At 33.4% G+C, this 60,948-nt stretch overlaps 5 protein-coding genes across 7 annotated transcripts in view; 4 read left to right on the top strand and 1 right to left on the bottom strand.

Moving 5' to 3' along the window:
* Nucleotides 1–466: 466 nt before the first annotated feature.
* Nucleotides 467–33,648, top strand: LOC107953424 (UDP-glucose:glycoprotein glucosyltransferase). Of its 3 annotated transcripts, none has more exons than XM_016888733.2 (31): nucleotides 467–859; nucleotides 1,071–1,517; nucleotides 1,624–1,774; nucleotides 2,301–2,472; nucleotides 3,072–3,145; nucleotides 3,374–3,470; nucleotides 3,550–3,662; nucleotides 3,784–3,899; nucleotides 4,479–4,536; nucleotides 5,277–5,429; nucleotides 5,524–5,622; nucleotides 5,730–5,894; nucleotides 6,081–6,149; nucleotides 6,918–7,006; nucleotides 7,125–7,287; nucleotides 7,711–7,845; nucleotides 7,939–8,044; nucleotides 8,131–8,225; nucleotides 8,340–8,452; nucleotides 8,564–8,774; nucleotides 8,966–9,034; nucleotides 9,212–9,354; nucleotides 11,854–11,955; nucleotides 12,710–12,857; nucleotides 13,625–13,681; nucleotides 13,751–13,881; nucleotides 14,029–14,117; nucleotides 14,230–14,579; nucleotides 14,696–14,787; nucleotides 33,349–33,413; nucleotides 33,578–33,648. In XM_016888733.2, exons 1-29 carry the CDS (start codon nucleotides 699–701, stop codon nucleotides 14,783–14,785), a joined length of 3,966 nt encoding a protein of 1,321 aa, XP_016744222.2. In that variant the 5' UTR covers nucleotides 467–698; the 3' UTR covers nucleotides 14,786–14,787; nucleotides 33,349–33,413; nucleotides 33,578–33,648. The 3 variants fall into 3 exon arrangements, with proteins under 3 accessions (XP_016744222.2, XP_040964177.1, XP_040964178.1); XM_041108243.1 differs by having other exon boundaries at nucleotides 14,693–14,787; XM_041108244.1 differs by lacking the exon at nucleotides 8,966–9,034 and having other exon boundaries at nucleotides 14,693–14,787.
* A 182-nt stretch (nucleotides 33,649–33,830) lies between these two features.
* On the top strand, nucleotides 33,831–35,675 carry LOC121224633 (UDP-glucose:glycoprotein glucosyltransferase). Its single transcript, XM_041108245.1, has 6 exons — nucleotides 33,831–33,999; nucleotides 34,096–34,199; nucleotides 34,286–34,329; nucleotides 34,407–34,521; nucleotides 34,758–34,910; nucleotides 34,988–35,675. The coding sequence occupies exons 2-6, from the start codon at nucleotides 34,098–34,100 to the stop codon at nucleotides 35,153–35,155; spliced, it is 582 nt and encodes a 193-aa protein (XP_040964179.1). The 5' UTR covers nucleotides 33,831–33,999; nucleotides 34,096–34,097; the 3' UTR covers nucleotides 35,156–35,675.
* A 4,425-nt stretch (nucleotides 35,676–40,100) lies between these two features.
* LOC107953423 (serine/threonine-protein kinase SRK2B) lies at nucleotides 40,101–43,575 on the bottom strand. The gene is made up of 9 exons (XM_016888731.2): nucleotides 43,079–43,575; nucleotides 42,792–42,866; nucleotides 42,612–42,713; nucleotides 42,289–42,342; nucleotides 42,106–42,198; nucleotides 41,920–42,012; nucleotides 41,390–41,494; nucleotides 41,195–41,293; nucleotides 40,101–40,833 (listed from the first exon to the last, which is right to left on the bottom strand). Exons 1-9 carry the CDS (start codon nucleotides 43,196–43,198, stop codon nucleotides 40,504–40,506), a joined length of 1,071 nt encoding a protein of 356 aa, XP_016744220.2. The 5' UTR covers nucleotides 43,199–43,575; the 3' UTR covers nucleotides 40,101–40,503.
* Nucleotides 43,576–53,337: 9,762 nt separating this feature from the next.
* Nucleotides 53,338–58,722, top strand: LOC107953422 (transmembrane 9 superfamily member 1). Its single transcript, XM_016888730.2, has 12 exons — nucleotides 53,338–53,685; nucleotides 54,539–54,731; nucleotides 54,848–54,952; nucleotides 55,612–55,629; nucleotides 55,723–55,820; nucleotides 55,905–56,057; nucleotides 56,225–56,359; nucleotides 56,457–56,623; nucleotides 56,944–57,038; nucleotides 57,139–57,512; nucleotides 57,775–58,048; nucleotides 58,286–58,722. The coding sequence occupies exons 1-12, from the start codon at nucleotides 53,593–53,595 to the stop codon at nucleotides 58,351–58,353; spliced, it is 1,773 nt and encodes a 590-aa protein (XP_016744219.1). The 5' UTR covers nucleotides 53,338–53,592; the 3' UTR covers nucleotides 58,354–58,722.
* Nucleotides 58,723–60,231: 1,509 nt separating this feature from the next.
* LOC107953421 (ferredoxin-2) overlaps nucleotides 60,232–60,948 on the top strand; it is an 818-nt gene continuing 101 nt past the window's right edge. The window contains exon 1 of the mRNA XM_016888729.2: nucleotides 60,232–60,948. This exon is cut by the window's right edge and continues 101 nt beyond it. Coding sequence (XP_016744218.1) covers nucleotides 60,346–60,762 — 417 coding nt within the window. The 5' untranslated portion in view covers nucleotides 60,232–60,345 and the 3' untranslated portion in view covers nucleotides 60,763–60,948.

Genomic DNA, 60,948 nt, shown 5'->3' with positions numbered 1-60,948 from the left:
CATTCGTTTCCTTCTCCAATTTTCAGTTTTCATTTACCTCTTTCCCCCACTTTCCACCGTCTACTGCCAAATAACGCCACCCACACCAACCGTGGGTAAATGATGGTTGGGGCTTTAGTTCTATGTTCTAACATGGAGATGCTTACGGTTGCATCATCTACAAACACGACATTCATATCCACAATACAATCAAAATATGAACATTGAATTCGTATTTGCGAGGCCAACGCCCTTTGTTTAAACGTCACCATCGGACACGTTAATGCATGCAGCCATTATAACCTTCAAAGAGTGGTTTCAGAGTGAATGATTTGATGTCCAAGTTCAGAACTTGAGATATACATTACATGCATCTTTGCTCCCCGTTTATGTAATTCCCTGAAAAATGAAACAAGTGACACACGTCATGTGATGACATATTCGTCACAGTCCATAATACCCCTACACCGACATTTCCCAAATTATGCTTTTTTTGGTGATTCAATGACTCACAAAACCGTTAAACACTCTGCCTTTTTTTTCTACCTTCTTATAACAAGTTTTCTCTTCTCTTCTGCCATGGATGGTTGTCTCTATCTCTCTGTATCTTCACTTAACTACTAATTTGGAAATTTATCACTTCCCGATATCTCTTCACTAATCGTTCCTTGGATTCATTTGAACCCCAATTTCTATAGAAATCAATTCGAAAATCTCAAATGGAGAACCGTTTTAGAGCTCGCTTTTGTGTTTTGATCCTTCTTGCTTGTTCAATATATTCCGGGTTCACATTGGTTGGAGCTCAAAATCGAAGACCAAAGAACGTTCAAGTTGCAGTTCGGACTAAGTGGTCGGGTACTCCATTGCTTTTGGAAGCCGGGTCTGTTCCTACTTCTCATTCCATTTTCACTTGGCCTTCTTGGGTTTTTCATTTGTTCGATTATCTTTTGTAATTTGTTGATGTTTGTCTGTTTTCAACTTATTCATGTGGTGCTATCATCGGCATTATTAATTTCTTTCGACCTGTATATTGATTGTTTTCAGAACCTATCTAAATTCTTCCAACACTTTTCTTTTATTATTTGTTACAGTGAATTACTTTCAAAACAGTCGAAAAATCTTTTCTGGGAGTTCATTGATGACTGGTTACTACATGTTGCAAAAACTGATGGCGATTCTCATTCAGCTAAAGACTGTGTTAAGAAAATTCTGAAACATGGTCGCTTTCTTTTAAGTGAACCATTGGCACCATTATTCGAATACTCCTTAAGTTTAAGATCAGCGTCCCCGAGATTGGTGCTTTACCGGCAATTAGCAGAGGAGTCTCTTTCTTCTTTCCCACTGCCTGATGACAGTTACTCAAACAATGAGAGAGGGTTAGATGCTAATGAAACCGCAGATATTAAGAAGTTTGATCCCTTGCTTGTTGGAGTAAATCCAAAAAGCCCAGGTGGGAAATGTTGTTGGGTGGATACTGGTGTAGCACTGTTCTTTGATGTTGCAGATTTGCTGTTGTGGCTTCAAAGACCTAATGAACTGTAATGTTGCTCTTTATTGTTTCTTTAATCATATTTTTAGGTTTGAAACTGATAATTGTTGTTTATGGTTGAATTATTGTTTCTTACATTTGTTGGTTGCCAGCAGTGGAGATGCCTCTCAGCAGCCTGAAACTTATGATTTTGATCATATCCATTTTGATTCAAATATTATGAGCCCAGTTGCTATTCTATATGGTGCTCTTGGAACAGATTGTTTTAGGGGGTTCCATGTTACCCTAACTCAAGCTGCCAAAGAGGTCTGTTATTGTGCTCTTGAAGTTTGTTGCCTTTTCATTCTTTACATGGATTTTCTTTTACTTAAAAATTTTGATTTTTCGTTTTTCTTACATCGATCTTTTCTTTTCTTTTCTATTTTAGTACTTCATGAATAGTCTAAATCACATATTACCTGACAAACATCATTTGAAATAAAGCACCTATTGCAATCACAATATACTATAACTCTTGTTTGAAGTAGTAGCTTATTAGAAAAAGGAACTTATATAGATCATGATCATTGTTTTTACCTATGCAAGATTCATCTGTTGCTAGTGGGAACATTCCTCACTGGTTTAAAGCTCTGACTCAATATTATTATTTGATCTGCTAATGATCTCCAGAATTTATTCACTTATATGCTTAATCGAATTATTGAATGTTATAGGTCAGACAGGATGCTACCTGAGTACGGTTTCCCCTTTATTTGGTTTCCCTTCATCTCTTGTATAAGAATTCTTATATCACACTTTTTGGTGCAATTGCTATGGCTACCTTTATTTCCAGGGAAAAGTTAATTATGTTGTCAGACCAGTATTACCTTCTGGTTGTGAAGCAGAAGTTGGCCTATGTGGAGCTGTTGGTGCAAGGGATTCCTTAAACTTGGGTGGCTATGGTGTAGAGCTTGCTTTGAAGAATATGGAATATAAAGCCATGGACGACAGTGCCATAAAGAAAGGTTAGAACTTTTGATGTAGCAGTTGCAAATTCAGAAGCCTGAACTATTGCATGACCTAAGTATGCTAATAGGTTTATTTTTCCGATGTATTATTTTTGTATGTTTCTGATACTTTATGGGTAGTTTGTGTTTATCTTCTATTGCTTTTGGTTGGTTGCCCTAACTGATCTTTTCACTTGAATTCCATTGTGATATTTCCTTGGTAGATATAGCAGTTTCTAGCGCTTGATGTTTTTGGCTTATTTGTGGCTCCTCTTGATTAATATTGTGATCCCTGATATGGACGTTTGTGCCATGCACCTGCTCTAACTTGGTTATTCTCTGGCTTTTGGATACTTTTTCAATCTTTAATAGTCTTATATATATATTCTGAGGTATTGTGTTGTACGAATTCATCTCCTTCTTTGTAGTCCTCAGTTGTAATATGATAGCATAATAAGGCCTGTGTACTGTTCTATTACAGATTCAAATATCTTGAAAATATTTGCTACATTTCTGGGTTTTTTGTTTATGTTAGTATGCTTCTTGTTTGTTTAATAATCACTTGCTTTATTGCTTTGATTTCTGAGGTATCTAAGGGCTTGATGTATGAGTTTCAGGTGTAACTCTAGAAGATCCTCGGACAGAAGATCTTAATCAAGAAGTTAGAGGGTTTATATTTTCAAAAATTCTGGTATGTTATCCATATGATTCACCTATACTTCTGCTCTTATTTTCTTCGAATACAAGTTACAGCTGTTTCAAGGAACATAAATTACATGGACATTTATCTAAATGAATAAACTAAAATCGAAAATCTCTCTCTTTGGAAAGGAGTCAACTATGTTCATAATGATTTGCAACCATAAAAGCTTCACCATGTTGTCCTTAATGTTAACATTTTCTGTTATTCGTTTTGCAGGAACGCAAACCTGACCTTACTTCTGAGATAATGGCTTTCAGGGATTACCTGTTGTCATCAACAATATCAGACACACTTGATGTTTGGGAACTGAAAGGTCCTTTGCTAAAGGGTCGTTTTCTTCTTGTTACAACATTTTTAATCTTCAGATTATAAAAACTTTCTCCTTTGAACAGATTTAGGGCATCAAACTGCACAGAGAATAGTACAAGCCTCTGATCCTTTGCAGTCAATGCAGGAAATCAACCAAAATTTTCCTAGTGTAGTTTCTTCTTTATCTCGGATGAAGGTAATTTCTTGGTGTCACTTTCAATGTTGGGCAGCTGTAAATATTTTTAATATTGGCTCCAAATATCGGGAATCCAATTGGGATTTTCTAATCAATTTCTAAAAAGTTGTACATTCTGCAGCTCAACGATTCAATCAAAGATGAAATAATTGCAAACCAGAAAATGATCCCACCTGGCAAGTCCTTAATGGCTCTGAATGGTGCTTTAATCAATATCGAAGATATTGACCTCTATTTGTAATGCTCTTTCCTCCTATTTCTTTTTGTGTTTACTGAAGATATTGTTTTGAGATCATGACAGGTTGGATATTTATCTTTGGTCCATCTATAGCTGAAGTTTTTGGCTGTGGTCACCGAACAATTTTGATTGAATTATTTCTTAAAATTTTAAAATGAAAAATCATTTGAAAACAATCTGTAGCTTCTGTGGTTTTTAGTGCTTAATTTTAAATTCTAACAAATGCTATCATGAAATTTCAGACTAAATTAAACTTTTGTAGCAGTAAAAATAATTTGTTTGTTGGACTAGGCCTTTTTCCATGGAAAGTTTGATGTTTGGTATGATATGTATTTATCTCGAGAGCTTTAGTGTTGAATGTTTTGTCTTAATCTAGCGATATCACTTTTGAACCAGGGTCATTATAGTTGAATTTCTGGAAGCAAATGGTGCTGTATTTCTTGTTTCTGTCTTGCTGCTTTCTCTCTTTCCCAAGCTTGTCATTATATCCTTATTTGGTTTCACTTTAACGTCTTTGATGTAACTTGATTGTTGTATAAATACTTCTTATTCATGTTTTACCATTATTTTCTTCATAGGTTGATTGACTTGGTCCATCAAGAGCTATCATTGGCTGATCAGTTTTCAAAATTAAAGGTGAATAATTCTAAGTTCAATTTTGTTTTGGCTGATCATCGAAAGCTATTATTTTGCTTCATACAAACAACCTTATTAGTGGAATATAAATAGAACAATGTGTTCCCTTTTATTGCTCCCCTTCCAGCTGTAGTTGAAGAAAGATTTACACTTTCTACCCTTTTCGAATAAGTTTGAAAATGCACCTTCTAAAACCAGAATGTAGTCGTATAATTATTGAAGTAGAATGCCTAAATGTGTGTGTGTGCATGCATGTACAAGTGCATGAGCAATACAAAAAACAAAAAACAAGATTGGTGTTCATAATTGGTAGCTAAAATATAATATAGTTTATCATATTAGCATAAATGCAACTGCTGGTGTGATCCTTGGTTACCTAGAAAAGGCATAACACACCTAGTACCTGGTCCAAAAATCTCAATGCCTGTAACTGACTTCAATGAACTGATTATTGGGTGGATTCAATAAAATAAACTATATATCGGGTATTGCTTGTGAGAAATGCACATTATATATCAGAGCCATCTGTTGTACTAATCTACCTGTTATGCCTCTTGTCTGCACGACTGTTTAATTTCTTATCAACTGTGAAAAACAAATTGATTCTCTCTCAAAAGTAATGGTTCCTGTAACTGTTACTCTTTTCTGTTCTTTTCTTTCAATGAACTGATTGTTGTGTGGCTTCAAAACAGTAATCTATTTATGCCTCTTGTATATTTATTGATTCTATTACTTTTCAGATCCCTCATAGCACTGTAAGGAAGGTTCTATTAACTGTGACTCCTCCTGAGTTGAATATGTTCCGAGTTGATTTTCGTTCTGCCCATGTCCATTATCTCAATAACTTGGAGGAGGATGCTATGTATAGGCGATGGAGGAATAATATAAATGAAGTATGTTAATTTATCATAATATTTCTGATGATTCTGCATAGGTTAGCTTCTTCTACGATTGCTTAAAAGTGTCTTTTGATGACATTTTTTGCAGATTTTAGTGCCTGTCTTTCCAGGCCAGCCACATTACATCCGTAAGAATCTGTATCATGCAGTTTATGTCCTTGATCCGGCAACAGTTTGCGGTCTTCAGGCATGTTTTCTACTGTATTCTGGGTGATTTGATCTCTCTCTCTCTCCCTCTCATTTTCTTGCTCGCTTAAATTTTTCTCACTGTAATTTCCGACTGGAACTTTGCAGTCCATTGATATAATTACATCTTTCTACGAGAATACTTTTCCAATGAGATTCGGGGTGATACTATATTCTGCAGAGTTCATCAAGAAGATTGAAATGAGTGGTGGTGAACTTCATTCATCTGCTTTGGAGCATGACAGTGAAATTGAGAATGATAAATCTAGTTTGGTAGTTGATTGATTTTAGTTTTACTTTATTCTTTTTAAACCTTTTGTTAAATTTTGTACCATCTGTGCTGAACCATGGTTTCTCTTCAGTTATTTCATGACTTCTTTCTGCTTTCAAGTACCGTTGAAGTCTCTCTTTTGCATTTTATGGTGCTAATAAACATTTTCATTGTAATTTATTTTGCAGATTATACAACTTTTTATCTATATTAAGGAAAATCATGGACCTCAAACAGCTTTTCAATTTTTAAGCAATGTATGTTTTGATATCTACATTACCTATTCCAACTGTAAAATTTATGATTTCTCTGTAGCTTTGCTATTGACTTTATTCTAATGTTTTTCTGTTGTTATTTTCAATATTTTCTTTAATATTAATTGCTTGGGGAGAAAGAGAAGTTTGAGTTTCAATATATGTCCTTGACTAATTTAAACTTGTTAACCTACTTTTTTTTTATCCTTTTCTTCTCTATAATTATCATCTTTATGTTTTTCAGTTTTTGCTAAGCCCTTCCTGAAATTTGTGTATAGAACTTCCAGCACGTAATTTGCCAATGAGATAAGAGGCTATATATGATAAAAATTTAACATATCAATGATCTATAGACATGAAAATTTCACTGTAATGGCTTGTTTTTATTTCTTTCATTTATACTGCTGTTCTCGTTATCACTTTTTACTGCAAAAGGTCATGTCTTGGCATTGGAAATTACTTGTTCCCGTAATTTGGAGGCATAAACCCATCCTGTAAGTGTGGAAGTCTTTCACTGAAGGAGGAGGTTGGGAGAGCCTTAATAAGGCTGATAATCTTTTAGTTATTAGGCTAGTGCCTAGAATTGCTATTTTCTACTAAGAGGGGAATTTTCAAAATTACGGATGATTTTCTGAACTACAACAGGTCTATAAAGCTCCTTGCATGATTTTTTTTTTATTTTTAAATTCCCATGGTTGAATCTGTCATATCACTTTTGTTGATTTGATGCATTTTGGCAGTGTTAACCATAGAGCTACATGCTTGTGATAGGTAAATCGACTACGAACAGAATCTGCTGAGTCCACAGACGAGGCTGTTGAAATGCACCATATTGAAGGGGCATTTGTGGAAACAGAATTGTAAGTTTTGATAAGATTCAGATGACTTATGCTTTTATATTTCTTTATGTGATGCTCCACTAGTTTTAGAAGATCTAGATTTGCTTCATTAAAACCAATCTGACTGTTCTTTATGTAGATCAAAAGCAAAATCTTCACCCCAGGAAATACTGTTAAAGTTGAAAAAGGAACAGACTTTTAAGGAAATGTCTCAAGAGAGTTCTTTGTCTGTTTTTAAGCTGGGTGTGGGCACACTGCAGTGCTGCCTCCTGATGAATGGTCTTGTCTTTGATTCTAGTGAGGTATCTAATTCATTCATGTATGTAATGACAACACAGCATATCTTTTCTAACTTGATGGTCTTGTGTTTTTTTTTTTTACTATTTGGTATCCTTGTATGAGTTTTGGCTGATTGTTTTATTAAAATATTAATAGGCTCATGAATCCATTATAACGGGTAGTACACTTTTTTTATCCTGTTACAAAATGTCGTTTTACCTGTAGAGAATCATTATGGCATGCTGGTTTCTTTTATATTTATATTTATAAGACTAGTTCAACATGAGTTCTTGCTTTGATTTCTCATATATAGTACGTTACAAGTCCTTTTTTTTTTCCTTTTCAGATACCGACTTCTGTCATGATGATTTACTAGCTCTTTACTGAAATGTTCAGAATTTTCAATTCAAACTTAGATGACCTTTTTCTGTTTTTTCTCTGGGCAGGAAGCTCTTCTAAATGCCATGAGTGACGAGCTTCCCAGAATACAAGAACAAGTTTACTATGGGCACATAAATTCTCGCACTGATGTGCTGGACAAATTCCTATCAGAAAATGGTATCAGCCGCTATAATCCCCAGGTAAAGGCTGCTTAGAATCCTTTTGGGAATATCACTTTTATAAAGATATCATTATTGTGATGTCTGTTGTAATTTTATGTTGGTTGGGTGCAGATTCTTGCTGATGGCAAGGTCAAACAAAGGTTTGTATCTCTGGCTTCATCTATTCTTGGAGGGGACTCTGTGCTGAATGAAATTAATTACTTACATTCTCCTGAAAGTAAGTACTTTTTGCTAGTTTTAATTTCATACTATTTTCTTTAGTTGCTTGCGTTCTGACTTATTTAATGGGTTCTAAAATTCCAGCTGTGGATGATGTCAAGGCTGTAACTCATCTTCTTGCTGTTGATGTGACATCAAAAAAAGGGATAAAGTTACTTCGTGAAGGAATTCATTATCTGGTTATTCCTTTGTGCTATGACTTTTGGTTCATGTTTAAATATGTTTATCCCATGGTGTTATTTCTATTGCAACCATAATTGTTGATGTTCTAGCATGCTTGTGCTGTTTACCAGATTGGAGGCACCAAAGGTGCTCGTGTTGGTGTGCTATTTAGTGCTAGTCAGATTGCTGACTTGCCAAGTCTTCTACTTACGAGGACCTTTGAGATTACTGCAGCCTCATATAGGTTTCTTAAGTCTAATACTTTTTCAGGCTTTTATTTCATTAATTGAATTTTGTAAATATGCTTTGCACAACTCTAATCTTAGTATTTACTTGCATTTCTGCTGTGTTGCAGTCATAAGAAGAAAGTATTAGATTTTTTAGACCAACTATGCTCATTTTATGAGCATAAGTACATTCTTAGATCTACCACTGCAGCTGAAAGTAATCAAGAATTCGTTGATAAGGTCTATGAACTTGCTGAGGCAAATGAACTGTTTTCTAAGCCATATAAATCCTCTCTACCAGAAGCTTCAGATCTGAAGTTGAGAGAACGTTTGAATAAGGTAGCATTAGCTGATTTTTGGCTTTTATAAGCTGTGGTAGCTCTCACACAATTCTAATTATTTTTCTAGTTTGACAATCTTTTTCTATTCCAATTTGAGTTTCTCTTGTAATGGTTGATAGTAGTAAGTCCCTGGATTGTTTTTCTAATTCTCATAAGGATGCTAATATGTCAAATTGCAATTCTATTCAGGTGTCACAATTTCTATATAGACAATTAGGGATACCATCTGGTGTAAATGCAATCATTACCAATGGAAGGGTTCGTTTTATTCTCTCTTAAATAATCATAAATCTTGATATTCAGGAAAAAAAAAGGGGAAAAGAAACATAAATCATAAACCTTTAGCATTAGTGTTGAATTGACTCCTTGTTTTCTGTTTGCGCTGACAATGGCTTGCTCTTTTATTTTCTGTTGAAGTAATCTATGTTTTGATAGGTTACTCCTCTTGGAGCTAGCGTATTTCTGAGTGATGATCTGCATCTTTTGGAGTCCATCGAGTTCAAGCATAGAATAAAGCATATTGTAGAGATCATTGAGGAAGTTAATTGGCAGGATGTAGATCCTGACAGGCTAACAAGGTTGGTTTCTGTTGAAATTAGATATTTGAAAGACAAATTTTATAGGGATTTGAATAATTTTTCACTCATACTAAAAAATGATTGCATAAGTATTTATACAAAGAGCAAAAAGCTATCTAAGGCTGTCAGCACTCTCCCTCAAGTTGGTGCATAGATACCACACATGCCCAGCTTGCAAATCAGACTTATGAAAGGTTCTATTACTTAATCCTTTAGTGAACACATCAGCTAACTGCTTGTCTGACGTCACATGAACTAAGTCTAAGAGACCGGAGTTCAATTTTTCTTTGATGAAGTGTCGATCTATCTCAATATGTTTTGTTCGATCATGTTGGACTGGGTTTTGAGCTATGCTTATTGAAGCCTTATTATCATAGTACAAGAATAATTTTCCTTTCCTTGACAGTTTCAACTCCTCCAATACCTTCTGTAGCCAAATAAGCTCACCAACACCTTGAGCCATAGCCTAGTATTCTGACTCGACATTTTATCAAGCAACTACGCTTTACTTCTTTCTTCTCCAAGTGACTAAATTTCCTCCCATGAGTGTGCAATAACCAATTGTAGACCTTTGATCATCTAAAGATCCAGCCCAATTTGTATTTGTAAAAGCCTCTATCTAGAGGTGACCATTTTAGAAAAGAGAAGTCCCTTTCCTAGAGTAGACTTTAGGTAGTGTAGTATGCAAAAGACAACTTGCATATGAGGTTCTCGAGGATCATGTATAAACTGACTCACCACACTAATCGAGTATGTTGTGTCTAGTCTAGTGTGTCAGAGATAAATTAGTTTCCCCACAAATCTTTGATACCTCTCAATATCCACTGATTCTCCCATCCTAGCTTACAACTTATAATTGTTCTCCATAGGTGATTCTACAAGTTTGCAACCCAGCATACATGTTTCTATCAAGAGGTCAAAGATATACTTTCTTTGGGAGATGAAGATTCCTATATTTGATCAGGCAACTTCAATTCCCAAAAAGAACTATGATTTTCCCAGATCTTTGATTTCAAATTCCTGAGCCAATCATTGCTTTAGTTGAACCATTTATTCCTCATCATCTCTTGTCACCACTATGTTATCAACATAAATAATAAGTATGGTGATCTTGCACTTGTGATGTCTTATAAAAAAGGTATGGTCCGCATCACTCTACCGATAGCCAAAAGAGACCATGGCTTTACTGAATTTGTCAAACCATGCTCTAGGAGACTGTTATAGCCCATATAGGGCTTTTTTTAGCTTACACACCTTCCCTTGTGTTTTCTCTTCATCAAATCCAAGAGGTGTCTTCATATACACCTCATCTTCCAAGTATTGAAATGCTATAGGTTCCAATCGAGGTTGGCTGCACAAGATAACAGTATTCTGATGGTGTTCATTTTGGCCTGCAAATGTCTTTTAATAGTCTACTACGTAAGTTTGAGTGAAACCTTGAGCAACTAATCTGGCTTTGAATCTTTCAATCAAGCCATCAGACTTATGTTTTACAATAAACACCCATTTGCAACCAACTAGTTTCTTGCTCACTGGGTAATATACTAGCTCCCAAGTTTCATTCTTGGTCAGTACCTTCATTTCTTCAATCATGGTAGCTTTCCACTTGGAATCTCCAAATGCTTCTCTCCAATCCTTTGGAATAAACACAAAGGACAAAGACAAGGTAAAGGTAAAGGTTCCATGGGAAGGAGACTAAGACTTATAGGAAATAAAGTTAGAAAAAGGATATCTTAGGTATCTAGTACAAGATCTAACTCATTTTCTTAGGGCAATGGGTTAATATAAATAATCAGGTAAATTGGGAGTTAAGGGTAACTCACCAGAAGAAGATTCTTGGTGCATAGTAGGTTGCATGATGACCTTTTTCATTCTAGAGTTTATGCTATTTTTGAGATCCTAGAGTTTATGCTATTTTTGGAAAAAAGAAAAAACAAAAAATTGGCCCCTAAATCAGGATTATAGCTCTGATACCATGTTGAAATTAGATATTTGAGAGATGAATTTTATAGCGATTTGAATAATTTCACTTATACTAAAAAATGATAACATATGTATTTATACAAAGAGCAAAAAACTAAGGCCAGAAATAATATATAATCCCAAATATCAAGTATATCTAATCCCTAATTTACAGTAATAGAAAGAATCTCTTGGCTGTCAACAGTTTCTGCTCCAACTGGCTGGTTTTCTTCTTTATTTATCCATCATTGCAGCATATGCAGTGTAGGCTTATATAGGCATTTGGGGAATAATTTTCTTGAGCTTACTATATATTTATCTCTTGGATCTACAGTTCTATTTGATCAATAATTTGCACATGCTACTAGTTATGCTGGTTTATGATTTTCGTTCACAATTGCCGAATGCCAATGGACTTTTAAACTTTGGTCGGGAGCCTGATTTTTATATCAACTCCAGATAGACATCTGTATTTTTCATCATTTATCTTTCAGGTTGGACATATTGTATTTGTACTGATTTTATTCCTGCTTTCAGTAAATATATTAGTGATGTTATTATGTTCGTGTCATCTTCAATGGCTACAAGGGATCGAAGTACTGAAAGTGCACGCTTTGAGATTTTGAATGCAGAATATAGGTAAGGTTTCTAAAGCACTTCGATGCTTATGAGGTTTTATTAATTTCTTTTCATTTGAAAAACCATGCTGCATTTCATGTCTTTTTATTTCCTCTTTGGATTCCTTTTGATAAATCTCTATATATTCATCCTATATGACTGAGGGAAATTTATAGAATAACATGGTGGGAGCAGCCTTTCTTTAAACTTTTCAAATATAGATCCATATTCAATTCCTTGATTATTTCTATTATTTCTACTATTTCTCTAGCCCAACAAACTCCTAGAGTTACTAGACATGTCTATTTCTATGCTTAATCATTATTTGTCAACTGAGTGGGATTGTAACCGACCCAAGTGATTTTGAGGAAAGACAAAAGCAGGACCAAAACTTTGCGAAAGGAAAATGAAATGCATTACCTTCTCACCTTCAACTGCAATACTTTTTCAACAATAATATTCTTTCTTTTAATCAATTTTCATAAAGCTGCCTTCCTATCCAATTTGAACCAATTTTGGGCTTCTCCAGGACAAAATGTTCATATTTTCATTATGCTTCAACAAAATAGTCATCTTACTTAACAATACAATAAGATTTAATTTTGAACCTCTTCTTGAAATCGTCAACTTGTATATTAATTGTTATATGTTCCAAATTTCATTGATTGCCTGTCTTTTCTGTTGGTTTTGTAGTGTATGTTTCATTTGTTTGTGCTTATAATCCTCTCTTTGACTAACTCTTGCCTTCTTCTTTTTTCCTGGAAATGTTCTGTAGTGCTGTTGTTGTAAATAATGAGAATTCTAGTATTCATATTGATGCGGTTGTTGATCCTTTAAGTCCACCTGGTCAGAAACTATCATCACTTCTTCGTGTTCTGGCTAAGTATGCCCACCCAAGCATGCGCATTGTACTAAATCCCTTGGTGAGTTAAATTTTATAATTTTGGTTATCTTTGCTATGTTGTGATTATGAATTAGAAAAAATTATTATGGAAAGAGATGCATGAGAACATACTAAAGCGTGCTTATTGTAATAGAATTGTATTAAATCTCTTGGTTGGTGGTTAATATTTCCAGTATTGGTTATCTCTAGCATGTCGTGATTGTCAATAGAAAGTGTAATTGAGAGATAAGGAGAGACATGTCCTCATGCCAAGGGGAAAAATAGCCTAGGAGTACAGGATTTTGGATTTGATCCATGTACTGGATGGGGGAGGGTCATTACATGAAGCAAACAAACATTGGAAAATAGAAAACAGAAGCAAAGAATGCTTACTTGCATGTCCGTTGTGGTGAGGATCTAAGGTTCCCACAATGTTGAAATTGTAGTAAGCATCACACGGTTTGGAAATTTTGGCCTTGAAATATTCAGTCTTTCTTATGATGTCACTGCATTTTTCTGTGATGGTTTTTTAGTGGAAACATTCTGTATGGTCACATTCATGCTTTTGTTTTGTTCCATTGTGGTGAGGATTTAGGGCTCCCACAATGTTGAAAATATAGTAAGCATCACATTGTTTGGGGTTATTGGCCTTGAAATATTCAGTCTTTCTGATGATGTTACTGCGGTTTGCTGTGATGGTCGTTTTAAATGGAAACATTCTGTATGGTCACTTTATGCTTTTATTTTGTTCCTTGCTTGAAGTCTTACTTTTTAATTATGAAATTCTATGCTTTTACTTTGTGGCAGAGTTCCCTTGGTGATCTTCCACTGAAGAACTATTACAGATATGTTGTCCCAACCATGGTATGCTTCTCACTTTAGAAACCATTTTTAGCCCTCAAGAATGGTGTCTCAGCTGTTAGGATCTTGCAGGATGATTTTAGCAGTACTGATTACACTGTAAATGGACCCAAAGCATTCTTTGCTAATATGCCCTTATCAAAAACACTCACCATGAACCTAGATGTTCCTGAGCCATGGCTTGTTGAGCCTGTCATTGCTATGTATGTTCTTTATCCATCAATATTTTGATTTCTTTCTCAGTATATTGTCCTTTCCCTTTATGCTTTAAAGTATGTTGATGAGTTGCAACATCATGTACCTTACTGATTGAACTAATCTCAAACTCTCTTTGGATCTAAATACTTCAGTCATGACCTGGACAATATTTTTCTTGAGAACTTGGGAGACACAAGGACATTGCAAGCAGTTTTTGAACTTGAAGCCCTTGTTCTGACTGGTTTGTTTTTGTTTAGAAATCATGTGAAATTTCCAATCCTAACTGGAGGGAATGAGTACTGTATACATTTTCTGTTAAGAATTTTTTTTTTTTTAATTCGGTTGTGATTTAGGTCATTGTGCTGAGAAGGATCATGGCCCTCCCAGAGGTCTTCAGCTAATTCTTGGAACAGAGAATACACCTCATTTGGTTGATACTATTGTTATGGCCAACTTGGGCTATTGGCAGATGAAAGTTCATCCTGGAGTTTGGCACCTGCAACTTGCTCCAGGCAGAAGTTCCGAGTTGTATTTTTTCAGAGATGGCGTTGATGATGGAAGTCAAGAGAAATCTTTGTCAAAGCGGATCGCTGTAAATGATTTGCGGGGTAATGTAGTTCATCTAGAAGTAGTGAAGAAGGGAAAAGAACATGAAAAATTGCTTATTTCATCTGATGTTGACAACCAATCAAAAGATAAGAGAGTGAGTTCTTGAGAGGTGTTTGAAATACTTTGTGCAATCTTCATTTTAGCACTCATAGATGACCAAGGAATCTCTATGGATTTATAGCTTACCAAATTCCTTTTGCCTCCTAGCAGGGACATAGTAGTTGGAATTCAAAAATTTTCGAATGGGCTTCCAGTTTTATTGGTGGTAGAGACCATTCAAAAAGAGTGATGACTGTTTGAAGGTGAGCTTTTTACTTATCATTCATAAATCTCTTTTGCTTGTGTATTTGGTTTGTTTATGCTGTAATATATTTCACTTAGTTTAGGGTTAACTGTTCCAAGAAATCGATATAAATATGAACCTAGGAGAAGAGATCAGGATAAGAAGATAGATGTGCAAGTAAAGGGAAAGACAATGGTTAACCCTTGAATGAGGGTCAAATAAGTACACAAAAAATAGTTGAGATAGGGAGCCTACAAAGTTGCTTAATTTTGTTTCCTGTTGAAATTATTTTCCACAGCTTTAGAACGGACTTAATGATTCTTGTCCTTGGCTCTAGCAACACCAAAAATACACACTAATACCACATTTGGCTGTTTATTGCAATAACATGACAAGTTTATTTAATACACCAGTACTAAAATAGTCTAATGTTTGGTAGACAAACAAGTAAAAACTAAAGGTATTACTCTATGAAATGTCACTTTTGTCCTTAATGAAAGAATAAATCTAATAAGCATATTTCTTTTTATGACTAAATATAGTCAAATTTTGTTTTAAATGGTATATTTACCTTATTTTTATAAAATTACATGCTAAAATTTCATAATTTTCTTATGTTAATGATATAAAATTAATTCAAAAATTATTTTTTAAATGAAAATATTTTATAAAATAAAACCATAGGAATGGTCTATTTGAAAAAAATATTAAAAGTTAGTATTTTTTTTCAGAAAAAAATTATTTTATAAAAGTTTCTAGATTATATGATTCTTAAAAAATGCAAAAGAAATAAAATATGTTAGTTGGAAATAATGCCAGATGAAGTGAAGAGGACAAAAACCATAGTTGTAATTTGATTTTTTTGAGCAATGATACTTTTGGAAACTTAAAAATTAGAGGAAGGAAAAACTCTTGTATTAGAGTCTTCCATCTCAACAAGAGTAAAAATTTCCCCCAAGGAAAACAAGTTTTCATGACCAGTTAAGTGGTGTAACTAGCATTGGGTTGGTTTTTGCAACCAAACAAGTGGGTAGTGTTAATGAAAAAACTCAGAGGAAAAAATTCAGTTCAATTTCTACTGCTTTAGTTTACAGATTTATAAAGAGAGAAATAATCATTTTAAAGGAAATAAATCCTAATTCCTAAAAATCAGTAATTGATATCCTAATTTCCTAAGAATCAGTAACTGAGATTAGTTTCTATTTACAAGATAACTAATAGTAATAAGGTAAGATTTCTATCCTTAATTATAGGGATTCCAACACTCCCCCTCAAGCTGGAGTGTAAATGTTAATCAAACCCAGCTTGCCAATAAGTTCTTCAAACATGTTTCTGTTCAAACTCTTAGTTAACATGTCTGCAACTTGTTGTCTAGTAGGTAGGTAGGTGATGCATACTTCTCCTGAGTGTATTTTTTCTTTTATAAAGTGACGATTTATTTCCACATGTTTGGTCCGATCATGATGCACAGGATTATGTGCTATGCTGACAGCAGCTTGGTTGTCACAGTACATCTTCATAGGTCTGGTATAAGGCACTTTTAGTTCTCTCATAAGTCTTTGTATCCAAACTCCTTCGCATATACCATGAGATAGTGTTCGATACTCTGCCTCTGAACTGTTGCGTGCTACCACAGACTATTTTTTGCTCCTCCACGTCACGAGATTACCCCAAACATAACTACAATAGCCGCTTGTAGACCGTCTATCATTAACAGAACCTGCCCAGTCTGCATCAGTGTAGACTTCCACGCTTCGGTTGACAGTCTTCTTGAAGTACAGGCCTTTACCAGGAGTTCCTTTTAGATATCTTAGTATTCTATATGCAGCTTCCAGGTGCTTCTCTCTCGGGGCATGCATATACTGACTAATAACACTCACACTGAAGGCTATGTCAGGACGGGTGTGAGATAGGTAGATGAGCCTTCCTACTAGACGTTGATATCTCCCCCTGTCGATTTCTTCTCCATCCTCATTAGTTCCCAATTTAAGGTTAAACTCCATAGGAGTTTCAGCTGGTTTGCTGCCCATCAAACCAACTTCCGACAGTAGATCAAGAACATATTTCCTTTGGGAAATGAAGATATCTTTTTTCGACCTTGCTACCTCCATACCAAGAAAATATTTAAGACTCCCCAAGTCTTTAAGTTCAAACTCTGTACCAAGAAATTCTTTCAATCTCAAAATTCGCTCGATTCATTTCCTGTTAATATTATATCGTCGACATAAACGATAAGGATGCAGCATTTACCCTCTTTCAAGTGCTTGTAGAACATGGTGTGGTCTGCCTGTCCTTGAATGTAATTTCTGCTAGTCATAACTTTTGCAAATCGGCTGAACCACACTCGTGGAGATTGTTTCAGTCCATACAAGGACTTTTTCAACTTACACACTTGGCCCTTGTTTTCTTTAAACCCGGGTGGGAAATCCATGTATACCTCCTCATTTAATTCCCCGTTGAGAAAAGCATTTTTTACATCCAATTGAGTCAAGTGCCAATCAAGGTTGGCAGCAAGAGATAGCAGGACTCGAACGGTGTTTAGCTTGGCAACCGGTGCAAACGTCTCGTTATAGTCGAGACCATAAGTTTGGGTGAATCCCTTAGCCACAAGTCGAGCTTTGTATCGATCTATACGGCCATCGGGTTTAAATTTCGTAGTGAAAATCCATTTGCACCTTATGGTTTTTTTACCTTTAGGTAGATCGAGACTTCCCATGTTTCATTTTTTTAGGGCCTTCATTTCTTCCATCACGGCTTGTCTCCACTCAGCTGATTCAAGAGCCTCTTCTATATTTTTTAGAGTTTTTACAGAATTTACATTAGTCACAAAAGCTTTGTAAGACTTAGATAAATTTCCATAGGATACAAACCGAGAAATAAGATGTTGAGTGCAGCTCCTTGTACCATTTCGAACTGCAATTGGAAGATAGATGGATGGTGACGGAGGTGGGACTTCTGTTTCAGAACAGTCCTTGGTTAGAGATGTAATTGGCACTGCTGTATCAGTTTCAGGAGAACGATTCTGTCGGGAGTAAACCTGTATTTGCTGTTTTCCTTAATCAGGTGGCTGTTGTACTTCGGTGAGGTAGAGGTGTTCATGGGCTGGACGGCCCGGCCCGACGGCCCGCCCGAAATATGGGAGGGTTTGGGTAAAAATATAGGTCCGAAATATGGGCTTGGGCAAAAAAATGAGGCCTGATTAAAAAATGGGTCGGGCCTCGGGCACCACTTTTTTGGCCCGGCCCCGGCCCGGCCCGGCCCGAATATAATAAATTTTTTTATTTTTAAAATTTTTTAATTTTAAAATACTTTTAAAATACTTTTTTTAAATTTTTTTAATTTTAAAATATTTTAAAAATACTTTTAAATTTTTTAATTTTAAAATATTTTTAAAATATTTTTTTAAAATTTTTGTTTTAATTTTTAAAAAAAATTTTGGTATTTATTTAAAAAACGGGTCGGGCCGAGCCCGGGCTTATGAATTTTTTCCCGGGTCGGGCCTGGGCAAAATTCTAGGCCCATATTTCGGGCCGGGCTGAATTTTTTTCTGGGCCCGGTGGAGGTATTGTTATTGGGAAGGACGGTGTTAAATTCTTGCTGCACAGGGGAAACAACAACTAAATCTGGGATAGGTTTGTTTGTGATAGTAGTAGTAGGACCAGGAGGTATGATGAGGAGAGTATTAAGGGTCTCATCTTCATTAAAAATCTCCCCCTGAAGATGAGATACTGCAAAGTATGGTTCATTTTCAAAAAAGGTAACATCCTGAGAGACAAACATTCGGCGCAATGTTGGTGAGTAACACTTATAGCCTTTTTGTGTAGGGGAATATCCAATGAAGATGCAGGTGTGGGCTCGAGGATCAAGTTTGGATTGATTTGGTTGAAGGTTATGGACAAAAGCTTTACAGCCGAATATTTTGGCTGGAAGATTAGGAACATGAAATAGAGGGAAGGCCTTTAAAAAAGTATTTAGAGGTGTTTGGAAATTAAGGATCTTTGATGGCATTCAGTTTATGAGATAACAGGCAATGAGGACAGCTTCTCCCCACAAGTATTTTGGAACATTCATAGTGAACATTATGGCTCGAGCCACAGCAAGGAGATGACGATTTTTTCTCTCAGAGATTCCGTTTTGTTGAGAAGTGTCAGGACAAGAGCTTTGGTGTATAATGCCTTGGTCAAAAAGGTATGGACTTAAGACAGAGTTAAAGTATTCTCTCCCATTGTCAGTACGGAGGGTATGTATGGTAGAGTTGAATTGGGTTTGAACCATTGAGTGAAAATTTTAGAATACTTTGGGTGTTTCAGATTTTTCTTTGAGTAGATAGATCCAACAGACCCTCGTATGATCATCAATGAATGTTATAAACCATCTAGCCCCTGTAATATTTTTCACTCGGCTAGCTCCCTATAGGTCACTATGGATTAACGAAAAAGGTTGGGACTGAATGTGGTTTTAATGGGTATGGCACACGGGTATGTTTAGATAATTGGCAAATTTCACACTTCAAGGAACTAATACTTTTATTTTAAAATAACAGCGGAAGATGTTTTTTCAAATTCACAAAGTTTGGATGTTCTAACCTAATGTGCCATAACATAATAGTGTCATCTTTTGAAGTGGATAGAGCCAATCCCCCTTGTGTACTGTTTTTATTCCAAATATATAGTCCATCATCAACTTTAGCAGTGCCAATCATCCTCCCCGATTTCTATTCCTGTATTACACAACCAATTGCAGAAAATTCAACAAGAACATTTTCATCCTTAGTAAGTTTTACTAATTGAAAGTAAATTACAGGACAAGTTTGGGATATGTAGGACTTTATCGAGAGAAAAACTCTCTGTCATTTGTACTTCTCCTATTCCAGCCACAGGTGAGTAAGAATCGTCAGCTATGCGGATTCGGGATTTGTTATGATAAGAAGTGTAGGTGTGAAACAACGTGGAGTCACCTGTCATGTGATCGGATGCGCCTGAATCGAGTATCCAATGAGATTGATTATTAGATTCAAAAGCAATGTTGAGGGCAGTACCTTGAGTGGCTAGAGATCCATGAGTAATGGGAGTACCAAGTATCTTATGGAGAGTCTCAAGCTGTGTTTTGGTTAAGCGAACATCAAGAACATCATCAGCAGTAGTGGAGGAATTAATTTCACCTTGAGTGATTCCCTGATTGATATTCTGAATTATTTGTGATTCTCAGTTTCAGAGAAATTTTCATTGATATCACTCATTGGAGGACTAAACCGAAGGAATTTTTAGGAAGGGAAATTAGAGAAAAAAATTAGGATCGAATGAATCCTAAAGCCCTGATGCCATGAAAAAACTCAGAGGAAAAAATTCAGTTCAATTTCTACTGCTTTAGTTTACAGATTTATAAAGAGAGAAATAATCATTTTAAAGGAAATAAATCCTAATTCCTAAGAATCAGTAATTGATATCCTAATTTCCTAAGAATCAGTAACTGAGATTAGTTTCTATTTACAAGATAACTAATAGTAATAAGGTAAGATTTCTATCCTTAATTATAGGGATTCCAACAGTTAACTAACATACTAAGAGGCATATTACAATGTTAATACTCCTATCAAATGAGGTGTAAGAATTTATGATTTGTAACAAAACTACACACCTAGAATGACTTTGATTATAATACCTAAAAAAAATCGGATGGAATCTCATTTTGCTCTTGCTGTTGTTATTCATATTTATGTTTATGGGTGTGGCATCATGGTTTATCGGTTGAATTATTTTCTCTACATATATATTTATTTACTTTTTCCTTTTTCTTGAGTCTTATGCTAAAGAGAAGTTAACTTTGTGTCATTAAGTTTACTCTTCCTCTTTAGATTAGTCACGCAACATTCTTTTCTTTTGGAATACATGTCTATCTTCTGATTGTTTGTTAATGCTATGCTTTCTCTTCATTCATTTCATTTGCATAATCTTTGTTTCGCTTCTTCTGGTTAGTGTTTCTTTTTAAGTATTGGATACAAGAAATTCTAATTGTTATTAACTTTAAATTGGTTGTTTACTTGCACTTTTTGAAGAGATCCATATGCTGGCATGACAGTGCTATCTTTTTCTTGTATCTATTTATGGTTTTAGAACAGAAAATTGAGGATAAAACTATGGTTTAGGAGAGAAAACTAACAGAGTTTAAAACAGAAGCTGTATTTTTTCTACTAGCTTCATTCTGAAAAAATTCAACATAATTTACAGGGAAAGCATACTATTGAATATGGTATGAAATTCCCTTAATTGATAGAGATCCTTGATTCTAGGGATTTCTTATTAAATCTTCACATAACAAAAAAAAAATCTAATAATATTTTATTCCATATTTCTACATCCCCCAAGTTGGTGAATACATATCCACCATGCCCAACTTGCTAATGATAAACTCAACGTTTGATTTGAAATAATCACTATGTAAGAACATTTGCCACTTGCTAGATGTTGGGACAAAACAAATTGTTCCAACCTCAATTTTTTTTTCTTTTATGAAATGTCTTATCAATTTCAACATGTTTTGTTCTATCATGTTGGACTAGATTGTAGGTAATATTTGAAAGTTTTCAAAAAAGTATTTAATAAAATTGTTCTAATTTTATTAAGTAAAGAACTGAATATAAATAGAAAAAAGTCTCACAACATAATTGGGAAAATAATTCACTTATTCTAGTAAATTACTAAAAAATAAAAAAAATATTCCTAAAACATCTCAACAGATTATTCTAGGATTTATCTACATAAATAACTTTAAAAAATATCCCAAAATATATTAGGCTTCAACACATATTTCAACACCCTCCCTCAGGTTGGTGCATATATATCAATCATGCCCAACTTGCTTGCAAGAAAATCAAAGCTTGTCTTAGAGAGTCCTTTGGTGAGTACGTCAACAATCTATTGTTTTGAAAGAACAAACAGCATGCACACTTGGCCTTCTTCAATCTTCTCATTGATAAAGTGTCTATCAAACTCAAATGTTAATGGCAGTTTTGTCTATCAAACTCAAATGTTAATAGCAGTTTTGCTATCACAGTACAACTTTATTAGTGAAGTTATTGGTTTCCTTAGCTCTTCCATAATTCTTTTTAACCACATCATTTCACAAATTCTTTGAGTCATTAGTCTAAACTCAGCCTCTGCACTACTGAGCTTGCCCAGTTTGCATCCATATAAGCTTCAATTCCTCTTTGTTCGGATTTCTTGAAAAATAAGCCCTTATTAGGTGAACTTTTCAAGTATTTTAGAATCCGAAACATTGTTTCTTCATGTTCCTCCATTGGAGAGTGCATAAATTGACTCAATAAACTTACTACAAAAGCCATGTCTAGCCTTGTATGTAATAAGTAGATTAACTTACCAATTGGTGCTGTCTTTTATCAACTGATCTTCCTTCTTTATTTATGAATTTTACATTTAGATCAATTGGTGTGTCAGTTGGGCGGCAACCACTCATCCTAGTCTCGTTTAAAATATCACATTTTTTTCTAAGAGACCACAAGACCCATTTTTGATTGAGTAATTTCAATTTCAAGGAAGTATTTTAAAGGACCCAAGTCTTTGATCTCAAACTTCAATGCTAGATGCTCCTTGAGACACTTTATTTCATCCATATCATCTCTTGTAAAAATGATATCATTGACATAAACTATAATAATTGTTATTCTACCCTTTTGTGAGTGTCAGTAAAATATTGTGTGATCAGCTTGCCCTTGTGAGTAAATTTGTTTTTTAACAACCTGAGTGAATCACTTGAACCAATCTCGAGGAGACTGCTTTAGAACATATAAAGATTTCCTGAGCTTATATACTTAAGTTCCAAATTTTTCTTCAAAATCTTGAAGGGGATCCATGTGAACTTCTTCTTCAAGTTTTTCATTTAAGACAGTATTCTTCACATCTAGCTACTGTAAAGACTAATTGAGATTAACAGTAATGAATAAAAGAACTCTAACAGTATTTAACTTAGCTACTAGAGCGAATGTCTCAAGATAGTCTATCCTGGATGCTTGAGTGTACCCTTTAACCACCAATCAAGTTTTGTATCTGTCTAAAGATCCATGCAGTCTGATTTTGGTTGTGAACATCCATTTACAACTCACTTTTTTCCTACAATTAATTCCACTATTCCCCATGTACCTGTTTTTCCAAGAGCACGCATCTCCTCTGAAACAACCTCTTTCCATTCAAAAACCTGTAAAGAATCTTTCACATTTTTGGATATTTCCACAGCATTGAGAAACGAAATAAAGACTAAGAATGTCGAAGACAAGGCTTTATAGGACACAAATTTAGACATAGGATATTTAACAACATTTCTTACACCTTTTCTTTTAGCAATTGGAATATTTAGATCAGAAAATTCATTAGTCAGATAATGAGTTTTTCCTGGACATTTAACAAGATCTTGCGGGTCAGATTCTTGGTGATGAATCTGATGGATTCCAGTTTCTTAATTTTGATTTCTTCTTGAGTAACCCAACAAATCCTTTGTTTATTCTCTATTCTCATAATTAGACTCTACAAGTTCATACTCTTTTTTATTAACAACATTACATCATTTAATTCCTTTTTATTAACAACATTAACATCATTAATTTTTGTGTTGATCATAATTCGCCTTCCCCATTATTAGAATTTTTATGTTGTATATTCTTAATATTTTCTTGATTAATTATTGAATCTTCCTTACTGTAATTCCCTCTCTTAAGATTAGAATCAAAGTAAGATTGTGTTTCAACAAATGTAACATCCATGGTAAAAATAATCTTCCTATCAATCGGATCATAACATTTGTAGCCCTTTTTATTAGAAGCATACCCAACAAAGACATTTTTTTTTGCTTTAGGATTTAGTTTATCTTAGTTGTTAAGATGAATAAAAACACTACACTAAAAAACTCAAAAGGGTAAATCTATGACCAATTTAGAGTTAGAAAACTATCTTTAAAAAGACTGAAAGGAGTTCTATAGTTTAGAGTTTTACTGTGCATTCTATTAATAAAATATGTAGTCGTTAACAAGACCTCTCCCCAAAGATAACGTGGTACCTGACTAGTGAACATCAAGGCTCTAGTTACTTCCAAAAGATGACGGTTTTTTCTTTCCGCAATCCCATTCTATTGTGGTGTACTTGTACAAGAGCTTTGGTGAACTATTCCATGTTTTGTTAAAAAAATGTCTAATTGGTCACTAAAAAATTCCGCACCATTGTCACTCCGAAATATTTTATTTTCACACCAAATTGTTTTCACCATATCATAAAAAGACTGCAACACATTTTTAACTTTAAACTTATCTTTTAATAAAAACACCCAACAAATGCAAGTATGATCATCAATAAATGTGACAAACTAACGTTTTCCTAACAAATTTGAGACTCTCAAATATCCCCAAACATCTATAAATTAACGAAAAAGGTTTGGAAGTTTTATCTTTTTTAGGTGGAAAAAATGACCGATTATGTTTAACAAATTCACCAAATTCACAATGATATGAAGGACTTTTATTCTTAAACAGATTAAGTAACAAATGTCTTAAATAGTAAAAATTAGGATGTCCAAGTCTATAATGCAAAATCATAATCTTATTTGAACTAAAAAAAGAGTTCAAACAGAGAGTAGTTGCTAGTCGACTTAGATGGTCGTCATCAAGAAAGTAAATTCCCTATTCTTTAGCACTGTCAATCATCCTCCCCAAGACCATGTCCTAAAATTTACACATAAAGGAATCAAATATAACACGACAATTCGAGAACTGGGATAATTTACTGATAGATATGAGACTACAAGCTAGATTTGGCACATGTAAAACATCATGTAAAACCAAATAAGGTAAAATTTTAATAATGTATTTCCCAGCTATTGCTGAGAACAACCCATTTGCTACTCTGATCTTTTTTTTCTTGCACAAAGTGTGTAAGTTGAGAAAAGGAAATGACTACTAGTCATATGATCACTAGCTTCAGAATCAACGATCCATATGTTTGTTTTACAAGGCTTGACACTGAAAAGAAACAGAAGAATCGGTACTTGATTGGGCAGAGGAGCAAGGACTATCAGATCAGTTAGGAATAAAAGAATTCATTCAAAATTGTTGTGATTGAAAAAGCTTGTGTAGATGCTCTAGTTGTTCTTTAGTGCATGAAGACTCTTCCAGAGAACTTTGCTACTCATGATTTTTATTAGTTGTTTGGAAAGCTTTGCTATCCCTAGATTCTGAACAACGACCATTACCACTCTTTTTTCTCCCATTCGTTGGTTTTTCATGGATTTCTCAAGTGTGCTAATAATTTTCACTGTTTTCATACCAAGGTTTCTTCTTTTTTTCACTATCATCATCATTTTTAACAGTAACAAGAGCAGAATTATCATCATTAGCTTCAAATCTGGACATTAACATTACTTTTCTTCTAGCCTTCTCTCTTCTAACCTCAGAAAAAATCTCACAGATTGTTGGAAGCGATTTTTTACCCAGGATCTGAGATCCCACTTCATCAAATTCTTTATTTAAACTAGCCAGAAATAAATAAGCTCGCTCATTCTCTTCTTTATCATAGCTTTTACACTATCTCCAGGACACTCTCATTCATCATTATAACATTGATCTAGTTCTTGTCAAAGAGACATCATCTCGTTATAATAAAAAGTAACCTTCTTTTCCCCTTGCTTAGCCTTCCAAAGTTTTATTTTTAAATCAAAGATCTGTGAAGCGTTTTCTAAATCTAAATATGTGTCTTTTATAGCGTCTCAAACATTTTTAACAGTCGAGAGAAAAAAAAAGGTTTACCTATGGATGCTTCCATGGAATTAATAAGTCACACAATTATCATAGAATTTTTTGACCTCTATGTGTTCATCATTGGATCGCTCGCCTGTGGTTACTTGACTTCTCCAATTAAATGACCTAACTTGTTGCGCCCATCAATTGTTAACTTCACGGATTGCGATCATTCAAGGTAATTCTTGTCATTCAACTTTTGAGATGTCAGCTGAAAAAAGAGGTGAGACGCCTTTTTCCCTTGAGCTATTGCACTCTCAGTAGTTGTTCCGATTGCAGAACTTTCTATCTCCGTTTGGTTCTTGTATCTCTTATCTCTAGTGAAGGTTATTTTAACCATGGTGTTACTGGAAATTTAACCTAGCTCAAATGCCTTCAAAGTTTTCAAGAGAGTATTCAATAAAACTGTTTTTATTTTATTAAGCAAAGAACTGAATATAAATAGAAAAAAGACTTGCAACATAATTGGGAAAGTAATTCTTATTCTAGTATTTATCTACCTAAATAACTTTAAAAAATATCCCAAAATATATGAGGCTTCAACACATATTTCAACAATATTGATGGCTGCTTTATTGTCACAGTACAACTTCATATTCGTAATCATAGGTATTCTTAGTTCTTCCATAATATGTTTAAGCCACGTCATCTTGCAAATCATATGAACCATTGATCTATATTCTGCTTCAACACTTCTACAATCCTTACTAGGTTCCCTCACACAAACATACAATAACCTAATGATGATTTTCTATCTGTAATAGATCTTGCCTGATCCTCATATGTGTAGGCTTCAAAGCTTCATTTATGTTCTTTCAAAAAAAAAATCATTTCTCTAAGGAGTTCTTTAAGTATCTCAAGATGCAGCTGATTGCTTCAAGATGTTCTTCACTAGAGGAATGCATGAATTGGCTTACCAAGCTCACGAAAAATACAGCGTATGGTCATGTATGTGATAAATAAATCAGCTTCCCAACTAATTTCTGATATCGAGATGTATTCACTAGGGCTCCCTTGTTGTCTCCAAGTTTCTGATTTGTGTCAAATGAGGTCTCAACAGTACAACCACTCCTACCAATTTCTTTAAGAAGTAGATCCATCAAATATTTTCTACCTTCATACCAAGAAGATATTTTAGTGATCCGAAGTCTTTGATTTCGAACTCAAGAGTTAGGCACTTTTCATCTCTCCATTTCAGCTGTGTCATCCCCGTGGAATGATATCATCAACATACACTATCAAAGTGTTGAGGATAAGAATCAGTTAGCTCAAAGCAGTTAGTCAGTTAGTATTAGTTAGCAGTTATGGTTAGAGGTTAATAAGTCTGTGTATTAAATATCCAGTTGTAAGTGTGCTTTAAGCAAGGGAGTTCAATAAAACTTCAGTACGTGTTCTCCAAATCTTGACATGGTATCAAGAGCTATGGTTTAACGTTTTTTTTTCTCGTTCTTTCTCTTCTTGCTGTTGTTCATGGCTACAGATGGTTTTGACACCCCTCGACATTCCAGCAATTCTGGTGCTGCAGTACATCCATTAGATTCTAGAGCTCTTCCGTCATCTGGAGTTCATTACTTCTCCAAACATGATACAATTAAACTTACTGAAAAGAATTTTATTTTGTGGAAACATCAGTTGATGTTAATCTTGGAAGGCTATGGTCTTGAGGGTTTTGTCCTAGGCACCACGCTTCCTCCTCCGGCGTTCATAACCGGTTCTGATGGTCAACTGGTAGCGAATTCGGCATTTCTGGTTCATAACAAACAGGATAAGTTTCTTGCCTCCTGGCTTTTATCTACTATTTCTGATGAAATATTAGTTCATTTAACAACATCTAAGACCGGTTCTGAAATTTGGATGGCTATTGACAAACGTCTTGGTGCTAAATTAAATGCCAAACTTTCCAGTATCAGACATGCGTTGTATTCAATTAAGAAAGCAGATCTTTCTGTCAAAGATTATCTTTCCAAAGTCAAGAGTCTAAGTGACAGTTTGAGAGCGGCTGGGAGTTTTGTTTCTGAACAAGAACAGGTTAGTGTGATCGTGGCTGGTCTTCTTATTGAGTTCGAGTCCATTCGTGTGTTTGCGTCTGCTACACCGGGAGCCTGGAGGTGGTTACTGAAATGCTTCTTGATTTTGAAGCACGGCAGTTGGCTTTGTTAACTGATACACCGTTGCAAGCTAATGTAGTTTCTAGCTCGCAGCATGATAATTCTCATAATCCTCGAAGTGGTACTAGTCGTGGGCAAAGGGGTCATACCCGTGAGTGGTCTCGTAGACGCACTCGTGGCTCAGGTCGAGGGTGGTTTCGCTCAAAACCCCAGTGTCGATTGTGTGGAAAGATAGGACAGTTGGTGCAAACGTGTTATCATCGATTTGATTAACATTATTCTGGTCCTAATTCGGTTTCTTTTGTCTCAGTCAACTATCATAGTTGCGGTGATGCGTCCTTGTCTTCTTGCTCGTCACAAAATTACTGTAACTCGCATTCGCCATCCTCAGTAACTACCCAAACGTGGTACCCCGATTCTGGGGCCACTAATCATATTACACCAACCATGGCGGGGCTTCAGAACACTTCCACTTACACAAGTACTAGTAAAGTCTCCATGGGTAATGGTGAGTCTGTCCCTATTTCTAATATAGGCCATTCCACCTTAGTGACTGGCTCTTGTTTGTTACACCTCTGAAATGTTCTACATGTTCCAGCTGTGTGTAAAAATTTGATCTCAGTAGCACAATTTGCTCGTGATAATGCGGTTTATTTTGAATTTCATCCTCTTTTGTGTTTTGTGAAAGACACTCGGACAAGGAGGATTCTTCTAGAGGGCCGCATGCATGATGGTCTGTATCGGTTTGACTTTTCTAGACCCACTTCCAAGACTTTTGAAATGGACTCTTCTCCTCGAAGTTCTTGTTCTCCTCTTCTTTACAATGTGCAGCCTTCTGATTCTGTTTCACTTTGGCACGATCGGCTTGGCCATCCGTGTTCTGCTACTCTTGCTTGTGTCCTGAAGTCGTGTGGTGTTTCGTTCAAGCGTGACAATTTGTAAGCTATATGCGCTCCTTGTAAGCTTGGCAAGTCTCACAAGCTGCCCTTCAAGAGTTCACAGACTGTGTATTCATCTCCATTTGAGTTAGTAACATCTGATGTGTGGGGACCTTCTCAAGTGTCTTCCAATGGTTTTTCCTACTATGTTTCATTTGTAGATATGTATAGCAGATATACATGGCTATATTTTCTTAAATCAAAATCGGATGTGTTTCATTGCTTCCTTAATTTTCACAAAATGGTGCAAGTTCAATTTGGAGTGTCATTAAAATGGTGCAAACCGATTGGGGTGGTGAATATCGGTCACTATCAAAAACGTTCTCTCAACTGAGAATTCAGCATCGAATTACATGTCTCTATGCTTCGGAACAGAACGGGGTGGTTGAACGGAAACATCGTCATGTGGTTGAAATGGGACTCACACTACTTGCTCGAGCCTCCATGCCTTTAGAATATTGATCATCGGCCTTTTCTCATGCTGTGCATCTTATCAACAGGTTACCCACACCTGTGTTACAACGACAAACTCCGTTTGAAAGGCTGTACGAGACTCAACCTGATTACTCTCAGCTAAAAGTGTTTGGGAGTACCTGCTATCCATACCTGAGACTGTTTAAGCAACGTAAACTTCAGTATCGTTCTCAACAGTGTGTGTTTCTTGGGGTATGTTCTAATCATAAGGGCTACAAATGTCTGGATGTTGATGGAAGAATTTTTGTGTCCAGACATGTCTCGTTTGATGAGACACGATTTCCATTTCAACATGGGTTTCCTCGGTCTACAGTGGTGGTGCCTCAGAACCGATTTTGTCATCAACAGTCTTCTTTGCCTATAGTTGACTCTCGTGCTCATGTTGACCCTCCTACTTACGTTGGGTCTAATCGGATTGGGTCCCCTGCAGATCATCCTGAAGCTGCACCTACACTGTCCTCTCATAGTTCTCGTTCTACTCAAAGTTTCCCTTCAGAAGATTTAATTCCCGAGGCTTCCCTACCAGCTTCAAATGTACCAGCAGCTAGTGTACAGGTATCTCCTGTTAACCGTCATCCTATGTGTACTCGCTCAAAAAATGGAATTTTTAAGCCAAAGCTTTTTACCACGGAGTTGGCTGACAAAGAACCATCCAGTATCATGGAAGCTTTTCAGAGTCCGGCTTGGACTGCAGTTGCACAGGCTGAATATGATGCGTTGATAGCTAACAACACATGGGACCTTGTTGAGTTACCTGAAGGTCGTCGGGCAGTTGGGTGTAAATGGATTTTTAAAGTAAAGCGACATGCAAATGGAGACATAGCTCACTACAAGGGACGGCTAGTCGTTAAAGGGTATTTACAAGAGGCTGGTGTTGATTATTGGCAGACTTTCAGTCCTGTAGTTAAGCCGACAACGATCCAAACTGTCTTAGCTCTTGCGGTGTCACGTGGCTGGTTTCTTCATCAGGTGGACATCAATAATGCGTTCTTAAATGGGGACTTACAAGAGGAGATTTACATGACGCAACCACCAGGCTTTAAGCAACAGTCCAAGAATAGTCGTCCTCTTGTCTGTAGATTGCGAAAGGCTCTTTATGGCTTAAACAAGCCCCTCGTGCTAGGTTTCATAAGCTAAGGGAATTCTTGCTAGCTGCAACCTTTGTTCCTTTTAAAGCTGACTGCTCTCTTTTCATTCGACGATCAGGAGTGAACCTTCTCTATGTATTGGTCTATGTTGATGATATCATCATCACGGGTACTGACTCTGTTGCCATTGATCGTTTTGTCAAGGATCTGGATATTCATTTCTCTTTGAAAGATTTGGGACAGCTGAATTATTTTCTAGGTATCGAAGTCACATCAACCTTGCATGGTGTCTTCTTGAGTCAAAAGAAATACATATTGGAATTACTTCAGAAAGCTTCCATGGACAAATCCAAGGCTTCTCCTACTCCAATGATGACAACTGTCATCTGTCTGCTCATGAAGGGACTCCGATGGAAGATGAACATCTGTTCAGGAGCATTGTCGATGCCTTACAATATGTGGTCATAACTAGACCAGACATTGCTTTCTCGGTCAACAAGGTTTGCCAATATATGCACAAACCTTTAGATGTTCATTTCAAGGCTGTCAAACGCATTCTAAGGTACCTACAAGGAACACTTGATTACGGGTTACAGTTTACGCGTCACTCAAGACTTATTCTTGAGGCATATTCAGATGCAAGTTGGGGTTCCGATGTTGACGATCGTCGGTCTACCTCTGGCTTTTGTGTTTTTCTTGGCGGAAACCTAGTCTCTTGGAGCTCCAAGAAGCAACAAGTGGTCTCAAGATCAACTGCGGAAGCTGAGTATCGAAGCTTGGCTCATGTCACTACTGAAATAACCTGTATTCGATCGCTATTGACAGAACTAGGGGTGACACTTCCAAGTAAAGATTTAGTCTGGTGTGACAGCTCAGCTGCCATTGCTGTAGCAAACAATCCAGTCATGCATTCCAAGTTTAAACACGTGGAACTAGACTTGTTCTTTGTAAGGGAAAAAGTGGCAGACGGTTCACTGCAAGTTGGTCATGTTTCTGGGCAAGATCAGGTTGCTGACATGTTGACCAAGCCCCTAGCTGTAGGGTTATTTGATAAGTTTAGGAAGAAATTTGGAGTGAGGAACGTCGAGAAGCAGGAGCCATGTTGAGGATAAGAATCAGTTAGCTCAAAGCAGTTAGTCAGTTAGTATTAGTTAGCAGTTATGGTTAGAGGTCAATAAGTCTGTGTATTAAATACCCAGTTGTAAGTGTGCTTTAAGCAAGGGAGTTCAATAAAACTTCAGTACGTATTCTCCAAATCTTGACACAAAGCAACTATCTTCCCATTGATTGAATGCTTTGTGAACATGGTGTGTAAGTATACCAAACTAAGCCTTGTATGATTATCAATAAAAGTAACAAACAATTTTTTACCAGACATTGTTAAAACCTTAGAAAATCCTCAAACATCACTATTGAAGGTTTGAGCAGAAGAGATTTTTAAAAAAAAATTATATTCAGCTGTTTACATTACCGTATTATAGGAGAAGGTTGTACATAAAAACAGAAATTAATTCCTAAACTTGCAGTCAGTCTCCTAAATTAACTAGATCCTAATATCAATTACCTAAGGTCAAAGATTACAACATATTTCTTCTAATCTCGACACTACTCCCAAGTTGCTGCACAGGTATCTATCATGCCCAACTTACTAATTAGAGATTAAAAAATTGGCTTTATGAATTTTCTGACATCCATAAATGTAGTTTAGGATCTACTGCTTCAGTTCCTTTAACATCTCCAGTTAAGTGCCCGATCTTGCCTCAGCCATCAATTGCTGAGGTAGTTTTTCTCATCATGTTTGTAAGAGGTAAGATTGAAGGAATGATGAGAGAGATCACCTCTATGAGACATGGTGGTTCTGAATGTTCCACCAAGATTGTTCTTTCTGACTCAAAAGTTCTTTTCTCAACAGTCGGTGTTTCAGTCATAAAGAAAAGATTAAGCTAGCTCTGGTTCCATGTGATTTAAAACAGAAAATTGAGGATAAAATTATGGTTTCTCTGCTTGCTTCCGTCTGAAAAAAGAATCAATATAATTTATAGGGAAAGCATACCATCTAATATGGTATGAAATTCCCTTAATTGATAGAGATCCTTGAAACTAGGGATCTCTTTATTCAAACCTTGCATAACAAAGAGTTCCCTAAACTATCTAAATCCCTTATCTACATGTATTATGGCTGTCCGAAAGGGTTATGAAATGACTTCATACTGAGCTTTTCTGATTGGACTAAATATCTCTAAATACGAAACGCTATTCTATATTTTTCCCTACCTTCTACCAGTGACAACTAATTTCAATTAGTTTCTTCCTTTGTTTTAAAATGAAAAAAGAAAATACCGATAGAGGGACTGTAAGCTCTTTACTAGAGCATTAGAGCTTGCTTCCTTGCCATTCTGATTTAACTTCGGTTTAACATGTTAACGAGTATACTTAATGTGACACGGGAGAACGAAAGAAGAGAAAGAATCATGAAAAGGAAGAAGGCATAAGTAATGGGGGGAAACAAAATCAAACCATCAATCAGGTCTAAGAAAACGTAATAAAATAAATGCAAAAATAGCAGTAGCATGTAACATGTTTAGCCCCTCCTTTATAGCTTGAGCATGAGCAGCTTTTAGGCTTTGCTTGGCAGAGTGGAAAGAAAATCGGAAGATGGAAAATTGAAGGGGTAGAAAACTAGAAGGATGGAAAACATAAATTTTCTTTCCATAGGTGTGCTTGGTAGGAGAGATGGAAAAATGGAAAGAAAATCACTTTCTTTCCATCTATTGCTTGGTAGAGTTGAAAATTGGAAGGAAAGAAAATAAAACATTTGAAAAATACATAATTTTAAACTAGCATACGCATCTCTCGTTTTCTTTCCTCTCATCATTCCAATTTGGAAGGATTCATTTTTATGCATTAGGATGGAAAATGATATTTCTTCTATTTTCTTCTCTCACTTTTCTTCCCAACCAAGCTTTATTTTCTTTCCACTTTTCCACTGCCTCCTCCCATCCCTCCACTTTTCCACCCAAACAAGCACACCCTTAATTTTAATTTCTCAGGTGTACTATCCTTCATTCTTCTTATGGTATCATTCACTTTATGGCATGGCTTTGTCTTATTGTTTGATATTTATATTTGATTTAATTCTCAAAGTAGTTGTATCATTGATGCCTTTTTCTCCCTCAGGAGCATAGGAAGGGTGGACGACATGGTAAAACTATTAACATATTTTCAATTGCATCAGGACATTTGTAAGTGTTAAAAATCCTTTTTATTTAATCAGAATTAACATTTTTATATTTAGATAGATATGTCCATATGCTGGCATACATGCATTCCTGGATGCTGGTCTCAACTCTCCATTGTCCTTGATAACCTTCATATCCTTGTGTAAAAATCCTTTTCTTTTTGGCAGATATGAACGCTTCCTTAAAATTATGATTTTAAGTGTGTTAAAGAATACCCATCGTCCAGTAAAATTCTGGTTTATAAAGAATTACTTGTCTCCTCCATTCAAGGTTTGTAATATCTTTTTGGCTGACTTTCCATTTTCTTCTAGGACCATTTTTTTTTCTCTTGACCCTTGTTAATCTATAATTTAAATAGTATATGCTAATGCACTTAACATTCTGATTATTTACACAAAATTCAGGATGTGATTCCACATATGGCACGGGAATATGGCTTTGACTATGAACTAATTACCTACAGATGGCCTACGTGGTTGCACAAGCAGACAGAAAAGCAGCGAATTATCTGGGCATATAAGATTTTGTTCCTTGATGTTATATTTCCCCTTTCATTGGAAAAGGTATCATGTTTCTTGATACTTGCTAGGTAAGTGTACTCTTCTGTTGCTTTTCTTTCCAACTTCAACAGAAAAAATGCATGCGCAGGTTATATTTGTTGATGCTGATCAAGTTGTTAGGGCAGACATGGGAGAACTTTATGACATGGATATAAAAGGAAGACCTCTTGCATATACTCCTTTCTGTGACAACAATAAGGAGATGGACGGATATCGATTTTGGAGACAAGTAATGTGATACCACACGTCCTTCTGTAAACGGGTAAAAATGTAATAGAAGTATGAGTTTAATGCTGCCCTCTTTGTTCTGTACAGGGATTCTGGAGAGATCATTTACAGGGTAAACCATACCATATAAGGTTTGTGATTACTTTTCAAATTGTAAGGTATTTTTCCTTGAAGCAAAACAGGCTTAATGCATCATATAATTCTACAGTGCATTGTATGTGGTCGATTTGGTGAAGTTTCGTGAGACTGCCGCAGGAGATCATTTAAGAGTCTTTTATGAAACTCTTAGCAAGGATCCAAACAGTCTAGCCAATCTGGATCAGGCAAGTTAAATTCATTACATTACATTGTCTTTTTGTGCTTTTAGTTTTTCACTTATCCCCTCACCCCCCCCCCCACAAGTTTTAGTAAATAATTGAAGTAATTGTTGTCAGGGACGTTGAAAGATAGAAAAGAATGACGAATGGGCCAAAAAAACTGTTTAACTGTTTTTCTCCAATTATGGGTTAACATAGAGTGATGGTATATAACATGGAAGGAAGCATGATTTCTATTTCAGGATCTTCCAAACTATGCACAGCACAGAGTACCCATCTTCTCATTACCGCAAGAATGGCTATGGTGTGAATCATGGTGTGGTAATGCCACAAAATCAAAGGCTAAAACCATCGATCTTTGCAACAATCCCATGACAAAAGAACCCAAACTTCAGGTAATTGTATATATGTTTTCTATTATAAGGATATATTATATTTATCTTCATACTATTTTTCATCCTTGGATTCTCAGGGTGCTAGAAGAATAGTTCATGAGTGGACCGATCTGGACTTTGAAGCAAGAAAATTCACGGTAAAAATATTGGGTGATGAAATGGACAACCCCGAGGCACTAGCATCATCCGAGAAGTCGGTGAATGACGGTTCATCGGAAGATCTAGAATCCAAGGCTGAGTTATGAAAATCTGGATTTCAAGTCCCTTGCAATTCAAAACCATGTTCTTGGCATCCAGTTCGTACCGAGTCTTTTACAGGTAACCATAACCAATGCTGCATGAAAATTTTTTTTTTTAACCGACATTTTTTGCCTTGAAATTGTGGTAAAATGCCATCATGAGGATGCAATGTTTTGGTAAAATAGTTCCTAAAAGTAGAAGCTTCCAGTTTTGGGAAGGTTTTTATATAAATCCCCGTTTAACTACGAATTTTCTCAACCATATTTTATTAGAAAGGTTACACGCATGGCATGAGATCTAATTTTTGTAGTATTCTTTGTCTGTAAGTGTAATTCTGTCTGCCACATGCCATGATTGTGGAAGGAAGGTTCTTTTGATAGTACCTTAAATAAAGGTGTGACCTACTATTTGAATAGTAAATTATTTTAATAAATTTTATAATTAATCTCTAGTGTCATATGTGATACATATAATTTTATGTATTTGTTTTATTAAGTTATTAAATAATATACTCAGGTTTTTTTACATTAATATTGTGGAAAGTTTTTATATTATTATTACTATGCGTGAACCATAAATTTTATTTCTTAAAATACATTTAGGGATACCACGACACCTTCAACTCTCGAGTTTTATATAAAATTTTACGCTGCTAATTCTCCATCGGTTCAATGAATTTTGAGTAATAACTGTAATAATTAAGATTTCTCGACACTCGAGTTCAGGGTTGATTTAGGGGCGTTTTTTCATGAAACTATAAGCACCAGCCTTAATTCAGGGAATTACACTAAAATCGACATCTTTTGGTGTCGAGATTGCAAGTTAAACGGTTATAAATAAATTGACGGTTATATGAATCAATTTATTGAAAACTGGTATGAAGAAAGTGGTGGTCGTGGAAACTAGATATTTGTTAAAATAAGTATAAAATATATCAAAAAAATAAACTGATAATGTTCATTTGACCAAATTAACTGAATTAGTGATAGCTTAATACATATAATATTATTTATTAAGTTTGGTTAATTATTTGATTTCGAACCGAATTAACCATTAACCGAAATTTCAAAAAAAATTTAATCGACCTTCGGCCGAACTAGATCGGTTAATCGGCTGATTAACCGAATTAGATCGGTTCGGTCGGTTAATTCGGTTTTAACCAAAGCTTGAACATTCCTAGTTACAAAGGTCTTCGAAATTATCGAATAATGGAATAAATGCGACAGAAGAAAGTTGTTATTGTGATTAAGATTTTGTGTTGGAATGCATAATCCTTTTTTTCATGTATTAAATTGAATAAACATCAAATCTAATTAACTCTCTCATTCATTTGTACAAGCTTGATACCAAATGATATATACATGATATGTATATATATAAATATACATGTTAATTTTGTGTTAGTATTTTGTTTATTGTTAGTGAAATTTTTTAACCCCACAAACAGGGTTTAGTACATGACATGTAATTATTAATTTTTTTAAAATATTTCCTCAGAGCACATATAGCATTTCATCCTACTTGTAGAATCTTTTAGCTCTACTAGTAGTGCATCAAATAATTTTTCATATATATAATGTCCAACATTGTAATTACGTGCAACAAATAAAACCATGCATTACGGAATGTTTTGAATGGTTCACTTTTGTTTGTTACCAAAAATTTTTCTAACTTACAATGTTTGATAGTTGGAAGACAATTGATTCCAAGCAAACAACAATCCCCACTGAATTCAATGACCTTGTGACTTTTTGATCCCATATAGATGTGGCAACATCTACGTAAAAGCACAAATACCTGTGGCACGTGACCCATTTGGCTAAGCCATTGGGTGTCATAATTCACTGAGTGGAATTTTTGTTGAACTACTCCTACATTAGATTCATAAAACCCACGGAAATGGTTTTAGTAGATGAAAAGCATTTTCCCTTTTTCTTATCTCTTAAATGAGAATTAATTGTGTCATTTCAAACTAATGAAAACTATAAATCTTTGCATATCAATCTTATATGATAACTTATTTTATGATTTCTGACCTATTGACCCCTGGTATATATTTATAGTAATGAAATTGTATAAGTCAATAGCCATAAAAGGCAAAAGCAAATGTCGAGATCAAATATGAGAGGGTGAGTGTTAAGAGTTATTTGAGAATATAAGAGAGAGGTCAAGTTATCAAGAATCTAAAGAAAAAATACTCAACTCAATAGTTGTTGTCGAGTTCAGTGGTAATTTTAGATTTAAGGTTTATGGAGGTCAAGTTGACAAAAATCTCTAAAAAAAGTAATGAACTCAACTCGAATTTATATTCCGTTCACACACTTTGACACTTCTACACTAATTTCGTTTGTTTGTGTTAACATAGCACGAATAGTCAATTAGATACAAGTAGCTTCTAAGTACAATACGTGGCAAAAATAAATAAATAAACTAAATATATATATATAAGTTTTCACGCCTGAAATGAATCTCGACAAACTGTTGTTCAAATTCATCATAATTTTATATTTTTTTTTATTTTTATAAAATATCAAGTTCTTATATTAATATTTCGAAATTAAAAATATTAAAAATCTAGAAATAATATTTAAAACATAGTTTTTTTAGAAATTATAAATCTTATTTCAGATCGAAATAAACATGGAAAAATGGTTGTCCAGGTTAATTTGGCTCCGTTTGTTTCATTGAAAAAGACTTCCAGAAAATGTTTTATGTATTTCCCTGTGTTTATTTCATGGAAAACAGTTTGGTCATCGGAAAATGATTTAGAGGTCAATGGAAAATAAGCTTTTTTCTGTAAAATGACTTGCCCTTTTGAAAAACATAAATCATTTAAAAAAAAACTCTTTATAGGTGATTTTATTTTTATATAAAAATTAACCTAAGGAAAGCTTAATATTATTATATTAATAATAAATTTTTATTTTCAAAATATTTAAAATTAATAAAATATTATAATTTTCAATATTATTTTTTAAAAATAATTTTCAATATTATTAAACATACATATTTAATTATCTATATCTAATCATATAATGAATTATTAATATAATTTATTATTTTAATAAATTATTTAATATTTCAATTTTATTTTAATAATAAATTTTATAAATTAATATTTTTAAATAATATTTTTCATATATTATTGAAAATATTTAATATTAATAATTTAATAATAAATATTTATTACAATTATAAATATATTAATAATAATTTTTTTGTAGTATAAATGTCAAAATATGCCATAAATCTATGTACTCTTCACAAATTTAAAATTTAGTCCCTATACTTTTATTTTCAAGAATTTAGTCCCTCTACTTTTCATATTTGAAAATCAAGTCCAATCGTTAACATTGTTAATTTTTTTTTGTCAATTTTGTTGATATCACATTTTTAAATAAAAAATACTCGGTATTCATGTAAGTAAAAAATGACGTTATAATAAACATGAATTTAACAAATATTTTTTTAATAATGCTAACAACTAAACCTGATTTTTTATATCTAAAAAGTAAGATTAATTTAATTCAAAGATTGAAGTCCATGGACTAATTTTTAAATTTATGAAGAGTACAAAGACTTATGACATATTTTAACCTAGTATAAAAATATGAATTTTTTAATTTTATAAATATGACTATTAGTTTAAATAATGTTTAGCTTCATTTATCTCTTATAACTCTAATATGTTAATATGTACTCTCATACATATAATATATGTAATTTAAATTAATTTTTAATTAAGCATTATTATTAAGTTTGTATCTGGCAATTGATTATTACAAAATATTTTCCTATTACAAAATATTTTTTATTATTAAAAGGAAATTGCACTATAATATTTTATAACAAATATATTTATTTCGTGTTTATTTTACAAGCAACAATCTAAAATATAAATTTATAAATATAAAATAAACCCAATTAAACAATAAAAAGATAAAAAAAAATCTCAAATATATATTTGTTTCATTGAAAACAGCTTTTCTGAAATATTTCAAGAAACCTGCTGAACAACAGAAAATATTTTACATAGGTTCATCCAAACACCAAAAAATATTAATTTTTTTTAAAAAAAGTCATTTTCAGTGAAACAAACAGAGCCAAATTGTTTAGATTCATTCCAAATATGTTTTTTAAGTGGTTATATGTTATTATATTTTCATAAAATGTCATATTTTCATAAATTTATATATTAAATATTTTTAGAATTTATATATTTTAATTTCAAAATGATAAATATAAAAATATGGTATTTTATAAAAAAAATAATATATAAAACTGTTAAAAGCATGTTTGAAATATAATCTGGATAAATGATTCTCCAAGATTATTTGAAGATAACAATTTGTCCAGCTACATTGCAGCATGAAATTATATTTATAAATTTATGTGTTTTTAAATATGTTTTAAATTTTTTATATTTTTAATTTTAAGATAATATAAAAAAAAACTTGATATATTATAAAAAATATATAAAAATACTAAAAAAAAAGCATACTTAGAATGAATATCCACATTCGTTCTAAGTGAAAAAATTCATAATTTTTTTAATTTTTTTTTATTTTTAAAAATTTTGAACCTTTTTTTTTATTTTACCACCACTTGATTAATTTGTCAATACTACAACGTTAACTAACAATGTTAGTAAAGTATCAACGAAATACAAAGTTCTAAATCAAAAAAATAAAATAGATACCAATTAGTGGGTATAAATAGACCTATTAGAGAGGCAACACATATACTAACCCTTTCTTTTATGGCGATCATCATATTATAGATTTTTGGCATATAATTGTGTTATGTTCCAAGTTCTCAAATCTAATATTTCTTTTCAAGGAAAAATCGGATCCATGTTTTCAACATCAAAGAATCAAACATAACCAAAACCTAGTTGAAGACACCATGAGAGATGCAAAAACAAGACCAAAGTAGTAGTAGTAATGAATATGTTACTTAAAAATTATATTGGTAATTTCTTAAATTTTATGGAGTCGCAACTCTAGACATAACATACCACTTTATGATGGAAGAAATCAAACTTGTAGGACTCACAGATGACAGATCTTCCATTTTACTCTAAAAAGTGTAGACCACTACATTTACCCAACTTACCAACTAGGCAGGCTTCAAATCCCTGTAGTTTCCACCTACCTAATCAGTACCAATACACCCTACAAAATCATATTAGAGACTGCACAAACTTCTTGTCCAAAACACACTAATTTACAGGTTGTTTATTCAACACCCAAGTCCTATAGCAAAAAACTGACATCATATTTATAAGAACATATGTAAGCACTAAAAGACACCAAAACTCCATTTGGAAACCATATATTACTCTCTTTTTTCCTTAAGAGACGTGAATTTCTCCACTGGCATGTACCTCTTTTACCGTTTTCTCGTACTCATCTTCTTCATCGTCTTCTTCTACTTCTTCTTCTGCATCTTCTTCCTTTGCATCCCCATCTTCTTCTCCACCCCAGCCAAAGCCTCCGATAGACCGTGATACTCGAGGGGCAACTTTGGCCTCTTCAACTATTTTCATGATTTCGTCAACACTTTGGAGGGAGAACGTCGGGTTTTCTTTCCTGTAGTAAGCAGCTTGAGCTGCCTCTGTCAGTTCCCTGGGCAGGTTCTTCAAAAACCACGGATGGCTCTTGATATCTTTGATGCTGATCCTCTGTGAAAACACAAGTTGAAATTGAGTAATGGAGAGAGAGGAAATGGAAAAGCAGGCTTATTGATGCTGATGAACAGATGAAATGTATACAAACAGCCACCCCTAGAAAGGCAATTCCACTTCATATGCAGAGAAATAAAAATACCCTGCTTCATACTTTTTCCTCATTTAGCAAGAAAGTTTCTTTACGGATTATGACCAAACATAACTCCAAAGGAATAGACAGTTTACAAGGTCATGCTTCAGCATAAGATAAGAAAAAAAAGAAAAAAGAAGCACAAAATAAAAACAAGAAAACACACGTACAGACATGCACATACCCTGGAAGGGCAAAATATCAATAAATAATAGTAGGACATACCCTGGAGGGGCTAGCAACAAATATGCGAGAAAGGAGGTGTCTGCAATCTTGGGATATGTGAACATAGTCTGGGATTTTGTATTGAATTGACATTATCCTCTGCAGCAGATTAAAAAGACAAAAAAAAAAGAACTTAAGAAATAATAATGATCAAGTGAAGTCAAAAAAAGGGACGGGCAGGATGATGTAACTTACACTAATAGTTTTCCTAAAGTTCTTAGGATCCTCTTGGTCCTCAAATGGGTATGCACCAACCAACATAACGTAAAGAGTCGCTCCACAAGACCATACATCTGCCATCTGAAAAAAAATCCAACCCTAAATACAGTCAGAAACTGCGAGTATGAAAACCTCTCTGCTTTGGAAAGACTTGATAAAACTCTGGCTGCAGTTTATCTTTACTGTGATAAAATATTCCACATGGTACTGCTTTCATGGTCACTATAATGAAAACATCACCATAAAGCAAAACTAGCTGTAACAATGCACTGTTGCGGATTTCGAACTAATTGTTAAAGATGATTGATCATTTACAAAGCATATAATCACTCATAACATGTGGCAAGAAACACCAGCTGATCTTTAGAACAGCATGTAAAGGCATCAATTACTCTAGCACACAAGATCATTTATCATAAGCACATAATCATAACTCAAATAACCCAAAGCAAATAAAGAAGCAGCCATCAACAACATTTGAACAAAGTAGATAAAGACTAAATTACCTTGCCATCATATTCTCTCCGAGAAAGAACTTCTGGTGCAATATATGCTGGAGTTCCAACAGTTGACTTGGGTCTTGAATGCAGTAGAGATGACTACAAAATGGGGGATAAGGGACAATCTAAAACAGAATAATTTCAAATGCATTTGACCATGCTTACTGTAATAATGACCCCATTCATTTATACCTTTGAATAACCAAAATCACAGATTTTCAGACGAGGAGCAGGGCTCCCATCCAACAGGGTATTCTCTAACTTCAGATCTCGATGGCATATTTGCTGAAAGTTAAAAGATGTAAAATATAAGAAGATTACAAGAACATGCAGTTTTAACTTCATGCAATAGATAGGAATGTCAATCTTTGTTACCATGGCATGACAGTAGCTAACTCCTGAGATCAACTGCTGAAAAAAATATCTAGCCTGAAAACACAAAATAAGAAAGAACGTCATTAGTATTTAGTTCAATATCGGCTAGCAGCCAATCTCTCACTTAGAAATATAATGCAGGATTGTTCAATTGATAAGACTGAGGCATTTGATCTCATACTAGTTTCTGAATCAATTCAATTGAGAGGGGAAAGGGTACATAATGCAGCCAACTATACGGTAAGAAATTCAAAGTAAAATAAACATTACTAGCAAAAGAGTATTCTATTTTGTAACCAAAAGTTTCATAATCAAAAGCGAACCTCATCCTCGCTGAATCGTCCAGCGTTGCAAATTCGCTCAAAGAGTTCACCACCAGCTGCATACTCCATCACAATTGCAAGATGTGTAGGAGTCAAAACCACCTGCAAAATTGAAAAAGAAAACAGTTGAGTAGAATAATATAAAGATAAAAGAAAATTAAGGGGATAAAATTTTGATACCTCTTTGAACCGAATTATATTCGGATGACGTAGCGATCTATGATTTATAATCTCTCTTGCCACATTCTCATCAATCTGTTCAAAGTTAAAATGCAACAAGTTTCCAAATTGCTTTCAATTGTAATAGAACAACAAGAAATCTTTCACTCAACTGCAGATTTCAATCTCTAAGAAACTAAGGACGATAATTTCGTTAAAAATGAAAACAAACAAACAATCCTTTATATAAGCATACATGCATACAATAATTCATAGAAAGAAATATACACATATAAAGAGAAAGGAACCTTTTGTCCACGGTCGATATACTTCATGGCAACGAGTTCTTTGGTTTCTTTGTTACGCATCAACCTCGCTACGCCGAAGTTCCCAGATCCTATGTCTTTCACCAGCTCGTACTTGTCCATCTTTTATTTTCTTTTACTTTTTCCCTTTTCCTTTACAAATAAATCAAGATAAATCGAAAACCCTAACTCAATTATTCACAAATCCTAACAGGTAACAATTAATACGAAACACATTATAAATCGGAAATTCGCGACGGTGGCGGAAGTAGCGGTGGAGATTGGAGAGATTTGAAGGAAAGTAAAAGGAATATTGAAAAAAAAATTCAAATCATGACAGAGCAAGATCAGTGCTTTTTGAAGAGAAAGAATCTTTTTTACTGTTTATAAGCCTTTTTCTATTAAATTATTATTGTTTTTGGTTTTATTAGAGAAGAGAGGGGCAATTTTGGAATGTAGCTTATGGTTTTTGCTTTGCAAGACAAAAGAGAAGAGAGTGAGGATAATGATAATTCCAAGGAATATCCCCACTGCTACTTTCTTCTTCTAAAGCGGTTTGATTCCCTGCGGAGACCCTTCCTGTGCTTATCGTGAGCTCTCGTCCGTGAGAAGATCATGATGAAATTTAGGGTTATTGATTATTTTAATTTGTAATTGCTCAATAAATTGGAAATTGTAGATTTCGCATCATAAGTTACCCATAATAATATAATATTTTTCTTCCATATCTTTTATATTTTTTTTTGTCCACTATAAAAATACGTGATTATTTATTTTAATAATATTATTTTTAAAATTCGAACTGCAATACAATTTATTATTATTTTGGACTCTTATACTTAAAAATAATTTCATAATATATTAAAAAATATATTTTGATGCGTTGGATAATTTTTATTTATTTTGTTAGATAAAAGAAAGAGATTAAAGGTGGAATTATTGACTTAAATTGAATGACTTTTTAAATAATTAAATTTATGAAAGTTTGTTTAAAAATGGAATTCAAGCAGTATATTTATTAGTTAAAATAAGTTTATTTATATCTGATATCAAATTCAATTCTCAAATTCACCTATGTGGTAATGTAATACGTGCGTGTATAGGTGTGTGAATTTAAATTTATATCGTATTAAAAAAATTATTTAAAAATTTTTATTAAATAAAAAAAACTAATTGAAATCATCGTATGGAGATTCTTTTTAAAATTGCATACATTACTATAGCATATTTTTATTTATTAAATTAATTAAATAAAAAAGTTAAATAAATTAAAAATTAAATTATCATTTTTTGTAAATAATTAAATTTTAATTTAATTGACATCAACTGCGGAGCCAAGTAGAGGCCTAGGGGGCCATGGCCTCCCAAAGTTTAATTTTTTTCAATTTAGTCCTTTGTATATATACTAAGGCCCTCCCAAAAATATAAGTAGGCCCCCCTAATGTTTAAGATTTTTGCAATTTCCCCCTTTGTATATATATTATAGCCCTCCTAAAAATATAAGTAAACCCCTCCAATATTTTTATAGTATTAAAAATAATATTAAAAAATTATTATTGATAAAAACAAAGGGAAATTTTCTTGAAAATACTAAATTACTCATGATGATTTTTTTAAATATTTTTGTTAAATAATAATTTAATATTTATTTAATATTTTACTTAAAATAATAAAATTTTATAAGTAATATAATAATATATATAAAAAGAAAAGATGAACAAATTTTTATCATCTGTCTTCTTCATATTGTTGCCTAGCAAGAAAAGAAAAAAAAAATCCTCATCATTTTCCTCTAAATTTTAAGTATAAGGTATTTTTTTCTTCAATTTTTTTTATAGATTTTGAATCTTTGAAGCTTGTTTTACATATATATACCAATAGTTTTTTTATTTTATTTTATTAAGTGTATTAAAAATTGTCATTAAAGGATATTAATGGAAGCTTATAAAATTAAGTGAAGTGTGTATATTTTTGGATGGAAAATTATTAGAAGACGGTTTCCAAAATTGTTAGAAGTGTAAAAATGAAACAAAAATAGTTAGATATAGTAAGTTTTGGCCAAAGTGAAGGGGGAGGAAGAAAACCTTGGTCACTTTGTTTAAAGTTATGTCAGATGATAACTTGTGAAGCAATGAGTGTTCTAGTGAAAACGAAATAAAAAATGGTTAATCGAGTTGAAAGTTATATGAATTTCGGATCAAGAAACTTAAGTTGTCAACCTGATAAACCATATATATTCAAACTTGTCATTAGTAGTTGATTTACTATATCCAGTTATATTAATTTTATTTTTATGAATTTTTTTAAAAATTTATTTTATTATTATATCACTTAAAATCGAATAGTCATATATAAATGTAATAAATTACTTTAATGATATCAACTATGAGGTAATTAATTCAAATCTAATTAAGGAAAAATAAATTAAAAATAAAATTTAATCATAATTAGGATCACCTTTATTTATGATCTGTGGGTCTATTCTAATCAATTTGAGGATTAGGTTCGGTGGTGGAGCATTGCAAGCTGAGTGGTCCACAACCTACTTGATTTATCTCTCCCCTGAGAGCGTGACGGTAATGTAGACAGCTGCGCGTGGGAAAAAGGTCAGTTCCGTTAAATCGGTCGGTTATTGAAGAAAAGAATAGAGAATACAAGTGGGAGATAAACCGGATGAAAACGGCAGCCGACGCGTGGGACACGTCCTTTGCCACTGTTTACTTTTCCCATTTTAGCCAATGGAAATAATGCGCTTAAGCTTTAGTAGGGAATAAAATATTCAATCGGGAGTTACATTTACGAAAAATGTCAAAAGAACTGAATCAGATAAACCTTATTCGTTTTCTTTTAACTAATCATTTTGTCAAAAAAAAATTAAAACAAATAAATATTATTTCCTTAAAGTTTTTTTTAATATATATAAATATATTTATCTCTTCTTTTTTTATTAAATAACCCGATAACGAAAAATTCAAGAATCTATCATAAAATTCATCCAAATTCAATTTACAAAGACAAAACTCAGATTATGGTGAGTTTTTTTCTTTTTTTAATATACGCAACAAGACACATGTAATACATTCAACTCGCTTGTGAAATCTAAAAAATTCTATAAGTAGTGTATGAGACACTTTTTCTTTAATTAAATGAACACTTTTCAATTTTATTTTTTAAAAAAATACATAGATTTTGATTTGGATGAGAAATGAATCGAAATCAAAATTTAAAAATGGAAAGAAGCTCGTCATAATCTAAGTTTTGTCATCAAAAATTGGATTTAGATTATTTTTTTATGGGTTCTTGAATTTTTTCCGTTATCAGAGTTCTGAGGTGAAAAACAAAATAGATAAATGTCTTTATAAGTTTTTTTAAAAAATGTTTAAAAAAAATAACAATTCACAATTTTGTTGGATTTTGTAGTTAAAAGTTGCCACATGTAGTAAAATATTTCTTTAACGACAGAGGTAATTTGAGTAACATAATATAGCTTAGGTACCATTTTGAGTAACTGAGTATAGCTTATGTATTACTTATGACCAAAAAAAGATTTAGGTATCAACTTGGGAAATAGGTATAAATTAAATACCATTTTGTGATTTAAGCCTAATATTATCTCTAAAAAAAATTAAGGTTAAAATATGCCTCTCACTATTTTCCTTATCATTACGATAAACAAATATATTAAGCATACATTTTCAGTTTTTTGAGAATAAAATATTAAGCATACTTAAATGTAAAGATTCGTTTGGCAGAGTTTCTAAAAAACAAATGATATGCTATGAGTAGATTAGTAGGCCAAATTAAGTTTTATTGGTAATAATATTGGAGGTAGGCGGTGTAACGTTAAATCTGGTACTGTTTAGAAACTATGCGACAAAGCTGGCATTATTTATTTATTTAGCTATTTTTTATGTTTATTTTATTGTTTAAGTTTCGTGATTTCCCCGTCCAATAATATCGTCATTAAATTTTGAATTTGAATTATCTTTTTAGGAGTACAATGTACCTTACTATTACATTTAATCACATGTTGATAAAACTAACATTATTAGAGGTGAGTAAAACTCGGTTCGACTTGAAAAAATTAAAAAAAAAAATCGAATTTCAAGTTAAACGAATCGAGTTATTTGAATCAGTTGAATTTTTTTTCGAATTTTGAGTTCGAATCGAGTTTAATTTTCGAATTCGAATAAACTAAATATCAAATTATAATATTTTATATTTTTACCCCAAATCTCTAAATTTTTTTACTTTCCCCTAATACTTTTACTCCCTCTCACTTTCCCCCAAAACTTTTACTCTCCTCCTCTCCCACCCCCATCTACTTAGAGGTGTTCATGGGCCGGGTCGGGCCAGGCCCATGAAAAAAATTTCGGCCCGGCCCGAAATATGGGCCTAGAATTTTTGCCCAGGCCTGGCCCGGGAAAAAATTCATAAGCCCGGCCCGGCCCGTTTTTTAAATAAATACCAAAAAATTATTTTAAAAATAAAAATTAAAAAAAGTATTTTAAAATTAAAAAAATTAAAAAAAGCATTTAAAAAAATTTTAAAATTAAAAAAATTAAAAAAAGTATTTTAAAAGTATTTTAAAATTAAAAAAATAAAAAATATATTTATTATTCGGGCCGGGCCCGGGCCAAAAAAATGGTGCCCGAGGCCCGACCCGTTTTTTAATCGGGCCTCGTTTTTTTGCCCAAGCCCATATTTCGAGCCTATATTTTTACCTAAACCCTCCCATATTTCGGGCGGGCCGTCTGGCCGGGCCAGGCCGTCCGGCCCATGAACACCTCTACATCTACCCCAAACCCATTTTCCCCTATTCTTTTTTTTGAATATTCCCTCTCATTTACTTTCCCTCCAAAATTTTACTTCCCCAGCCTTCAAAATTTTTTATTTTTCCCTAAACTTTACTTTTCACCCTTTACCTCTAAATAAAAAAGAATCCATAAACCTAAATAGTAATAATTTTATTTATATCTATTATTTATATTATTAAATTAAATTTTACATTTTGTACTATTTATACTATTGAATTGTTTAATCATATTAAATTTTTATAAATTTCTTTTAGATTGAATTATTGATGGTGACATAAAATATCCGTGTTAAAATTTTATATTAGTATCAATTTCACATTTTATTTTTAAGATAGCTTTGATTAAAAAATCAATTTTTTTTATTTTTAATATATTTTTTAATTTTAAAATACACAGTGACAAAAATTAGAAGATAATTGAAGCAACTAAGAAAGTAAAAAAGCTAATCTATATATAAAAGATTAATAAATAAATTATGAGGATATGAAAGTTAATAACAAATTTGATTACGGTGGGTAACAGATGATTACAAGGATCTAAAGTCATTTTTTTAATTTAACTCAAACAAATATATTCGATTCGATTCGGATTTCATCTCATTTGACTCGATTCAAGAAAATTTCAAATCAAGTTAGGATGATAAAATAAGATTCCTCAACTCGATTAACTCAAAATTTTTTCATTTGATTTGATTTTATCGAACAATCACCCTTAAACATTCTCCTACTGTGTATATAAAGTAAAGTAAAGAAATAAATTAATAATAATTTTATTTCATTTAATATTTAATATATATATACTATAGCAATTTGATATTCCAATAAAAGCAAACATTTTTTATATGACATAGTTTATAAATTATCCTTTATCACAATAATAATTGGTGCCGTATAATTATTAATTATATTTAAAAAATTTAATTCAAGGTAAGTTCCTTTATAAAAATGTATTTCCATTAATCCAATACATGTTTGCTTACTTTAAAATAAAAATAAAAACAGTCGATTGAGTTTTAATTTGACTGACATCGATATTATTACTAATGTTGGAGGACGTGGGTTCGAGTGCGCTAAAACACATTATTCTCATATTTAAAGGTTGGAGAGGGGCTTTAGGTAGTTCTAGGCATTATATCAAAAAGAGCAAATATGATAAGAACCTATAATGATATTAAAGTTTAAAAAAAACAAAAAGAAAAATGCATGTTGTTATCAGGCCCGACCTTGGGGGAAGTCTGAGAGTGCGGCTACCCAAGACCTAGGGTTGGAAGAGGCCTAAGAATTTTTTTTTCAACTTTTTAAGTTTTTTAATTGACGCTTCATTGCAGACAGGAAAAAAAAGAAGAAAAAGAAATAGAAGGGCCCCCAATTATTTTATTTTATTAGTAGTATATGTTTTTATTTTATTATTTTACAATTTACAATTTTTTTAGAAGACCCCAATTTATTATTTCGCTTAGATTCCAAAAATATCAAGAACGGGTTTGGTTTTTATATTTAATTCATTAATTAATTTTGAAAATATTTATATTCATCGTTGACAATATCAATGCATTTAGACTTATTTTATTTTCAATATATTAAATCAAATTTTATCATTTCTGGGACTAAAGTATAATTTTACTATTACTAATTTAAAATTTTATAAACTATAAAAAAAACCTAAATAGAAAATTTTTTATTTTACCAGCTCCTTGTGTGCCATATTCTTATTGTATTATAGAATTATACCCATCAAATTTGAGTATTAATTAAAATTATTTTATAACTATAAAAGAAATTATATTTCTTTAAGAATTTTTATAGCATCTAATTAAATTAAATTAATTAAGAGAAAAATAACGGTGATTTAAATTGCAATTGCATCACATGTATAATAATTTCGGGCCTAACGGATGCTATTGCTACTGTTGTGGTGATGCTTTTTTTTTTCATTTTTACACATCTTATTGTAAAAATTCATAATTATAATCATTAAATTCTTTGTTTCCAAGATTTTTAAGTATTTTATGATGTTATATGATCTTTTAATTAATTTAACATTGTTATCACAATTTTATATTATTTAAATCATGCAAAAGTAATATCTATGATGTTGAATCTAGATGAACATAACAATGACCTGGGCTTATGCTAATATATTTGGAAAGCAAGAAATTCATCTTTTTTTCTTTTTTTGATGGAATTGAAATTCATCCAATTCGGGTTTGGTAACAAGCCTTTTGTATGCATGATGATTTCATGAACCAAACCTCTATATATGATTAGTACCTTTTCAATAGATAATCAACCTCTCTCAACATGGACTGCCCCTTCCCAACACTGTTAATTTAATATGAATGCCACCATTTTGCTCCAAAGGCAAACATGCAAGTATTGTTATGGTTGCTGGGGACTCCACAAGTATTGTCATGGAACTAACACGTTAATGTATTGCCTTAATGCATTAGTGGTTGAAGCCTAAGCCTTTAGGCTTGACTCTGTAATGATCAAGAGTCACGGATGGTAATCTATCTTTCTCAAATTTGACAGTCTTAGGGTGGGTTTGGATGGGCAATTAGGTGCGGTGCGGTGCGTTTAGCTTACTTTTTGTCTCACGCTACAGTATCGCTACAGTATCTAATCTCACCGCCACCGCTATTTTTACACTAACCGCGGGTAAACGCACCGCCCATCCAAACTCACCCTAGCTTTGTGAATGCTTTGAAAGGAAAATGTAAAGTTCTTTGAGAGATTGATGTTATTGTCATGATGTACACTATCAGATTTGATGTTTTGTCATGTGTTGTAGTTTACTGACTAATTGGATAGCCAACAGAATCAAGATGGTTGGATTCACAGGATACTTTTCTCTTTCATTATTGTAATGACTGACATAAAAAGAAGTAATTATTTAAGATATATATGCGTGTGGAAACTACATATTTAAAATATATAAATTAGTTTTAAAAATAACATATAATAAATAATAAAACGTATAGTTTGAAACTAATTAATAATAACACATGAAATATGTATAACATATTATGCACTATAATTGTTTATCGTGGTGTTGTCATCAATCTTGAGTTAGTGTCGATTTGACTTGTAATACCAACTTAATCAACAACATTGTCAATACAAAAAATCCTATCACACGCATATGCGTGTGTAAATCACAAGTTTCGGATACAAATATGTGTTTGAAAATAACATATAATAAATAATGAAACAAATGGTTTGAAACTAATTAATAATAACACATGAAATATGTACGATATTAAAATTAAAAAAATTGTTTATTATTGTGTTATCATTAATCTTGAGCCAATGTTAAGTTAAGTTATGACACAAACTCAATCAAATATATTATTAATATATACAACTAATGGAGATAATAAATTATGCATATTAAAATAAAATGTATAAAATACATTAAAATGAGGCTTTGGTTGAATGATAAATTTAAGGTTTTACTAGTTTAATTGGTGTAGGTTCAAATTTCACAATATGTTTGTTTTTAGTTGTTACTAAAATACCCTCGAATAATATAACTTATTTTAATTACGGAAATATATTTTTGTAATTTTTCTAACCGAGTTGGTGCCCGATTGACTTATGACACCAATTCATTCAAGGGCTTTATTAATAGTAAGTAGTAGATATATAATTGATGAATATAATAAAGTATGCATAATACAATTAAAATGTAAATATTATATTAAAATAAAATTTTGGCTTGGTGGTAAATTTAAAGGTTTTTTTACATAAATAGCACAAGTTCAAATCTTACCACATGAAATTTTTATTGGTTTTTTTAGAAAAATAAAAAGATTAAATTGGTTTTTTTAGAAAAATAAAAAGATTAAATTGCCTTCGAATAATATAATTTATTTTAATTTTAGAATGATATTTTGTAATTTCTCTAATCGAGTTGGTACTTGGTTGATTCGTCATCTATTTAGCCATGATGGGCTTAAATAATAGTAAATATAGTAATCCAATTGATGGAAGTAATAAAGTGGATATAATAAAATGAAAATGTACAAAATAATTTAAGATAAAGTTTGGTTTAGTGGTAAAATTAATATTTTACTGATGTAAATAATTCGGGTTCAAATTTATCACGTATAAATTTTTTATTGACCTTTTTAAAAAATAAACAAATAAATTTATTTTAATTGGTGCCTAGAGGTGTTCATGGGTCGGGTTTAAGCAAAATTTTAGGCCCGTTTGCTAAGCCCAAACCCAACCCAATCCAGAAAATGGGCCTACAATTTTGTCCAAGCCCGGCCTGGATAAAAATGCTAAAATTCAGACCCAGCCCGACCGTATTAGTTTTGATAGAAATACCATTAAAACGAAGGATGGCTGGAATCTACACATTAAATTTTTTTTTCGCAATTTTTGTTGAACTGTAAGCATCAAAAGGTGCCTGTACGACTACTAAGGGATACAATTTTATCCTAATCAGCCGACTTTATCAAGAAAGATTGCTTCTTTTAGGCCAAGAGCTTGATAGCGAGATCTCGAATCAACTTATTGGTCTTATGGTATACTTCAGTATAGAGTACCAAAGATCTGTATTTATTTATAAACACTCATGGCAGATGGGTAATACCCGGAGTAGCTATTTATGATACTATGCAATTTGTGCAACCAGATGTGCATACAATATACATGGGATTGGTTGCTTCAATGGGATCTTTTCTCATGGCTAGAGGAGAAATTACCAAACGTCTAGCATTTTCTCACACTTAGCGCCAATGAGTCTTTTTTTATTTGATGGAAAGAAAAAAGAGGACTATACTTTTGCTATATGAAATATGAACTAGTCAGTAGTAATAGCATGGCACTTCGAATTCGATATAAAATTTTTTATTTCTTTTTTTTTCAAAATATTAAATTATGTATCAAAAGAGTAGTATGAAAGAAAGGGTATTTCTAATTTTATCTTAGCTGTCGTGGGCCCATCTTAGCGTCACAAACTTTTTTTCTTTTCACACCAGAGGCTATTAACAATATTTATGTTATAAAATAAAAGAGTACGAAAAATAAAGACTATTTTCTTCTTCTTTTTTTTTGAACACTAAGATAGATGTAACTTAACAAGCAAATATCTCTAAAATAGTAACAAAATTAATAACAAAATAAGATTTATACAATATCCAAACAATAACAACACAATAGTAGCAACGTAATAGTGAAAAGGTAGCAAAATAGTGAAAAAAACAACAAAACAGTAAAAAACAACAAGAAAGCAATAAAAAATAACAATTTTTTTATATTCGGGTCGAGCTGGACTCGAGTAAAAAAACCATTACTTGAGGCCTAACCTATTTTCTAAATAGAATTTGTTTTTTCAAGCCCATTTTTAGCCTATAATTTTTACATGGTGTCCGGTTGATTGGTGGTACCGGTGAATTAGGAGCTAGTATAAAAGTATAAATTTAAGATGATGGGTGATGGGCTGCTTAAAGTAAGTGTTATTGTTTAGGCTAACAATATGAATATGGGCTTTTAAAATCCATAATCAGACGGGCGCAGGTCTCATAGTCCATTACAGGCCAGAGGAGAATAGCTGCTGCGGTTCTTGCTTGCAACTTGCAAGTTTTAAAAATAAAGACTCCAAGACTTGGGAGAACTCAGGTCAGGTCAGGGACATTGTGTTTTTCCAATCGACCTCCGGACCTTCAGATCCGACCATCGTTGCATCACCGCCATGTTATCCTCCGTCCGCTCTTTCTCTCTATCCGTCTTCATTTTCTTCGTCTTATTCTCCTCTCTCGCCTTCGCTTCCGAGTCAGATCATAAGGTAATCTCTCTTCTTCATTTTCTTCTCTTTTCACGTTTTGTGCCAGCCATAACCTTAATAATGGCACTTTAGATCTTTGTCATTTTTCGTGTAATTCTTCCTCCATTTTGACTCAGATCTGCTGACCTTTTTCTTCTTCTTCTTCTTCTTCTTCATTTATTTATTTATCTTGGTTAGATTTAAGTGTTGCCTTTGTCACGAGCAAATTCTTGATGTACGTGTCATTTCGGGCCTTTTTTATATAAAAATTTTGTTACTGTGTTGCCATTATCAGGTATAAGATATGGATCTGCAGTATTTAGGAGACTAGTTTCAAAACTGGTTATACAATTTCGGTTGAATGAACAAACACTATGGAGCTTGACTAAGAAATTTGATCTGAAGTATTGAACTGACTTAATCAGCGTAAGCTTTATGGGCTGGGTTAGCGTATTTTGCTGCCGATACTGATCAGTTCTTCCCGCGTTCAATTAACTTATAAGCTAAAATTCACTTTCTACACACATTGTCTTATCGCCTTTTCTTCATTTACATACTGTTGGTGACTGTTAAACCGAGTATTTGAATATAATGACTTTTGGGGTCTAAGCATCATAGGCTTTCTTAGACTATCATTTTGAAGGTCCATCCTTGCTGAGATCAATGTTATATCATCCCATCTTGCTCCTTCATTGTATTCAAATCACATTTCTTCATTATGAGAACTCAAGATTATAATATTTCTTCTATTTTTGCGTTCTATATTTTGATTTTGTTGTCGTATTTTTAGATTTCTGTATTTTCTAAAATCTTGCTTCTCTTCTTCTATAGCTATGGGTAACTCTTATCAACCCTCCCTTTTTTCTCTTGGCAGTATCAACCGGATGATCCAATTACCCTATGGGTAAATAAAGTTGGACCATATAACAATCCACAAGAAACTTATAACTATTACATCCTTCCGTTTTGTCATCCGGGTGTCAATCCTGCGCACAAATGGGGTGGCCTTGGTGAGGTCCTTGGTGGAAATGAACTGATTGATAGCCAGATTGATATAAAGTTTCGAAGTATGCTTCTCCCCTCTTGTTAGACTTTTAATTTGCTTGCTGTAATTTCATTAATAATCATTACGTGTTTTTGACTTTTATATTCCTTCTTTTGCTTCTTTTTTATTCTTTGACAGAGAATGTGGACAAAGGTACCATTTGCCAACTGGAACTTGATGAAGCTAAGGTCAAGCAGTTCAAGGATGCTATTGAGAACAGTTATTGGTTTGAATTCTTTGTGGGTATGTTTAGCTTTTCATTCTTTTATATGAGACGGTAAATGTGCACGAATAGAAGTCACAGATACTTGACAGCTCTCTTGTACTGAAAATCCTGGGATCCGAATTGGAAGCTAGGATCCTTTGTTAGGATAGTTGGTGTCTTTGGCCCGTGAAAAATCTGAATATATAAAATTTCTATGCATGGTGGTATTTCAAGTAAACTTAAGAGACATAGTAGATGCTGGTGTCCATAGTTTTCAGCTACATTACATCCATTGATTCATATGGTGGATGAAAATGTCTTTTATGCTTGTGTTTAATAAATACTGTTATCAATAACCAAATTCTCTTATAATGATCACCTAGGTTTCTTTGTGGCTTAACTAAAGAAAACAAAAGTTTCTTCTGTGCGCTTTGAGAATCTTATAGGCATACCATGTTTACATTCTTTATTTGATGCATGCTTCTGGTTGTTGCATAATGCAAGCTAGATCTATATTTTAACTCATTTAAGGAGATCCAGAGAGTAAGGATACAGCACCCGTGGTATTATATGTTTGTTTGCAGGGTTTAAAGGATTATTTTATCTATTTTTATTACTTTGTTGGGCCCTTACTTTTTGTCTTCCTTGCCTTTCTCTTGATGCCATGTTTGTGCTCTTCATGATGCTGGAAGTTCAGATGATCTGCCTTTGTGGGGTATGAATTGGTCTCTTTCCTGTTCATTTTATCTGGAGAGTCTACTAATCCTTTTATAGCTTATTTCTGAAAATTTTATCTTTAACTTATCAGGCTTTGTCGGTGAGCTGCATCCTGATAAGAACAGTGATAATGGCAAGCATGTCCTCTACACACATAAGAACATTGTTATTAAATACAACAAGGATCAGGTTTGTGGTTTCTCAAATACATACAACTTCCATTCTTGTATTTTGGAATCTGCTGCTGGTATTGAGCACACTTTTATCTTGCAGATTATTCATGTCAATCTCACCCAGGGGAGTCCTAAACCCTTGGAAGCAGGGAGAGTATTGGACATGACATACTCAATCAAATGGCTTCCAACTAATGTCACTTTTGCTCGTCGCTTTGATGTTTATTTGGACTACCCTTTCTTTGAGCACCAAGTATGTAACAGAATTGGTGATAGTTTTCCCCTTCATGAGTTGCTTTTGTTTACTTATGCAACAAAAGCTTCTTCTTCTTCTTCTTCTTTTTTAAATATGTTCACAAGTTTGCATCAGTCTGTTTTCTTTTCACTTTGTAAGAGCTTTTATTCGTTTGAAATATGCAGATTCATTGGTTCTCTGTTTTCAATTCATTCATGATGGTTATCTTTCTCACTGGTTTGGTCTCAATGATCTTGATGCGAACTCTGAGAAATGACTATGCAAAGTATGCCCGGGAAGATGATGATTTGGAAACTTTGGTGATATTATCTGGACCTTTACTTATTCCTCTTCTTTAAGGAAAATTATCTTTTCTGGAAATTCATCTTCTCCTTGCTATTTCACATATATTCCCAGGAAAGGGATGTAAGTGAAGAGTCTGGTTGGAAACTTGTCCATGGTGATGTTTTCCGGCCTCCCTGTGGTTTGGTTCTGCTTTCTGCTGTTGTTGGCACCGGTGCACAGCTAGCATTGCTTGTTCTCCTTGTCATCTTATTGGCAATTGTGGGAACTTTGTATGTCGGGTATGTTGAAAAGCCTGTTGAAATTAAAAATTCATGATAACTGTCAGTGTATAGGTTTATTTATTACTACCTATCTTAGATACTGTGTTTATGCATATAAATTCAAGCATAAATGTATGGAACTCCTCGTGGACCCCCCCTTACAAACTATTTTATGAGGTTCTCTTTTGTAAAAAATTGCGAATCCTAGTCATAATGTTTTATTTTCCCCTTCATTTGTAATTCGTATCGGTGAAGAAATTGGTATTTGGTAGCTGATTTTGGCATTTTAGCTTTCAGCTTTTTGACTAATAATCTTATGCATTATTTATTTGGTTCAGGAGAGGAGCAATTGTCACTACTTTTATACTGTGTTATGCTTTTACATCGTTCATTTCTGGTTATGTGAGTGGTGGAATGTACTCGCGTAATGGGGGTATGTGCTTTGTCTCTTTAGCCATTCTTGCTTTCATTTGTCCCTGCTCCGGGTGGATCTTTCATTCTGATATGTTGGTTCTGTTGCTTTCATTTTTCAGGTAAAAGTTGGATAAAGTCAATGATCCTTTCAGCGTCTCTGTTCCCATTTTTGTGTTTTGGGATTGGTTTCATCTTGAACACAATTGCTATATTTTATGGATCCCTAGCTGCTATTCCTTTTGGTACAATGGTGGTGGTTTTCGTAATTTGGGCTTTCATTTCATTCCCCCTGGCTCTTCTTGGTACAGTTGTTGGGAGAAACTGGAGTGGTGCTCCAAATAATCCATGCCGTGTGAAGACCATTCCTCGCCCAATTCCGGAGAAGAAATGGTATCTTACACCCTCTGTGGTCTCCTTGATGGGAGGACTTCTGCCGTTTGGCAGCATATTTATTGAAATGTATTTCGTCTTCACATCCTTCTGGAATTACAAGGTGAAAATCTTTTTCCTAGGTTTTATTTGCTAGATGATAAACTAAGCTAAAGCTTCCTTGGAGATTGAATCAAGCTTGCAATTCTTTATGCCAAATATTTTGGTTGATGATTTGCCTGGTGGGAGTCATAAATTATTTGGATTTATGTAGTTTAATAGCATATAGGAGTTTTGCTTCCTCCTTAAAGCTAGGTTCATGTATACTTGGAAATTGTGTTCGTATTCTAGTAGTTTCTGATTCAACAAGCCTTTGTCTTTTGCAGGTTTATTATGTCTATGGATTTATGCTGCTGGTGTTCCTGATTCTCGTCATTGTAACTGTCTGTGTGACAATTGTGGGGACATATTTCTTGCTGAACGCTGAGAACTATCACTGGCAGTGGACATCATTTTTCTCTGCTGCCTCGACAGCAGTGTATGTGTATATGTACTCTGTATACTACTACTATGTGAAAACCAAGATGTCAGGCTTCTTCCAGACCAGTTTCTACTTCGGATACACTTTGATGTTTTGTCTTGGTTTGGGAATCCTTTGCGGTGAGTTTTGAAATATATTATCCATCATATTTTTAGAAAAGGTTATCCAGCCTTTTTTATGTTTTCATTCCAAACCAAATTTTCTCTCATGAAATTTTCAACGGAATATGGAGTATACCCTTAATCTCTGCAGCTATTTAGCGCTGTTTGTCTGAGACAGATAGGAGTAGAGTTTTATGGCATATCATTTGCTTCAGCTTCATGTGGGTTTTTGACGATTTCCTTTTCAATGTATAGGAGCTGTTGGTTATCTTGGTTCTAATTTGTTTGTAAGGAGGATCTACAGAAACATTAAGTGTGACTAGAACTTTGCTAATGGATATTAGAACCAGCAGCGCTTCCACAAGCATTTTCAGTTGTCGAGGCAATAAACATGGAGAGGTAGCTTCTTGTCAGGTATGAGGAACCAAGCAAAGCCTCAAGATGAAACTGGAAGCCCTGAGATTTTTGTTTTGCCTTCGATTTTACTCGCCTGTAATTGGAAGCCCTGATTTAGAATATAGAAGGTAGCTAAAATATTAAACAACTGTCATTGTTATACTTCTGTTATACTTTTGTCCTTGATCCCTTTGCATATAGATGTGTTCAATGTAAGAATTTATGTTAAATTTCCGTTGGATTTGTTTTGTTCTTTGTTTCGGGGATAAGGAACTTAAATCAAGGAAATCGTTAAATGGGTGTGTTTCTTGTTTTTTTTTTTTTAATAATTATATTCTTTCTGCAATTTGGCAGTTGGCGCATGTTTGATGTTTCTAATTTCCCCCTATTTTTGCGAATTTGGGTTTGTGTTTTGGAATAATTATATTTTGTGGTATCAATGAATTTAAAACCTGTAGAAAAGTGAAGGATTGGAGCAAAAAGGACTGCGGTTGTGTTGCAACTTGCAAGTCCTCCTACAAAATTTGAGGGGTGGCATATTTAACGTCCGAATCTATATACCTATATATAAAGGGCTTCCCTTTTGCTATCACGTGACATATAAACCAATTTTCCTTCTTTTTTTTTTTTTTTACAGAAAAATGTTAAATATCAGTTTTGTTCCCAGATTTAATTTATATACTTTGATTTCTATTTCTATTATAATTTGATCTTATATTTTTATAATTTTATTAGTTAGTCTAAATAATTAATAATGCTAATTTTTCAATTAAAACATTACCTTGTGACACTTGGCTTTGCATTTCTTTTAAGTTTGTGCTGTTTTCTTTTACATTATAAGATAATGGTCAAATTTTAATTTTGGCCCTTAAACTATGTTGAAACTTTTGATTTAATTTATATATTTTAATTTGACATAATTTAGTCCCTCATCTTTTATAGTGTCATTAATTAGTGTAAATAGTTAATATTGTTAACTGTTTCAATCAAAATGATGTTATTTTTCTTTTAATTTCAAATGTCAGATCAAAGAATTTTAATGGTGATAACTACTGAACCTGAATTTTTAAATTCGAAAAGTAGAGAATTATATTCCTAAAAAATAAAAGTAGGTAATTAAATTATAAATATACAAAATGTACAGAGATTCAGAACATATTTTAACATTTAAACTTTTAATTCCATAATTTAACTCAAACAAACAATAAACTCAATACGAGATTTTACTCGAGTTTTGTATATTCGAGGAGCATGGTTTGAGCTAGTAGTGGTGAAAAAATGAAATGGATCGGTCAGATGGGTTTTATATAATTAACATGAGGCTTTGTATATGTGGATTACATTTTGATCTAAAATGAGCAAAATATGGTTGTAGTTTAAAGAAAGGAGAAGAATGATCTCTATTTTAAATTATATATTCATGTATAGTTTTGAGATTTAGCTCTATTTTAAACGAGTTCTACATCATTTAATTAAGTTTACCTTGTAAAAAACTGCTATAAGTATTATGGAATCAAAATACAATTTGTATTATAATAGAGGGACCTATATTGTGATTTTACTGATTGGTAAAAAAATGAGAGAAAAAAGATCGATTTTGTATTTAAAATTTTTAGAAGTTTTATGTTAAAAGATCTAAATGCCTATCTTTAATGTTTATATTACATTAAAACTATTTTCAAAAATGGATTTAGACGATGGATACACCGACAGAGTTCTAGAAAATGGTAGTCTCAATATCCTTGGTGGATTATGGCAATCGCATCCACCAATTAATTGAAGTGCCTTTCAATTATAGGAAACGTAATCTCAATGCCAAATGGAAGATAACCCATCCATCCATCTCACTTCTATTACTTCATAAACAGCTTCTTAGGCTCTACTCCCTTCACCCAACCCAACAGCCTCCTCATTAAGTAATGGCCTCCATCACCAGCCTCTCCAGTGCCATGGTGAGCCCCTCCTTCATCCGCCGCCAGCCCCTCACAAGCCCACGCTCTCTTTTCGGCCTCAAACCCCTGAAAGGTGGCCGCCTTACCATGGGTGCATACAATGTAAAGCTGGTGACTCCTGATGGACCTCAAGAATTTGAGTGCCCAGATGACGTTTACATTCTAGACCAAGCTGAAAAACTGGGCATCGATCTTCCCTACTCCTGCAGGGCTGGGTCTTGCTCTACCTGTGCTGGTGTTATCAAACAAGGCAGTGTGGATCAGTCGGATGGCAACTTCCTTGACGATGACCAAATTGCCGCTGGTTTTGTTCTCACTTGCGTCGCTTACCCTACCAGTGATGTCGTCATTGAAACTCACAAGGAAGAAGACATCAACGGTTAAATTATACACTAATAAAACCGGGTTTTATGTAACTCACAGTATCATATTTTTCCTTCTTGTCGTCGCCGTCGTCTTGTTTGTGTGTTGTGAAGGGATATGTTATGTTGGATATGTATGAGCTATGAAATTACATAAAAATTAGATGCATGCACTGAGCAATACTTGTAAGCAAAACATGAGTGGTGC

This window comes from Gossypium hirsutum, chromosome D12 (genome assembly GCF_007990345.1).
Source record: "Gossypium hirsutum isolate 1008001.06 chromosome D12, Gossypium_hirsutum_v2.1, whole genome shotgun sequence".
In the NCBI taxonomy this organism is placed as follows: Eukaryota; Viridiplantae; Streptophyta; class Magnoliopsida; order Malvales; family Malvaceae; genus Gossypium; species Gossypium hirsutum.
The sequence above is the reverse complement of the archived record's forward strand: the minus strand, read 5'-3'. Positions and strand labels throughout refer to the sequence as shown.

What these genes read in the sequence shown, in the direction of transcription:
- LOC107953424 (XM_041108243.1), top strand. Translation starts at nt 699, where the DNA reads ATGGAGAACCGTTTTAGAGCTCGCTTTTGTGTTTTGATCCTTCTTGCT. An exon ending in AGAATGATAAATCTAGTTTG is followed by an intron (nt 5,895 to 6,080) that starts GTAGTTGATTGA and finishes TTTATTTTGCAG; the next exon opens with ATTATACAACTTTTTATCTA. An exon ending in GTGAAGGAATTCATTATCTG is followed by an intron (nt 8,226 to 8,339) that starts GTTATTCCTTTG and finishes GCTGTTTACCAG; the next exon opens with ATTGGAGGCACCAAAGGTGC.
- LOC121224633 (XM_041108245.1), top strand. Translation starts at nt 34,098, where the DNA reads ATGGGAGAACTTTATGACATGGATATAAAAGGAAGACCTCTTGCATAT. An exon ending in GATATCGATTTTGGAGACAA is followed by an intron (nt 34,200 to 34,285) that starts GTAATGTGATAC and finishes TGTTCTGTACAG; the next exon opens with GGATTCTGGAGAGATCATTT. An exon ending in GTCTAGCCAATCTGGATCAG is followed by an intron (nt 34,522 to 34,757) that starts GCAAGTTAAATT and finishes TTTCTATTTCAG; the next exon opens with GATCTTCCAAACTATGCACA.
- LOC107953423 (XM_016888731.2), bottom strand. Translation starts at nt 43,198, where the DNA reads ATGGACAAGTACGAGCTGGTGAAAGACATAGGATCTGGGAACTTCGGC. An exon ending in ATATAATTCGGTTCAAAGAG is followed by an intron (nt 42,714 to 42,791) that starts GTATCAAAATTT and finishes TCAATTTTGCAG; the next exon opens with GTGGTTTTGACTCCTACACA. An exon ending in GGAGAGAATATGATGGCAAG is followed by an intron (nt 41,495 to 41,919) that starts GTAATTTAGTCT and finishes ATTTTTTTTCAG; the next exon opens with ATGGCAGATGTATGGTCTTG.
- LOC107953422 (XM_016888730.2), top strand. Translation starts at nt 53,593, where the DNA reads ATGTTATCCTCCGTCCGCTCTTTCTCTCTATCCGTCTTCATTTTCTTC. An exon ending in ATGATGATTTGGAAACTTTG is followed by an intron (nt 56,360 to 56,456) that starts GTGATATTATCT and finishes ATATATTCCCAG; the next exon opens with GAAAGGGATGTAAGTGAAGA. An exon ending in TGGTTTGGGAATCCTTTGCG is followed by an intron (nt 58,049 to 58,285) that starts GTGAGTTTTGAA and finishes TTCAATGTATAG; the next exon opens with GAGCTGTTGGTTATCTTGGT.